The sequence below is a fragment of the Monodelphis domestica genome, chromosome 3, assembly GCF_027887165.1.
Source record: "Monodelphis domestica isolate mMonDom1 chromosome 3, mMonDom1.pri, whole genome shotgun sequence".
Taxonomy (NCBI): Eukaryota; Metazoa; Chordata; class Mammalia; order Didelphimorphia; family Didelphidae; genus Monodelphis; species Monodelphis domestica.
Window position 1 is genome coordinate 499866568 of NC_077229.1, and position 60948 is coordinate 499927515.

The window sequence follows — 60948 nt, forward strand, 5'->3', positions numbered from 1 at the left end:
TCTTGGATGGATATGTAAGAAGTCAGGGAGATCACTGTTTTCCTAAAGGCTCTGGCTCAAGTTCAATTTGATAAAACAAATATTTATTAAGAGCATCAACATTTGTGCTGTGCCCAGTGCTTGAGAAAACAAGGACATGAATGAAAAACAAGCTCTGCCTTCCTCAATCTGGGTCAACCAGATGGCGAGTGCCATAACTACCCCTAGACATTGGTCCCCAAATTTCTCCACAAATTCCTGGCCAAAGTAATATGGTGTAATAGAAGAGGTAATGGTGATGATAATAATAATTATTGGGGCAGCTGGCTGGCTCAGTGGATTGAGCCAGGCCTAGAGATGGAAGGTCTTAGGTTCAAATCTGGCCTCAGGCACTTCCTAGCTGTGTGACCCTGGACAAGTCACTTAACCCCCATTGCCTAACCCTTACCACTCTTCTGCCTTGGAACCAATTTACTATATTGATTCTAAGATGGAAGATAGGGATTAAAATAAAAATTTATCTCACAGAATTCTTGTAATGTATATATTTCTTGTAATGTATATAATTCTTGTGACGTATATAAAAATGCCTTGTGTCATAAGTTTCAGCTCTTATTCCCCTTAAACATAATAAATTATAAAATACATGAAGACTGGTAGAAAGAAAAAAAATGGAGCATAAAATGCTGGAACAGAAAGAATCTTATTGATGATATAATCTAATACCCTCATTATTACAGTGAGGAAACTTGAGGCCCAGAGAGGCAAGGAATTTATCCAAGGTCACTGGGCATTGTCATCATTGTCTTGGTCATGTCCAACTCTTCATGACTTCATTTGGGGTTTTTTTGCCAGATACTAGAGTGGTTTGCCATTTCTTGTTCCAGCTTGTTTTACAGATGAGGAGACTGAGGCCATCAGGGTTAAGTGACTTGCCCAGGGTCACACAGCCAGATTTTCACTCAGGAAGAGGAGTTTGCTTGACTCCAAGGCCATACTCTAATAGCCCCTCTAAGTCCCTGGGTCCTGGAATTCAAATCTACACAGCTTCCAGAACAAAGTGTATCAGGCTGCCTCCCATAGGGCCATTGCTTTTTAGAAATCTCACTACAGTTCTGTTTTTAAAGGAAAGGGCAAATGGAGATGGATTTTGCCCATCTGCATCCGACAGAACTTGAACCCAGATCTTCCTGGGCCAGAGGCCAATTCTTTACTCAGGTCATCACACTGCCTTTCTTCTTCCAAGAAATAGCAGGTGCTTGACTGGCTCTTGGTCTCCAAATCTTGTTCATCTGCTTAATCTCTGTGTATCAATCACTTTTCCCTGCTAGCCACTAAATAACAGGAAAGGCAAGGTGAGATCGTCGAAATAGTATAATACCACTTGGATGCTGTTGTTCAGTCATGTCCAATTCTTCGTGGCCCCTTTTGGGTTTTTTTTTTGGCAAAGATACTAGAGGGGTTTGCCACTTCCTCTTCTAGCCCATTTCACAGATTTCAGGAAACAGAGGCAAACAGGGTTCCCTGGTTAGTGAGTGTCGGAGGTCAGATTTGAATTCAGGTCTTCCAGACTCCAGACCTGCAGTGTATCCACTGTAGCTCCAAGCTGCCCTGCAACAGCGCAACACCAAATAGTTGAATGACATCTTGGCGGTATTCTTGCCCAATGCTCTCATCTTACTGATGAGCCACAAGCCTGTCCATAAGGATCCCTGTAAGTGTCGTCTTAGGAACACAGTCGCATGATCTGGGTTCTAGTGTCTTGCCTGGTGAGCGAATGGATTTACGTGAGGCAGATACACAAAGACGTTGGCCTCCCTGTCTCTTCCAGTCATTAAAGTCCAGCAGTGAGATGCTTGCAGATGGCCTGGAATACTGGGGATAGCCTAGGGGTCTTTGATGTGGCCACGCTCCATGCTCTCCACAGCCCATCCCACCATCCCATCTTCACACACTCGAGTAGCCCCCTAACTCCAGCCAGGCATGAGGCCCACTGGCTACCTGTGATGGCCGGTTGCCCAAACGTTGTTACCAGGGGGTGGCCGCAGATGACAGCAGGGTGAAGACCAAAGGAAGATGACCATCCCTAAAATGGCTTGACAAGACCTCAAGCCCCAGGGGCTACTTCTCCCAGCCCAGAGCCTTCTCCCTGCCACCAACTAAGGGGCAGGTAACAACCTCAACTATCCTGCCCCATATAGCCATGTTCTACTGCCACGCACTTTCCATTGTTCTGGGACCAAAGAGGATGGTGCCATTTCCTTGTTTCCCCCCACCAAGGGCGACTCCAAAAGCCCTCCTTTCCCAGCACTGATCCCAGTGGCACTGCGGAGTGTCAGTTCTTCAACCACACGTATTAACAATTAGAGATGTGGAACATTCTGAAAGGGGCTCAGCCTCTATGCATTCAGTGCCTGCGACCTAATAAAAATCCTCAAAACCTTTCCCCACCAAGGACCTTCTGCCTTCACTTCACTAACACATAGCCTGTGTGCATCACACCAACAGTAGCTAAAGACATTCAATCCACAGGCTTTGAGCATATATAGTATGCATAGACAGTATATATATTTAGCATAAGAAGGCCACACATAGAAAAATCAAGCCACCCCATGACTTCTCTTTCCTGTAGGAGCTCCATCCTCTCCAGGGCCCTCAAATGTGAAGCAGCAGCCAGCTGGGACCCAGGCCTTGTGCCAGGTTCTTGGCAGGCTTCTCTCTGCTGGAAGAGCCCATAAAACACTTGCTTCAGGACTCAGGTGGCTGTAGCCATTCTGAACTGAATTATGAACGTCACTATCACATAGACAAAATAATACTCTAATCCCTGCGAGATAGAGAGAAAACAAAACCAAATGATGGAAAACTATTATGCTTTAAGGACTGATAAACTGGATGATTTCCTAAAGAACCAGAAAGACTTCCATGAACTGATGGGGGGAGAAAGGAGCAGAATCAGGAGAACATTGGCTATAGAAAGTGAAACACTGGGACAATCGAGTGTAATAGACTTTGCTACTACAAGCAATGCAATGATTCAGGGCTATTGTGAGGGACTTAAGAAAAAGAATGCCACCTACATCTAGAAAAAGAGCTGTGGGAGTAGAAATCTCAAAGAAAACATGATTTATCACTCGTTTATATGGATATAGCATTTGGGGTCCTGGTTTTCAAAGATTACTCTATTATAAAAATGACTAATCTAGAAAGAAGTTTTGATGTCTACTCTGGGAGGAGGGAGGAAGACAAGAAGAATCATGTAACCATGGAAAACTTATGTGAAAATTGGTTACTGGAATAAAGAACAACTTAAAAATAGGGTGAGTTTTGTTCAGGGGAAAAAAAAACACCAAAAAAGTACTTTGAAAAACATCATACAGTGTAAGATATCTTCTCCTTCATCAGTGTCATGTTCCCCAGAAATGGTTGGTGACCCCAATGCCTAATAAGCATTCACAAATCTGTGAACTGACATTCATTAAACAACAAAAAAAAGGCTCCGTAGGATTGTTAGCTACTGTTAGCTTATTACTGTTAGTTACTGTTAGCTTAGTGGCTGGCAAGAACACTTCATACTCGGAAGATAGTTGCCCTGTTCAGATCTAATCTACTGCGCCACCTGGCTGCCCAAATTATTTGGTTCTAGTTAAAAAGCAGATTAGTGGAAGATATAAAGTTCACAAGCCTGAAGCATGACCAGAGTAATACAGTGTTCTATAAACCAAGCAATCCCAAAGGAGGAATGATTAAGTTACCAAATCTGGATTTAAGTGTTTCTACCACGGTGACTAAGAATCTAAGGATACAAAAGGACCACAACATAGCAGATAAATGGGGATAATGTCCAAAGCCAAAGTCAGCACTGATCCTTGTGCTTGACATAGTTAATTTCTTTCTGAACTACCTAGAATCCTTTCCCCACGTTTGCGTGATGAGTTACAAATTGGCTATAACTCCTCCCTCACTCTCTTCTTTCGCAAGCAGGCTGGGTTAGCACCTTTTTTAGGTTGAAGTGGGACACTTCACAAATGAGTTCAAACACCTAGAATATTGATTATTGGAACCATAATTTATTAATAAAAGAGAGAAATAAAGAATCTACCAGCTGGGGCAGAGTTCCCTAATGGAAAACTGCATTGGTTTGTCATTAAAGACCAGATTATATACATTGCAGAGTTCTTATCTAACAAACCTTAACACAGGAATGTGGGATCCAATATGGGGGGACACTTCTTAGATTTATGATGGGGCTGTTATCCAAGGAGTGTTTATCTTCACTTAGCCAAATGTTAGTTCACTGGCCCTTTGATATTCCTGAAATTCCTCTTTTGTCTCTTACCACCCAAACTAAGCAGAAAGCATTTTGTTATCTGCCCAAAACATCTTTTTCCTTCTAGAGGGAAGGAAAAACCAGGTCTTCCCCCTAAAAATGCAGACAGGGGTAATTTTTCCTTCTTTGGTCTTTTGGGGGCTAGTTCAGATAACTGTTTTACTTTCATTGTTAGTAACAAATCTTATAAATACTTGAGTTATTGTATATTAATTTTAAAAACCACAGTACCTGGCACAGAGTACTTAATAAATGTTGACTGATTGTGTGGAGAATTTAACAACAAAACTGTAATCTAGACACTTCAGTCTTTTTAAGCAAGTTGGGGGATGAGGACATCCTAGCTTTCCAAGTCCTAGAAAACAGTTAAAGCAATACCATTTCTGCTCCAGCCTTTACATGAATTCAATTCCTCAGAATTACTTCATGTTTCTCTGACCTCCTTTGTGAGCTCTGCCCAAACTTCCTTAGACTAAGGTCATGTATTTCATCACAAATCTTATAGTTCATGTCACTTGAACAATTTGATTTAAAGAGAAGAGAATCCTATTAGGAGCCTCTTTAGCAGTTCCCAAAGCTAAGAATTTAATAGGAGAAAATATTTAAGTAGAAGGAAATAAAACAAACATATTTGATGATGACAAAGTAAATCTGACTTAAATGAGCATTAAAACTCTACATTATTCTGATGACATTAGAACTAATTAGAACTTTTCTTCATATGGTAAAATGCAGTAACATAGGAAGATAACACATTTCTCAAGAAATGAAATTTATATACTCTTTCCAGGTAATCAATCCTCTGGAAGTTTTTCCTAAAAAGACAGTAATTTATGTACACATATGCATGTGTACATGTATAAATAAAATGTGCATGTATAAATAAAATGCACAGTTGACACTTGAAAAAAACCCTATCATTTAGAGACAGCTAAGTGGTTCAGTAAATAAAACAGCAGGCCTAGAGTAAATAGAACTGGGTTCATACCTAGCCTCATACTCTTCCTCCTAGCTATCTATCCCTGGGCAAGTTACTTAATCCCAATTGCCTAACTCTTATCACTTGTCTGCCTTGGAACCAATATTTAGTATTGAGTCTAAATTGGAAGGTAAAGTTTTTTTTTAAACATAAGCCTACCGTTTAAGTCAATCGTGCATCATTATAAAAATTGTCTTTCTCATCTCCCATTATTCTTCCATAGAGGTAATGGTATTGAAAACTATAGTGGGCAACTAGGTAGCTCAGTGGATAGAGCCAGGCCTAGAGATGGGAGGTTCTGGGTTCAAATATGGCCTCAGACACTCCCTCGCTGTATGACCCTGGGCAAGTCACTTGACCCCCATTGCCTAGCCCTTAACACTCTTCTACCTTGGAACCAATACACAGTATTGATTTCAAGACCAGAAAGTAATGGTTTTTATCAAAACAAAACAAAACAACAACAACAAAAAAAACCTACATATTTTCAAATCCTTTAGGTGGATTTTTTTTGCTGATCCTCTTTGAAAAATTTTTATTTGCTCTCTTGGAAAGAAGGGGGGTATGGCTATGGGGGTTACTTAGGTTAAAAACAATATATTCTAAGTAAGCAACTTGAATAACTGAGGCAGGGAGCCTCAGTTATTCAATTATTCAGTTATTATTAAAGAGCACTACACTCTTGATAAAGCATTCCATCAGTCATTACAAAAAATTGTCTTTTGCATCATAAAAATATGCCATTTAGTTTTACAAAAGCTTAGTCACAGAAACAAAGATTCAATTAATTGGGCAATGAATGTAGCTCTTACCTATAAAAGCAAAATTTTGGGTGGTAAATCAGTGCTGTGCAAAATATCAACACCTATAATGCATCTAATATAAAACACTCTGTCAACAAGATGGTCCAATATTCAACAGCCTCAAAAGCAATTTCACAGAAGAGCTACTCCTTTCATGTGGCAAGATGACCCACGAACTACAGAAGTATAAATAAATGTCACAAAGTGGTAAGATTTTAAGAGTTTAATTTTATTAAAAATATAGCAACATAATAGCAGCATCATTAGACATATCTTTACTAGTACCATTTAATATTGGCTCTACCCACAAATATATACCACTCATGTAGCACATCATTTCTTCAGATGTTTCAATTTTAATCTCTTTGTTTTATAACCAAGAGAATTATGTAACAAGCATTATTTAATACAACTAAATGAGATCAAAATGTGGGATATTACTTAACTATCCAACTGAATTGATTGTATAGCTACATAGTAAAGAGCTAACTAAAAATAAACTGCTCTGAAAATCAAGAAATTCTTGGGTAGATCCTTCTCTGCTTTATTCCCTAGCAGTTCACTATCTACTGGTAGCCTAAACTGGTGCAACTTCATTAGTTCTAGATTCTCCAAGTGGTTTCCAAGAGTTTGAATTTACATTCAAAGCTGGAAGTAACTGTTTATGCTTTAAAGTTGTCTTAGAGCAAGACTGGAGGGAACTAAAAACAATAAAGATTAAGTTCTTCCATTATTGTGTTAAGTGCCTCAGAGGTAAAATGCATGCAAGATGGGTCAAAACTTGGCAGTTTTTAATTTGAAAAATTAGCAAGATAAGGCGACATTTAAAAATCAGAAGAGACAAGAAAACAAAATTTATTTGAAACAGTACAATCATAGAAGTATATTTAAGACTGATATAAAGTGATCACTGAAATAAAATTCTAGGGCAGAGAACTAAATCATAATAGAATGAAACTAGACAAATTATGAGTTAACAAATCCAACCTAACTGAACATGGCCAAAAAGTGTAGCTGGTTTAGTGGCTTTTGTCTTAGGAATTATTTTAATTCTGGGGCAGGGGCACTTCACCAAAGAGAATATATTTTGAAAAGATAACTCTTTGTGCAGCCCAAGATTAAGAGGACCCATTTATGCCCCTGCAACCTGCTGGGCAGGCTGAGGCACATTTGTTGAATATGTTAGAGATATTTAGATTTCCATTATTTATGCTGAAGGAGCTTCTTTCCAGAGCTGTCAATTCAGCACCATTTAAGAGCAATAAATTATTTTTGAAGTGTGAAACCAATCTGATTTTAAATTTCCAAATGTTAATTCAGCAGATGGGTTTAAAATAAGCCACTTTGAGCTGGCTTAATAGAAGAACTAAATGAAGAGGTAGTATAAAATAAAACTATGGAAATATATAAGGAACATTTGACAAACTGAATCCTCCTATTTGAGAGCCCACAGAACTAGAATCTTAAGTTGAATAGTACTCAATTTGTGAAAGCTAAATTATTCAAATTGACAGTTTTTATTTTTTTTAAAGCACACCATATATAGCGTAGTTTCTACTAATTCAGCTGCTAGAAGATAATAATCAACCCATACACACAAAATACTTCAATAGGCTTAAAAAAAAAACCTTGCTATATGATTTCCACAGAAATAATTCATTAATAATTTCCTTCATTTGAAGTCTAAACCCTAGATTTATGTGACTGTTTTTTTTTATTCTAATCTATAAAGATAGGTAACAGCCTGGAAAAAAAAAATTAGATACTGATACTTCTGGAAATGGTTAGCACCAAAGAGAAAAATCTCTTATCAAAAATCATCTTACAAGTATTGGTTATTTTAAAATACATGTTGAAATCCAAGTCTATATAACATTTCCAACAATAGTGAAGTACTTTAGCTTCTCAAAAAAGAATTCTGTAACACAGGGGGAAAATAAAGAACAAAGTATTTGCTATGAAGTTAATTTGCATTCATTTAAAAATTATATTGGGTGACACTAGGTAAGACATTTTTCAAAATTAAGAGGCTCAGTTTATTGAACCAAACCATGGATGAAATAATTTGTTTGTCTGTTCAGTATGTAACACTGTTGAATTACAAATCTTGCCAGAAAACAAGGCATGTGGATTATCTACTATGGTCCCAGAAAAAAATATTTAAGAATTTTAAGAATAAACTGTTTAAGTTAAAAGAATACCTACAAACTAAATAGGTATTAAATCTCAAATATTCCTGTCAAATGGGAAGCAAGAGAATGAGGTGATAAAATGGAAAACCAAGTCTTTAAGCAAAGTAAATTAAAACATAATAAAGCAATAATGCTGAAAAGGAAAATACATGTTTTTTTAGGACAACAGTGCTATCTCTGAATCTGGAAACCATTGCTATCAATCAAACTTTCTCACATCATTTAGGAAAATCCCACATTATAATCTAATTTAATTTACTAGAACTTTAAAAATTTGTAGATGATTTGCTATTCATTTTCCAATTTTAAAAAATCAGGACCTTTGATTACTAAGATTATTTTTAAAGGTGAATACCAAGAAAAACCACCTCCAGCAGCAGCAGAAACCAAATTCATTCCAACTAACACAAGGTTCATTTAATTAAGTTCAGAATCAAACCAAAAACAGAGCCTTAAGTGACTGTTTTATAAACAGCCTATAAGCATGCACTTTTCAAATGAAAGGTCTATTAAACCAAGTAGAATTAGGACAGGATTCTACTAAGATGCTCTTCTGAAATGCATAAACAAAAACTTCCCTCTAAAACACTTGGTTTTATTAGTGAAATGGTATTAAGGATAACAAGGATTCAAACAATGTTTGCTCTACACTACTTACATATCATAAATAAGACAGTTGTTGCAAGACACACAACCCTCTGGTCTTTCCATCCACACAAGTTACTCTTTTATGAGAATAAGCTGTTTTACCAGCCAACTGAATGTGGCTGAAGCATTAAAAATGACCATCTATACTTTACATAGTAAAGCATTTTACAAAGTTTTTAATGTACACAGTGGCAAAAAAAACTATAATTCTGAACATGTGAAGAGTGATTAAGCAGCTTCATAATCAAACCAGGATTCTTTACTTGAAATATGGGAAATTCTCCATTCTCCACAAAACTGTAGTTTCAATTGTAATAACCATACGAGGAAAATCGAATGAAAAGCAGGTAAGGAGCACACTATTCAGCTTTCTAAATTTACAGAAGTAACTTCCCATGAGGTAAGGCAACCGAGTAAATTTGATTGTATTATGTTGCATTAAAATAATTATACTTGATTTAGTATTAAGAGCTAATTAAAAGGTATGACTTCTTGGGGAAAATCTAACAATGATGTAAGGAATCCTGAAAGCATGAGTTGAGCTTTTTGGAAAAAATCTTCTTAAATGTCATTCTCCTAAGTAAGTGCTTTCTTACAAAAAGCTGACCCCAAGAATGACTAATCACTTATAGTTTAAACTCATATAAATTTAACCCTCTGGGGGTAGGGGTTAAGGGGTGGGGAGGAAAAAAAGCCATACATACCTCTATCCCTTTCAGGTACAGTTTTTGCACATCATATAACCAGCATTAGAGAAAATGATTGCGAGGTAATGATTAAGGCCATCCAATGTAGAGAATTAAAGGGCTTCCTTTGATTTAGGCAAAATAAGAACATGCTTCACTTTCAGCTACAAGAGTACAAAACTGATGGTCCCCAAACTATATTTCTGCTTCATGCGATAAACCTGTCCTTAAAGACCTAACCTCTTTTTCTTGTATTAGGTGAACTAAGAAGCTGTTCTTCCACACTACTTACACATTCCTCTATGGGGGTGGGTGGAATAGCTATCTAGGTTCAGTATGAACTGAGAATGACTAGCACATATAAAATACTAGAAAACACTAGAAGGCACTAAAGCTTCAGCTTGTGCTCCCATAGCCTGTTTTGAAAACTAGGTTTCCTCATGTTAAGAACACCTATGCCATTTGCAGCTGACCAGACACAAAAATAAACTTCAAAATATTAACAACAAAGGTTAAAATATATGCTCACTTTGGGAAGAAAAAAAATTAAGCATATTAGTATTCAAGATGGTTGCTTTTCCTTTTTTTGGAATGGGACAGTTAGCATGCACCACTTAACTTAAAGTCCACACGTTTAGCAATTTTAATCTGAAAAAATATTTTAGATAAAAGAAGTGTTGTCCCAAATAGTGAGCAAATGAAAACCTATTAAAAGGCATTTAACACAATCACTGTAAAACTGTGAAGTAATGTTAAAATGTCTTACATACTTTTTTCCATTTACAGGGGTGTATTTATATTTTTGCACCATTTTCAAACACATCATCAAACAATATATATTGAAATTAAAACATAAAAAGCAAAGTACAAAATTCAGTAACTAGCAGTATTTGAACAGCCTCCAATGCATTATCTTTTTCACTTCTGAGCATTGCAAATTCAGATCTTTTGTAATGGTCCTTGGCAAACACTAACAAATTATTTCACAAGTAGGTCAGCCATCATGGAAATGCACAGATTTTTGACGAGTCAGGTTGGGTAACATTCCTTGTTTTCATGATGCCCATACTTGGTTTCTTTTCTCTTTAATAAGATGACCATAAAGTCATCTGACAACTGTAAGAGCTATTCATACATATCTATAGTCGACTGGACTGCTTTACTGTTGGCTTCTTAATGAGAGAATTAAAAGCTTTGGATTCCACTCTACAGCTGAGTTTAGTGGTAAGGATCTATTGGCCCTATACCGTTTCTGCCTTGGCAGTAAGGTTTTCTTCATTTGGTTGGCAATTCCCATTATGCTGTACTTTGTTTTCATCAGTCTTTGGAGCTTCTTTGTCATCATCTATTTTTTCACCTCCTATATCCAATACTTCCTTAGTCTGTTCTTTCTCCTATAGTGTTCAAGACATAAAAATGTATTTTTCAAGATTATTTTATCATTTTAACACATACAATGTCACCAAATTACTTACTACACTGTTACTAAAATTACCAAAAATGCATTTTTTAACGAACTTCAAAAAATTTGTAAGACATTTTAAAAGTTGCTGGACAAACAAATCTGCCAAGAGGAGGAGGGTGCACTCAATACTGGTATTTAAAAAACTTAGTGAAGTGCCCCTGATTGACTGAAAGAACAGGGTAATAAGCCAGTTATCATCTGCTTCAAGGAATCAAGAGAGATTTTTGTAATTCAGAAACCAAAGGAAAGAAAAAATATATTGGAGAAAGGGAACTAGTACATCTCATAATGAACCCTGTTCTGGGCAAAAGGGGGAGAAGAAAGGAATGAAAAAGGAAGGACATGGGATGCCATATATTAACTTTTACCCAGAGCTAGTGTATCTTAGTTTTCCACCTATATTAGCATGAACCTATCCTTAGTACTAACATGATTTTAAAATACAATCATATCTTATTGATATTCTCAAGAGTTAATATATTTCCAAAATACCTTACAAACTTTAAACAAAAGTTTATTCATTTGGCATGTGGCCTAATATAAGTGACATTTCTAATTCAAGTAAATGGATTTTAATTTTACATTACCAAATATCCTGGTTTTTCATCAGAATGATTTGAAGTTGATTTACTAAAGCAAATATGTATCTCAAAATAAAACTAAGTAGAAATAACATAGACCCAAAGTCAGAAATCTCTTCTTATTTCTATGTGCTCAAAAAATTTGTATTTCTATGTCCATTCTCTTCTTGAAATGGGGCAGCTAAGTAGCTCAGCTGATAAGAGTGCCAGAGCCTAGAGTCAGGAAAACTTGAGTTCAAATCCAGCCCCATATGCATATTAGTTGTGTGATACTGGGCAAGTCACCTAACCCTGTTTGCCTTGGTTTCCTGATCTGTAACAGGAAATGGAGAAGAAAATGGCAAACCACTCCATTGTCTTTGTCTAGAAAATCCCAAAAGGGGTTGCAACAACTGAAAACAACTCAATGACAATCTTTGTTGGCGATCTTGTTTGCATATTTCACTTCAGATGTCACTCAATTCAGCAGACATTTATTAAGCAACTACAGCAAAGTTAATTTTATCTGCTCCCTTCAAAAAATCTATTTTAAAACTGACGAGAAAACATTTTTGTGGACTAAACCATACATTATTGACCATTCATTAATTTAACTCTAAATATTGGATAACTATTTATTACCTTTAATGTACTTGTGCTCTTTTCCAATTTGTCTTTTACTTCTTTGTCTTTAAAGCTCTTTTTCTTAGATGTTGACCGTTCTCTCTCTTTTCTGTCTATGTTTTGGTCTTTTTCTTTTTCCCTCTTTTTATCCTTCTTATTTCTGCTTTAAAACATTTATCAAAAACATTTATCAAAATGTTGAAATGACATTTTTATCAATTTCTTACTCAATGTCTTAAACACTAACCCAAAACTTTCATAAAATAACGATTGCTCCCATATAGTCCTTCATTAAAAATTTTTTTTAAATGTCTTACTTCCTGTAGGTCATACGTCAAGTGTTTAAAACAAAGTAGTTTTATTATTAATTTTAGTAGGTCTTAAAAAAATAGGAACTTTCCAAAACTGTGATAAATACTCAAGAACTTTTCATTTCCTGGCCAAAAAAAAAATTTTTTTAAGATGCTCAGGCAGAAGCTATGAAATTCGCTTCCAGGGCTGGTGCATTATCATTATAACCATAGAACTTCAAGAAGTAGGCCCAGAAGCCAGTCTCTCCTGTTCACTAAAGAAAAATCTCATCACTCATCACAAACATGTTTCCAAGAATAAATCACTAATAAAAAGGAGAAAAAATCTAAAACTGCACTTCTTGTATGAGATTTTTAATGTAATCATCTGTTCCAAGAACACAGTTCCTTTTATAAATGGCTTGTTATTAGTTTGTTCTAATATTTTGATTCACTTGACTCTTAAATAGAGAAAAATGTTTTTTTTTAATTAATACTCTCTCCTTTAGGGACAATATCCCAACTCTTATGGCTTAATAAATACAGTGTACAGTTTACAAATCCAAATAAAGTAACAAAGGAAAGATGACAAGCAGCTCAAAAAAATTTATCTATAAATTTGGGAATGCCCCTTGAGAGTTAAGTTCAAACCCATGAAATACACATATATATCCTATACATCAATAAAAATTTAACCAAAATATGCAAGGTATTTTCAAATAGTCCAGAGTACAAGATGAAATGGACTACCTGACAATTAGAAAAATAAATCATCTTGTAGTCCAATTTATACTATGGATCAATGTAATGACCAGATATCTTGACCCTAAGAGATTGGCAAAACAAACTATCTCTCCTTCCCTCAGCAGGGAAGTCAATAGATTACTAGCATAGAATGAGGTATATGCACAACCAATTAGTTGGTTTATTTTGCTTAAAAATTCTTCCTTGTTATAAGAGAGACTTTGGAAGTAATATTATTGTGAAGTGATAGTAAGGTGAAAAGAGAAAGCATCAATAAAAGTCACAAATACAAGATTGTGAATCATTAGACTAGAATTCTTTTCCTGTACCTGCCACTGTCTGAATTCATATTCTATCAAACTATTTAATAACTTTGTAATGACATTATTAAGATAAAATGGAAAAGAATTTGAAAGCAACAAGATAGGTGCAGCATATGATTTTGCTACAGAGAAAAAGTGGGGAAAAAATCATTTGTATTCTTTTTCCCAATAAAAGGACTAAGGAAAAGAGAATTTTAATCTGGACTAAGAAACACTGATTTCAGATCAGCTGAATCTTGTTCTACTCCTTCACCAAAAAGAAAAAGGCTCTAAAAAAATGCAAATTTTAAAACCTAAAATTTCAGCTTGTACCCCTGTAGGTTGGTACTACTGATTAGACTATTATAATAGGCTTCTGAATGATCTCTCTGTCTCAACTTTCTGTCCACTCCAGGCCATCCTCTAATCATCTCTCAAATTGATCTTTCTAAAGTGCAGGTCTAGGAGGCAGGTGGATGCTGAGTGGATTGAGAGCCAGGCCTAGAGATGGGAGGTCCTGGGTTCAAATTTGACCTCAGACATTTCCTAGCTGGGTGACCCTGGGCAAGTCACAACCCCCATTGCCTAGCCCTTACCACTCTTCTGCCTTGGAACCAATACCCGGTTCTAAGATGGAAGATAAGGGTTTAAAAAAAAAACTTGAAAAACATGTTAACTATTCAAAGATGGCCGAGAGAGAGAGAGAGAGAGAGAGAGAGAGAGAGAGAGAGAGAGAGAGAGAGGAGAGAGAGGAGAGAGAGAGAGAGAGAGAGAGGAGAGAGAGAGAGAGAGAGAGAGAGAGAGAGAGAGAGAGAGAGAGAGAGAGAGAGAGAGAGAGAGAGTGTGTGTGTGTGGTGGGGGGAGGGGGGGCACATTAAAGCACTAGTAATGGAGAAAGTTGTGAAATGGTCTACCTAACCTGGATAATGGTTTGAAAAAATTAGGCAAAAAAAAAATTAAGCACAAAAAAAATCCCCCACAACACTGTTAGTAACCTTTGACTTAGTACTAGATTATCTCCCCAAGGAGGTCAAAAAGAAACAAAATTCCAAAATTTACAAAATACTCCTAAGCAACAAAGAACTAGAAACAAAGTAAGTAAACATTGTGTAATATGAATGTAACAGAACATTTACTATAGGAAATGATAAGAGGCAGCCTAGAGAGACAGCTTTGAAGGCAAGAAGCCTGTGTTTAAGTCCTACCTCTAATACATCTTAGTTGTGTGACAGGGTAAAGTCATTAAATCTCTCAGTGTCCCAAGCAACTAAAGTGACTAAGTTACAAATGAGTCGCTGATCTTTCTTAATAATAAAACTGCAGATCCCCCAACATTGATGTAATCACAGACTGGACCCCATAGAGAAGATATGAACGAACTAATTAAATATTACTTATTGCAGAATGAAAATGAGAAAAAACTATGTATACTATGATTACAGCAATGTAAATTAAAGTACCACTAAAAAGGAAAACAAACTTTGATTCAGTCTTTGGACTCAAAAAAAATAATCTAGAAAACAAAAAATGAAACACATTGCCTTCCTCTTTGCACAAAAAGAAGTATGACAGAATGTCATCTACAAGATCGGACACAGACACTATTGGCTGGCTGTGTTTAACTGTTTTGTTTGGTTACAAAAAGGTTGAAACTAAGTAGGGGTAACATCCAGTAATGACTAATGAAAAGAGAAAATGTTATCACTAAAACTTATTTTTTAGACCAATTAAATCTATACGTTTCCCCTTTATACTCTTCTAAAATATGCTATTATAAACTTACCTCCGGGGTGATGGAGATCGAGAAGACTTCCTTTTTATGGCTTTTGATGTTTTGGGCGATTTAGAAGGACTTCTGCTCTTCCTCCTACGTCTTTCTCTGAAAATTCCAAGATTTGAGTATTTTAAAATTAGTAAATAACAAACAATACTTAAATATTAAAATTTTAAAACTTGATCAGATGCATGGTCATCTCTAACTTGCTTACATATGTAATAAATTAAACAGATTTATGCCACAAAGAGAACAATGGAACAAACTTCTATAAGTTTATGTTAAGCAGCAAAGTTATTTTGTTTCTTCTTGATCTTCATTTGGTCTTCTGAAGTAACAAATTATTTCTGTCAAAAGCTACCAGCAGCTATTTTAGAATCTCAAATAATTTGTCTAGAACGCAAATCATCTCATATATGATTCTAGCTTCTTGTTGCTCCACTGTGGAACAGCACCTTTAACAGACCAAGTAACCTTTAATAAATTTTAAGGTCATTGGGGGGAAAAATTACAAATTAAACAATGAAAAATCTACTTCTTTTTGCTGTATTTCCAGAAAAGCTTCCCTTTTTCACCCCCATTACAACTGTTTTCATAACAATCCAAAATTGATTATTAGTAGTAGCACAGATCTTTTTCATTAAGACATGGTCAAATCTTAATTTTGAACTGACACAATCTAAAAACATTATATGGAAAAACAATGCATATTGCTACTTTAAGTCAACAAATAAGGAGAGAGCTAAGTAGCTCAGTGGATTGAGAGGCAGGTCCAGTGATGTGAGGTCCTGGGTTCAAATGTGACCTCAGATATTTGCTAACTATCTGACCCTGGGGCAAGTCACTTAATCCCCAGACTGCCTAGCCCTTACTACTCTTCTGCCTTGGAACTAACACACAATATTGATTCTAAAACAGAAGGTAATTGTTTAAAAAAAAATCAATAACAGCATAATGAAGGACCTTCAAAAATAAAGCAAAAAAAGAGTCCCATCATTTTAATAGCATTATGCTGAGAAAAAAATTACCCAATCTAAATAAACTTGAACTGCAAGCATTTTTAATTTAGTAGCCCTGGACTTCTGAATATTTGTGAAGTTCTAAGAACTCAGGTTAGAAAGCAGGCTAGAGCAAAAGCCTAGAGAACCTTCAATAACAAGCAAAGGGATTTTAATTTATCATACAGACAATGAAGAATCAGAGATTTCTGAACACGGCAGTGAAAGAAGAATTTTGCTTTATGAAGATTAAACTTCCTTATGATGTGTTTGGAATGAAGAGAAATTAAAGAGTTGAGACCAGATGCAAGACAACAGTGTAGAATGTAGGGCTAGAGTTTTCAAAGTGTTCTTTAGAATTAGAACCAGGAGGCTTGATAATTAACAGTTTATAGAAGGAGAAGTAAGTCAAAGATACTTCAAAAGTTTAGGTGACTAGAAAATGTTGACAATGTAAACAAAAAGAATATCAGAAAAATATGGGTTTTAGCATAAGAAAGGTAAGTACGTTTTGAAATCTGAAGTGCCACAGGGATATATCAATAATTATCCACTGAACAGTTAGAAATGTGAGACAAGTTCTCAGGAGATACTTGAACTACATAGATATGGGTGTCAGAGGAATTATCTACATATAGGGCAGAAGTGAGAAGTCTTTATGGGTGCTGAAGGAGAACACAGAATGAAACCAGAAGACCTTAATTAATCCTTACATTTCTAGGGAACAGAAAAAGTAAACAAAGAACAGTAACAAAAAAAGAACCAAGATTAAGCAGAAGGCAAAAGAAGAGTTTCCAGAAGAAAACACTTAACAATGACAAGGGAAGGACTTTCCTCATAATACTTTCTACTATACAATGCTGCATTTTCTTAGGAAATGGTTATAATTTTAAGAAAATTTGTCACTATACAAAAATGCTACAAATCTGCTAAACTCAGATTAAATGCATTGACTGATATTGGGACAAGCAGATAAGGAAACCTTTGCTCCCTCAAAGTATACTGGAGTATGAAATGCATAAACAGTCAGATGAGGTCACTTTGAACTGTTTTTCTCTGTTATTGGGGGAAGGAGGAAATATAAAATCAGGAAATGACTGAAGAGGAAACAAGCATTGGTAAAACTTATCTTTTGATTATTTAACCAAATTAAGGAACTGTTATATAAAATGTCATGCTTTATCTGAACTCCAAAGACCATGCCTCTGTAGCTCAGCTATCTAGCAGTGGCACTATACTGCCACCTGGTGACAGTATACCTAAACAGCAGCAATTCTCAAGAAGTATTGACCCAGCAATACCATTACTAGGTCTGTATTCCATGGTGATCAAACAAGAAAAAGATCTTTATTTACAAAAAAATTTATAGCTGCTCTTTTTGTGATGGCAAAGAATTGGAAATTCAATTGCAGAATGGCTGAACAAATTGTAACATAGGATTATGATTCTACTGTACTGTAAGAAATGACGAGCAGGAAGGCTTCAGAAAATTTTTGAAAAGACCTACACAAACTGATGCAAAGTGAAGTAAGAAGAATCAGAAAAACAATGTACAAAATAAAAACAATATTGTACAATGATCAACTGTGAATGATTTGGCTATTCTTAGTAATACAATGATCTAAGACAATTCTGAAGGGGCTAATGATGAAAAATTCCATCTCCAGAGAAAGAACTGATGGAATCTGAATGCAGATCAAAACAAACTTCTTTATTTTCCTTAGTTTTTTCTTAGTTTTGGGGAGATTTTTTTTGGTCTGTGTTACCTTTTGTAATATGAAAATAATTTTTGCATAACTATACATGTATAACAAATTGCTTGCCTTCTCACTGAAGAGGAAGGGAATGGAGGAGAATTTGGAATTCAAATTTTTTAAAAACTAATTTTAGAAATTTTATGTAACTAGGAAAAATAATTAAATATTTAAAAAAGGAAAGAAGTAAATGATATGTTAACACCCAAAGGGAAAAAGGAACCTAGTAAAATAATAGCTGGTTCTTTCCAAGTTCAAAAATCTCATCTATGATGCTAATTAATAGGTTCAAGGAAAATTCAATTGGCCATTAAGGGCTTCAATTGTAAAATTCAGGGCTACATTGCATGAATTTCTGACAATCCCTTCTTTAATAATTTATAATTCTGGGGGCAGGCTCAGTGGATTGAGAGCCAGGCCTAGAGACAGGAGATCCTAGGTTCAAATCTAGCCTCAGACACGTCCCAGCTGTGTGACCCTGGGCAAGTCACTTAACCCCCATTGCCTAGCCCTTACCACTCCTTCTGTCTTGGAACCAAGACACAGTATTGTTTCCAAGATAGAAGGTAAGAGTTTTTAAAAAAAATAATAATTTAAAATTCTATGAAATTTGTGAGGAAGATGGATCAGAATTATCTATTCCATTTTGATATATACCATTTTGAAAAGCAAATACCCTTTAATTTTTTAGGGAAAAAAGAAATCTGAGCAAAAACTCTCATTCACAAAATCAACTCTACATTTCAGTAAGAACAAATAGAGCTGTTAAGACTGTAGAACTAATCTGTCTGAATTATCTTTCTTCACTGGCCTAAATATACTATAGGGGAGAGATTATCTGCTACTATCAACATCAAATAATAATAAATGAGGTTTCCTTTCTGAAATTCTTTCTTGGATTAAATTCACACTATTTTCTACTTATACAGAATTAATTTCATTCTCCTGAGTGAAAAGTTGTTTCAAATGGTCATCAACACAACTGAGAAAAATCTCAGCAAAAATTTTAAATGTTATCAAACCTGCTGGAACTACGAGATCTTCTTGATGCATTATAACTTCTGGGAGGTGTTCTGGATTTCTTATCCTTCTTTCTTTTTTCATCTATCTCTCTGGTTCTCTCCTTTTCTCGTTCTCTCTCTCTGTCCTGTTCCTTTTCTTTATCTCGCTCTTTTTCCTGTTCTTTTTCTTGATCTTTTTCTCGATCTCTCTCTCTGTCCTTTTCTCGATCTCTTTCTTTATTTTTACTCCGTTCCTTTTCCCTTTCTCTGTCTCTATCCCTTTCTTTTTCTCTCAGTCTTTCTTTTTCCTTGATCTTTTCTCGATTTTCTTTTTCTTTTTTCTTGTCCCTGTTATAAAAAACAAAAAATAAAAGTAGAAAAGGAAAAAAAAATCACCACAGAAATGACCAACAAAAAGGTACTTGTTACTCCCTTATTTAATCAACACTAATACAAAAAAAAGTTAATAATTAACCTACAATATGCATAATTAGACATGCAATAATCATTAAGATGTGAAATAATCCATGAGTATAGGAAGCTATTGAACAAGAACAAATTTCAGCAGTCTCTTGTGTGACACTGAAGTAAAAATAGGATAAAGACTTTTAGACAGGGAGTATTTTTAGAAATAACATCTCAAACCTGAGGGTGGAGTAGGGATTTTTAATGTGAATTAAGCATCAAATTGAACAAAGGCAATAAATAAGCAAGTAGTATGTGCTGAGTAGGAACTGCCTACTTACAAAAGTTCAATCTTAAGAATATCATTCTATTTAAAGGCACCTGACCCTCAAAAGCCTGGACAAACACAAAAGGAAATAAAGGGGATGAGTATGCATGCTTGGAGCAGTGATTTTCCATATATAGATATATAGATATTGGCAAATCTCTATATATCAAGAAAAATGAACTAAGCTGTACTAGGTGCTTACATCAAAAAGCTATTTTATCAGTGGGAACAGATAGAGCTAACAAAATAATCAGGGTCAAATCAATCCCAGCTATCTATAACAAACCTAGATATCCAAACTTTTATCAAAATGCATAATATGTTTCATTCCAAAACCCACAGGAAAACTTGTTACTACTTTTAATTATCAAATTTATTATATGGTTTAAGAAAAATGTCCAAGAGCCATCTCCCAATGCTAGCAGTACAAACATATTTATTATAAACCAGAGAACATATATTCTAATTTTAGTGTGGAATTGCAATGTCAACTTTCACTTAAGGAAAAGAAACAGAAGAATAATTTCAATCAAGTACCTATTAACTTTCTTCTGTGAGACTGTTCTCTGGGAGGGGGATTGGGAGGAATTGAGGAAAACTATAATGATATTTATATCAAAAACAGTCATCAATAAAAACTTTTTTAAGTATATTAGTTTAAAAGGATTTCTAATTTTTCATTACTGAAAGTCTGAATAAAGCAATCTCACAAAGTTTAAGTAAACTGAGTTTTGTCAACATATACATTGACTCTCATACACTTTCTGGGGAAAAAATGCGATTCACAACTCCCTCCATACTCACCGTGAACGTGAACGAGTCCTTGATTTCCTTCTCTCCTTAGACTTGGAACGCTTTTTGTAGGGACTCTTGGATCTACGCCTATCTTTCTGTCTCGAACGGGACCTATTATGGGATCTGCTCCTATAGGGAAAAAAATTACAGAAGTTACTTGGACCTAATTCATGATATCTCAAGGAGGGAAAAAAAATTTCTATTTGCCTCTTCTAATTCCTAAAAATATTTACAATCAAAAGATGAAATATCTTTCACCAAATTTTCTACTCATAAAACATTTACAAATTCTGCTTTGGTTTAAAAAAAATAAAAACTGTCTAAAAAGTTCTTTTAAAACATTTTTAAAACTTTCTTCATTTTTTGAAGGGGGTCACAATATAATTATGGAAATTTGCTGCATGATTGCATATGTATAACCCATATCAAACTGCTTACCATCTCAGGGAGTAGAAATGAGAGGCAGAAAGAGAATTTGGAACTCAAAATGCCAAAAAAAAAAAAAATCAAAATTTTTTATAAAACCAGAGTTTTATAATCAAGTATAGCCACACAAACCAAGCACATTATTTAGCATAAGGCAATTTTGTGGCACGAATTTAAAAAATTCAAACTCTCAAAATTAGTAGTTACCATTCAATTTTATATAAAATTAACTATTTTGAAGCTATTTAAAATTTCAAACTAGATTTTTGCATATGTACAATATAAAATTAAATATATGAAGTGCTTTTATGTAGCTTAAATCGCTACCAAGTGTTGACTATATATTTGCTATTATATATAGCTAGTACTTTATAAATTGACTATAGCAATATTTATAACTCAAAATTTAAGCTATTCCCAGGTTTATCTTTATGGTATTACTAACAACTAAGATGTAGATTTCAAGTTCAACTTGAACTTCATCAGTAAGTTGTAGCTTTTAGAAACAGAGTATGTAATTTGACTTCTAATTACTAGTCATTGAATGTTAAACTTGTTTGTGAAAACCTCAATAGAAAATTCATCTTTTAAAGTTTTTACTACACCTTAAACCTGACTAAACAGTTCTAAGTTAAAGTCCTTGATTTTTTTAAAAAGCATCAGTAAAATTTAAGATAACTAAATTCAAAAAGGAAAATTCAAGTTATCTTTGATTCTAGCAAACTTTTTATTTTAATATAATTGATTCTCTAACACGACTTTTTTTAAAATAACATTTTCTGATTAGAGTGAAATAGTTTAACTAGTTCTCTCCTTAGCAATAAAGTAACATGTAAATATTATACTTTTCTAAATAGCTTCAAAAAAGCTAAAATTGAGAATAGTTTAATCTAGCAATGACAAAGGTGAATTACAAGGAAATTTACTTTTTAAAAGTAAGACCTCTAATAAATACTGATGAAAAGTTAACATGTTTAAATAAAGACAAGTTCCTAACTTTTTTAAACACTAAATAGATACTAAGTAATTGGTTCCAAGGCAGAAGAGTAATAAAGGCTAGGAAAATTGGGGGGGGGGGGGGTGAATGACTTGCCCAGGGTCACATAGCTAGAAAGTATCTTAAGGCCAAATCTGAATGAACCCAGAACCTCCTATTTCTATCTAGGCTTGGCACTCTACCTACTTCTTAACAGGATGTAGCCCAACAATGCTATCTAGATTCTCACTTTTCATCTCACCCCCACAGTGTTAATCCAGGATAAGATCAATTATAGCAGTTTTAGGGTAGAGAAGAGTGCATTGCTCCCACACTACCCAACTACCTCTGCAGTACTCTTTCCTTTAAAAGTCTAAGGGAAAAATAAAGAAAGCATAACATTTTGTTGCTAGAAAGAAAAATGGGAAAAATCTCAAAAGACTCATTTCCCAGCAGGTGCTAACCAAAAGAAAAAAAATATGGTTTCTTCACTGTTAATAGCAGCATAAAGGAAAATATTAAGGACAGATGGACAGAGTATAGATCTGAAACACACTTTTGGACATGATCAATGGGATATTTGCTTTGCTTAACTATATGTATATTTGTTACAGAGGAGTTAGTTTTCCCCTAAATGGGAAAGGAAAGACAAAAAAAAATATTTTAACAGGAAAAAAATTAAGTAGTAAAAATCCCTCTCCAATCCAATAAGCAATTCAGAAATGCCTACTATGGGGAAGGCAATGGAAATACAAAGGCAAAAAAACAAAAAAAAAACAAAAAACTAGGACCCTTTGGGCTGCAAAAGAAAAGAAAGGAGGGAAGATAGGAACAGAGAGAAATTCCAAAAGGGATGATACTTGACTTCACAAACTGTTCACACAATTTTCCCCTCTTCCAGTTTAAGATCCATTCTTTTAAGTTCTATGACATGACCCACTTCAAGAGATAAAAACAACAGGATTTATCACTTAAGGTAGGGTTTAGAGCAGACAATTTAAACCACATCATTCACTTTAAATTACTTCTCATTTTCGAACAAAGAAAATAGTTTAGAAAATGAATCACTTATTTATATTCACAAAAGTGTCCTACATTTTCATATTTCCTTATTTGAATAACAGACTTAAGAGGCTGAGCAAAACTAAGAGAAAAAAATCCTATGTAATCTTTCCCTGGGAAAAATTATGCTTTAAAACAATTTTCTTTTTTAATTAAAGCTTTAAAAAATTAATCTTGATTTAAAATAGAGTAAAATAAAATCAGGTACAACTTCATCTTTTTAATTTATTTTTATTTTTTAGGCAATGGGGGTTAAGTGACTTGCCCAGGGTCATATAGCTAGAAAGTGCCTGGGGTCATATTTGAACCCAAGACCTCCCATCCCTAGGTCTGGCTCTCATTCCACAGAGCCACCTCACTGCCCCTACAACTTAATCTTTTAATCACAGTAAGAGTCACAATAATTAAATGACATCTAAACATTCCATATGAGTATTTAGACTGCTCAATTTTGGTACCTAAACAAAACAAAACAAAAACAAAAAAACCCCAAGTTTTAAATTTAAGCTGAAAATCCTTCTCACCTGTGTTTTGATGGTGATCTTTTCCTTCTAGAATGTGATTTTGAGCTAGACCTGGATTTTGAACGAGTATGGGAACGAGATCTGCCGCCTTTTCTTTCATTGCTCTTTCCAGACTCTGAGAGGAAAAAACCACTTTGCAGTGTAAGCTCAGAACAATTAAAGATCCCAGTTAATACTCAGGCACAAGTGGAATGTACCAAACATAATGCAAGGGGCCTACTCTCTGTACATCCTCCTTCTTTGCAATTATCCTTCAGAAACATCCAAGAAAGTCATTGCATATACTCGTTGAGTGCAGCCATCCTGCAGCAGTACATATAAACCAGATGATTATAAACAGCTGTGCATGAGGAATGATCTGATGCTGCCATAATGCACATGATTACAACATGTCAATTTCACTATCTCAAAAGGAATTCTGAAGTCTTTTCTGATTTTTTTTTCTTTTGCTATAGTAGAAGCCACAATTTGCTGAGCATTTGAAAATGTTCAAGTTGAATATTTTCAGAATGCTTTTTCCACCAGTTAGCAGCAGAACACAGGTTCTAATAAGTGTAGCATTTAAAAAAAATAATATAAAATACCTGATTCTGTTGGTATCATTGACTATCGTGCTCTATAATTTTCAGTTCAACTCTAAGAGAACATCTGCTTAATTATAAACATAAACATTCACCTTTTGTAGCATCACAATAACTTTTTTAAATATAGTATTTTAATCCAACTATTTAATGAGCACTAACTTTACTATTAAAATGTAGAGCTGATTGCTTCACTTTTATGTGCCTTAATGCATTATTTTATGAGAAAAATATTCAAAGAAATTGTCTGATTTTGGACAAATAATCATGTCTTTGAGCATCAGCTTTCTCACCTACAAAATGAAGGTTTTAGACTGCTAAGGTCCCTTCCAGTGCTAAGATTCTACCATCATAATCTAGGTAAGCACTCAATAAACCTACCTGGTTCAATAGCTGCTGAGATAAAGGACTGGGCTTCTCGTACTCTTTTCATAACTTCTTCTAGTTCCTTAGCAGCAGCCTGAGGAGTCATCTCAGGAGGCTTTACTATTGCATTGTTGGAGTGATTTATTCTAAATTTAAAAATATCAGAATATATGCATACAGTATTTCAAACACACAAAACAAATTACTTTTTCTGTGGTACACATACTCAACAAAGAACCCTCAAGAAGCCCAAAGAATAATATAGCCATACACTTCTGACTTCCAACTAACAGAAATCTTCCTTCCTGGATCACTTATTGTTAATGGAGCCAGAATGATAAAAAGATCTACAAAGTCTTAAAAAGATGCTAAGAGTAGACTATCAACTAAATCAATGTAAACAGTTCCTAATCCTAGAGTTTTAAGCTTTAATTTTTTCCTTTTACCCTCTAGTACACAATCAGCTCTGAAAATCTCTGAAGGATCAGAGAACACCTAATAAACAGACCTTTAGTTGGAATCCTTCCCAATAGGTCACGGCATCTTCTTAGTGCCTATAGAAGGATACAGTGCAGAAGAACTGGTATTCCTCACTTCCCCCTTAGCATGGGGAGCAGCATCTTTACCTCCCACCAAATCTGCCCTGCTTTTCCCAATTTCCCTTTATCTGATCAATTATTATCCTCCCAGTCACCCAAATTCACAAACTTTAGTTATCTGACTTGTCCCTCTCTCCAATTCTCAAATCCAACCCATTGCCAAGTTCTCTTGGTCCTACCTTTTCAAAGTCTTTCATATCCATTCCCCAGTTATAGCACCACCCTAGTTCAAATCCTCCTTACTTCCCATTGGAATAATAATAACCTCCAACTCATTTTCCTGTTCTCATCTCCCCAATCCATCCTCCAAAAAGTTACCAAATGAATTTTCCTAATTTTGAGTTCAAAACACATCACTTCCTCATTCAAAAATTCATTAACAATTTGCCAATGCCTACAGAATAAAATACAAACTCCTATAACACTAAAAATCTGGCTCCGACCTTCAAATCTCATTTCATACTATGTTCATCTATTGCACAATTCAGACTGATCTTCTCAGGTTCTTGCAGGTTCATCATCAATATGCCATACTCTATATACATGGATGGACTCTAGGATCTTACTAGAGTTCTATTTTTTTTTTCTATCTTCTCTTAGTGTACAATCCTGTCACTTAGAAAGTGCTTAATAAATGCACATTTGAGTGAGCTCATCAGCTCCCACAGATTCAAATATCTTCTCTATACAGAACTTCCAAATCTATATATCCAGATCACATCTTTCTCCTAAATTCTAGTCCTGAATTTTCAATTGCCTGCTTCACCTCTATGTCCCAGAAGAATCTCAAACCCAGCATGTTCAAATTACAAGTCATTCTCTTCCCCCCCCCCCAAACATACTCTTAACTTCCTTATTTCTGTCAAGGGCACCATCAATCTTCCAGTCACCCAGGTTCTCAAACTAGGGGCCATCCTAGACTCTGATGTCTAATCAATTGCCAAGCCTACCTTGCCAATGTCTCTCATTTCTGTTCCCTTTTCTTCTTTCATCACCACAAGCATCCTAGGTTAGGCTCTCATAACACTCTCATGACAATCCAATAGATTCCCCCTTTGTTCAGTTTCTCCCATCTATTATCCATTCTTTTCACATAGAGCTGTCAAATAGACATTCCCAAAGTCCAGGTATGACTTTGTCATTATCGATTCAAAAGGCTTCACTAGCTCTCTAATGCTTTCAAGAAAAAAACAAATTTCCATGTAGCTAACTATCAGCTAACTATCCTTTCTTCCATTATTGCAATCTGCTCCCCTTTTGTTGTTAATTCTTAGTTTGCAAGCCCCTTTAAAGTATAGCTCAAGTACTAACCACAGAGATCTTTCCAGATCTTGTACTCTCCTTTGCTCAACTACTGAACTTGTTGCTTTCTAGTCATCTTCATGCCCTGACTCCTTGCCTTTGACCAGATTCTTCAGTTCCTATCAGAGGGTCTTGCTTGCTTCTAATTTGTTAGAGTTCTCATAACTAGTCCCAGTCCTACCATACTGCATACTGCTCTGTAGCAATATGCATGTCATGTCAACACCTCAGTACTCTGCCCTGCTTTCCCTTTCCAAATATACCTCTTGAAGCAATAATCCAAGGACATGACAATTAAAGGTCCTATGGCTCAATTTACCATCCCTATGACTTTCCAATCCAAAATATCCCTTCTTCCAATATATATTGTCCTTGAGGGCAGGGACTGCTTTTTTGGACTTAGATCCCCAGCATTAAGAGTATGGACTCCAGTACATAATAAGCACTTAATTTTTTTCCATTCATTTATATTTTGTACTTATCTGTGAACATGTTATATTCCCTAATAGAATGTAAACTCTTCAAGGGCAGACATTATCTCACTTTTGTATCTCTATCTCCAGCACCCAGCCTTGATCAAAAAGATCCACTAATACCAAAAATCTATCTGTCAATGTATCAAAAACCTAGACAAATGGATAATTCCATCAAGGGTCTAAGCAATTAAAAATTTGTGAAAAAAACTTTTTGTCTGAATAATCTATAAATGACTCTTTTGAATATGACAGCTATCATATGCTTATGATACAAACTGTTGAATGTAACCTAAAAATAGAAAATCCTCTAAATTTCTTGATATTATACTTCTTTATGTACTTATAGCAACTGAATTTAACAAAGTTCCTAAAAGTAGTCTCAAATGATCCCCACCACCACCAAAAATGGTCTGTATCATGCTTTTTAAAAAAGTATGATACACAGAATATCCGTAAAAAGTGTTGAAAATGCTATATGGGAGTCAGTATTTCCATATTTAATTAATACCAAATAAGGTTTGCAATCTAAATAATGTTAAGGTAGACTTGGGAACTAATTGGACATCAGAGTCTAAGATGGCCCCTTGTTTGAGAACCATTACTGAAAGGACATTACTAGAATTGACAAAAACAGGAAAGTTAAAAGGAGGATTATATAACATATAAACATAAATTCCATCTCCTATAAATGCCAATTGCCAAACAAAGCACACATTTAACATAATCAAGAGTAATAATTAATTTTTCCAAGATCATTACAATTTCTCCTATTAGAATTTCTTACTTCAGCGGCCTGTCTCCAAACATTACTCCATTAAAAGCAAGAGCTCTTGGTACTGAGTTCTGATCTGCAAATTCCACAAAAGCAAATCGAGTTGGCTGAGTCTCATCACCTGCCATACGAACAAACTTCACTTCTCCAACTTGTTTAAAAAATTCAAGGAGCTGATCAGCTGTGGTTGTCTAAAAAGAAAAATAAATTATACTAAATCTATGATTTAAAGAATCAGACTTCAATCTGTGATAATGTTAAGAAAGGAAGACCTATGACTATTATTCAGTTTCTTCCTTAATTTCTTACCTGGGAATTCAAGTTTCCAACATAGACAGTCCTCCTAATCTCATCGATTTTGGAAGGATCCACATTTCCCATAAGTGGTGGCTGTGGTATCTCTCCAAGTGTAGCAAGGTTAGGATCTAGTGCTGCTGCTGGTATAGCTCCCAAACTGCTAAGTGAGACACTAAGCTGTTAAGAAAAAAAGGAAAAGCATATTTGTTTTTAACTATTAAAAATCAGCCAACCAATATTTATTAAGTAATTACTATAGGTCAGACATTGTGCTAAGTGCTAAGGATACAAAAAAGGAAAAAAAAGTTTTGTCTTTTAAGTGCTCATGTTCTAGTGGGGGAAGACAATACACAAATAGCATAAAGAAAAGATAAGAGTGTAAATAGAAGGTAAACTCAAAGGGATGGCAGTAGTAGTAGCAGTGAGAAATGGAAAAGACTTTCTGGTGAAGGTGAGATGTGAACTGAAAGAAGCCAGAGGTACTAGAAGTTAGAAGTGAAGGAGGAGAGAACTGGAGGCAGCATAGGGAACATATGCCAAGATAAAAGGTCCTATATGAAGAACTAGTAGGCCAGTCTATCTAAACCATAGAATATATGGAAAGCTATAAAGATAAGAAGCCTGAAAGACAGGATGGGGCCACATCTTAAAAGTCAAATATATGATTTTTATATTTGATCTTAGGACTAAATCCCTTATGCCAGAAAGTGAGCAACACCAAGAAGGCTTAGCTTTAATCACAGAATATTGTTGAATAAAATACTTATGGTCAATTGAGAGAATCACAGTACAAGACTTCTTCAGTAAATTAATTACTTTTTATTGTTAGTGTGTATTATTTCCTCCACCAATGCAAATCAGAAATTATTTACTCCTTAGTAGATGATTTAAGTTGCCTTAGTAGTTTTTATGAAATCTTGACCTCTCTACCAAGAATGCAGCAGAAAAATTCACCTAATCTAGATTGATAAACCTTTCGGATCCTCAGAAAATAGTAACAATCTTTCATTAAACCCGTTCATAAGATGTTAGAGACTTCTATTATTTACTAATTTTCTCATTCCTGATAATTTGTTAGAGCTTGAAAACTTAAAAAAAATCTATCAACTAAGCAAGATGATTTTCAGAAAAAGATGGAAAGACCTGCAGAACTGATGCAGAATGAAATAAGCAGAACCAGGAGAACATTGTACACAATAACAGCAATATTGTATGGTGATCATCTGTGAAAACTTGGCTATTCTCAGCAATGCAATAATCTGGGACAATTCTGAAAGATTTATGACAGGGAATGCTATCCACCTCCAGAGAAAAACTGTTGGCATTGGAAGGATGCAGATCAAAATATTATCTTTCACATCAGTATATTTACAATTTTATTTTGAGATTTTGGTTTTGTATGTGTGCTTTTAAACAATGACCAATATGGAAGTGTGTTTTGCATGGTAATAAAAACAAAACTGTTTTTAAATCTATCAACTGGGGGAAGTGAGGAGTCGCAGTAGATTGAAAGCTAAGCCTAGAGATAGGAGGGCTTTCAAATGTAGCCTCAGACACTACCTAGTTGTATGACCCTGGGCAAATCATTTAATCCCAACTGCCTAGCTGAAACTGCTCTTCTGCCTTGGAACCAATATACAGTATTGATTCTAAAACTGAAGGTAAGGGTTAAAAAAACCCAACCAACAATTATTTATAAAACATCTACTAGGGGAAGCTGGGTGGATCAGTGGATTGAGAGCCAGGCCTAGAGACGGGAGGTCCTAGGTTCAAATCTGGACTCAGACACTTCCCAGCTGTGTGACCCTGGGCAAGTCAATTGACCCCCATTGCCTAGCCCTTACCACTCTTCTGCCTTGGAGCCAATACAAAGTATTGACTCCAAGATGAAAGGTAAGGGTTTAAAAAAAATTAAATTAAATTAAAAATTAAAAAATAAAACATCTACTATGTCCACCAAGCACTAACATTGGGAATATAAGTACAAAGAATGAAAACTATCCCTATGCAATAATATATTTTAATTATGGGAGCAGGGGGAGGGCACCAGTACATTATGAAAATATACACAAATACAAAGTGCTTAAATATAAGGTTATCAATGAGAACACTAACACTTAGTGGGAATCAGGAAAGGTTTCATTAGAATAGTGAGGGAATCTATGAGGCAGAAGTCAGAGGGAGGACATATAGTAGACATGTGGTAGCGCCAGTACAAAGGTACACTCTACGATATGGTATGGATAGAAAAAAGGCCAGTTTGGTGAGAATAAAGAGTACAAGAGGAAGAGTAATGTCCAAATGGAGACAGACTTTCAGAATAGTGTACTTTCAGAATAGGGCTTTAAAAGCTAAACAAAGTAGTTTATATTTAAACTTAAGAGGCAAAAAGGAGCCAATGGAGTTGACTGAATAGGGAAGTAACATGTTCAGATCTGCACTTAAAGAAAATCATTTTAGTAAAGATACACAGAATGGAATGGAATGGGGAAAAACTACGGTCAGAAAAACCAATTAGGAGGCCATTGAAGTCAAAAGACATTTGGGGGAAGGAAAAGGATGCCCCAGCTAGATGGTTCAGGAGAGAGAGAGGCAGGCCTGGAGATGGAAGGTCCTGGGTTCAAATCTGACCTCAGACAATTCCTAGCTGTGTGACCCTGGGCAAGTCACTTAACCCCATTGCCTAGCCCTTACCACTCTTCTGCCTTGGAACCAATATTTACTGATTCTAAGACAGAAATTAAGGGTTTAAAAAAAATAATAACAAGGGCCTAAACTAAGTTAGTAGTTGTATTCGTCAGGTTCAAAAGATGTTGTGGAGCTAGAAACAGCAAGATTTAGCAACTGATTTATATGTAGTGAGGGAGAATAAGGTATACAAGATGCCAAGATTACAAACTGGACACATTAGAAAGATGATCATACTCCAAAAGAAAGAGAAAAATTTGAAAGAAGGGAAGATTTCAGGGAACAATAACAAACAGTTTTAGACATATTGAGTTTAAGGTATCTGTTTTAAAAGGTCCAATAAATCAGGCTGTCTGTGATTAGGGTCTAAAGCTCAAGGGAGAAACAGTAGCTGGATATGTAGATCTAGAAGATGTAGGATAAATCATGATATAGAGATGATAGCTAAAAAGTAAAAATGATAAATTATATAAAAAGTCCCAGGACCAAACCTTGAAAAATGCCCAACTTTAGGGGGTAAAAAGTGGAAAGAACGTGATATAAGCATTAAGCCAGCAAAGGAGAATGGTCAGATGGGTAGAAGGTGAACCACGAGAGTGATATCTTGATAATCAAGAGATGAAAGATTATCCAAGAGAAGATAGTGGTCAGCACTGTCAAAGGCCATTGGATATGACAATTAATAGGCTACTGGTAACTTGGAAGAGAGCCATTTCTGTTAAGTGACGAGGATGAAATCTAGACTACAAAATGATTAAAAAAAATGAGTTAGAGGAAACAAAGAGAGACAATGAGTGAAAACAACTTTTTCAAGGAATTAAGCTCAGAAAGGAGGAGAGACATAGGGCAATAGTTTGGGTGGATGTTTAGGTAAAGGGAAGGGTTTTTTGTGTTTTGAAGAAATGGGGGAGAAAGCATACTTGAAGGTATTAGGGAAAGATTGAAAGTTAGAGAAGAGGGATAACTGAGTCTAAAACTTGCTGACAAGACAGCTGGGCCTGGGATAAAGTGTACAAATAGAGGAGTTTTCCTTTACAAAGATATGGGTTATCTCTTTGTAAGAAACTTGAGATAAAGAGGACAGAGTGGGAAAAGATGTTACAGGATTTAATTTTTCCTTCATGGATTCCCTACTTCATTCTCCCAGAAACTATTTCAAGCCTTTATTTTGCTCTTAGAGCCCTCTCTATCCTCTCCTACCTTTCTCTTAGCTGAGAAAATGCTTTTTACTTTCCTAAAAACTCCACTTCTTTATTGCTGCCCAGGGCCCAGTTGTGTTTGGATGACATGAATATATAATGTACCAGTCAGCATAGCTGTAGGATTTTTTCTAGCTTCATTCATCAGCTCCTCAGTAGAAATGGAGACTTCCATTCCCTCTATCTTTCAGTACTTTCTCAGGCCATTATATTTGTTCTAACTGCATCCACCTCCTTTTCCAAACTCAACTCAACTGTTAGCCACTTCAATTCTACATGATCCCTTGCCCCTTTGACCTATGGCTGCTCTTCTTTTACTGAACCTCAGTCCTGGACTTCTCTTACCATCCCACATAGTATGTATCATGTCAAATTTGATTTGAAGTCATAAAATTACTTTTAATTTTTTTTTAAGAGTTAAGGAAGCTGGGGGCAGCTGGGTGGCTCAGTGGATGGAGACCCAGACCTAGAGATGGGAGGTCCTAGGTTCAAATCTGGCCTCAGCCACTTCCCAGCTGTGTGACCCTGGGCAAGTCACTTGACCCCCATTGCCTAGCCCTTACCACTCTTCTGCCTTAGAGTCAATACACAGTATTGACTCCAAGACGGAAGGTAAGGGTTTAAAAAAAAAAAAAAGAGTTAAGGAAGCTTTTTGAAATAAGATCATAGGATATGAGTTGTTTCTTAATGAACACCTACCTAATCCAACTGAGACACTCATTTTAATGGGAAAACTGAGGCTCAAAGGTGTTAGGTGATTTGTTCAAGGTCACAAAGATAAGTAAGAAGCAGATCTAAAACATAAATATAGGTCTGAAAATTATAAAGTTGTAAAAGACCTCATTATAGTCATTACAGAATTATAGTTCAGCCCATACCCAAAGAAAAACAAAGCGGCCAATAAGCTTCTGCTTAAAGACTTCTAATGAGAGGGAGCCTACTTCTAAAGGCAATAAATCCTACTGTTAGATGACTCAATTAAGCTTTTCCTAAAAGAAATGCCTAAAATTTCTCCCTTTGCATTTTCTACCTATTGCTCCTGATTCTGTCCTAGTAGGCCATACAGAGCAAGTGTAATCCCATCTCTCTAACAGCCTTCCTAATACTTGGAAGGCAGCTACCACATTCCCAATTTAGAATTCAGATTAACAGAAGCCTAAGAGGTCATTTTGTCCAATTCCCTCATTTTACAGATAAGGATATTTAAGCTGAGTAAGTTAAGTGAGCTGCCCATAGACCCAAAAATGCATAAACATCTAAGGCAGAATTGGAACCTAGTTCCTCTGAGTCCAGAAAGAACCAAGGCTCTTTCCACAGTACTAAGCTACCTCCCCTAATTTCTTCAATTTAATCTTCCTGTGACATGTAAGGTCCTCCGCTACCCTAGCTGTTCTCTCTGCATGTTCCCTAGTTTATTGATCCACTAGTCCTGAACACAATACTACTTCAGATACAGTCTAACCAAGAACTGTTACACATCTTACTCTACATCTAATAACTTAAGGATAAAATTCAAGAGTTTTGAGAAATTCATTTTTCATAGAATATATAAGTTCCTAAACCTTGGTGATTTTCTCAGACCTGAAATTCCATTACAGCAAAATGCACTCCAGTTCCTAATGGTCCCAAAATGATCATGAAGATCAGGGCAGGGTTTGACATTCCTTTGTAAACTAAGATCCCACATTTAAATTATATTATAAAATGTCAAGAAATAGAAGTCAATGTACAAGAATATTCATAGCTGCGCTTTTTGTGGTGACAAAAAACTAGAAAATAAGGGGATGTCCTTCGATTGGGGAATGGCTGGACAAATTGTGGTATGTGTTGGTGATGGAATACTATTGTACTGAAAGAAATAATGAATTGGTGGAATCCCATGTGAATTGGAATGACCTCTAGGAACTGATGCAGAGTGAAAAGAGCAGTACCAGGAAAACATTGTACACAGAGACTGATACATTGTGGCACAATCAAATGTAATGGACTTCTCTACTAACAGCAATGCAATGATCCAGGACAATTCTGAGGGACTTATGAGAAAGATGCTATCCACATCCAGAGGAAGAACTGTGGGAGTGGAAACACAGAAGAAAAACAACTGCTTGATCACATGGGTTGATGGGGATATGATTGGGGATGTTGACTCTCAATGATCACCCTAGCGCAAATATCAATAATATAGAAATAGGTTTTGATCAATGATACATGTAAAACCCAGTGGAACTGTGCATTGGCTATGGGAGGGGCGTGGGAAGAGGAGAGAGAAAGAACATGCATCTCATAACCATGGAAAAATATTCTTAATTAATTTAAAAAAAAAGAAATGGAAGTCAACAAGGAATTCCTGGACAAGATGGGAATGCCAATAGTATGATAATAGACAAGATGTGTTTCTGAATTATGACTAGCGCAGAGGACCTGGATCAATCCTGGACAGGGAAAGAAAAGTTTAATGAATGAGGTAGCCTGACAATGAATGGAATTAAAATGGAAGAAAAGAGAACTGTTTCATTACCATGCCTGCTGACCAAAAGTACAAAGGGATTAGAATCACTTGTAAAAAGCCACATATCCAAAGAGAAAGAGGAGAAACCAACTAAGATTCCTAGGTCAAAAACCAAAATAAATATTTATGCCTGGGATCTGAATATATAATAACTTTATTCCAAATCTAAATCTGCGAGAGGGGAAGAATATGTGTGAAGGGAATAATAAGCAAAGACTCCTTAGAAGAAATCACATCTCCTCCCCACACCATTCCAAGCTTAATGAGAAAAATCTCTAGGAGATCTCGTTTCGTAACTTTAGGGGAGAAAGTATCCCTAAGCTATGGGGTCTTTAACCATTTCCAACTTGCTGCCCTTGGGGGGGAGGGGTTTGGGTAGGTAACAAGTCTAAATAAATGAAATCTGGTTAACTGATACAAAAAAAGGTAAAGGAGGAAGTGGTAATGAAGAGTAGAGATTCTACTTAATTAGATCAATCAACCAAAATTTCCATTCCATACTATGAAATTTAATTGCTATAAAAGTTTCATAAATTATAATTTGATCTAATGAATATTCAAAGTAATATTTATCAATATTTTTAGATGCTTCAATAAGAGACAATTCTGAGAGTATTCTGCTCAATGTCAAGAGGAAAATTTCAACAGTAAAACTTACTGACGGAATACTTTTCAAATTAATTTTCTAAAATATTCTAGGAATAGAGACAATTTCTTTAATAGAGCAGATTCACTTGTTAAAAATTTGAGCAATTAAATCATTTATGAATAATTTTGTCAGTTCAAAAATCCAAGAGGATTAATACTACTTACTGTAGTCAAGGGATTTGGAGTTGGTATAGGAAGCAACCCTGCACCAGGCATCAGACTCGTCATGGTTGGAGCAGGAGCCAGTAAAGAAAGAGCTTTGGATTCTTCTGGAATTTTACCTGGAGAGGCAAGTTCCAAACATTAAAGAGAGCAGAAACACCACATAAACTTTAGTCTATGATTTTACAATTACCCTTGCACTTAAAAAATAATAATAATAAATGAATCTATCTATCAGATCCTTAAAAAGAAATAAATAAGAACTTAAGTCTTTCCTTTACCCTGCACTACTAGGAAAAATAAAAGTGATCAAAACTTCAAAGACTAGCAATCTCATTAATGGAATATTATTTTAAAAACTGAATAATGTAGACAATTATTTAACACTTTGAGCTATGGGTCACCTGTACTGGAAACTTAATGTTCATGAACCAAACGATATCAAGCATGGACGCTTTCCCAGGACGGTGTTTTCGCGGTGATCGAAAGTTGTGTTACACATGACAACCGTTCGTGTTGGCTGCATCACTAATAGCACACAGAACATCAGATACAGAAAAGAAGAACATTTTTTAAAGTTTAATCCCCAGAAATGGCAAATAACCAAATTAGTAAAAAAAGAAAAAAAAGAAAAAAGAAAAAAACAAATGTGCGAATTGAAATCTGTTCCTAAACCAATGCCCCTTTCCTATCACTGAAACTACCTATCTGTGATGCAAACAATACTGATGATGCCCAGACAGACTCCATGTTTATTTCAAGTTGGGGGTGGGGAGTGTCCATTTTAATCTAAATGGGGCCAGGAGTGGGGGGAAGGGAGATCCTCACACATTTTACTAATATGAACATGAACTCTGTGACATATTATGATGCCTCAGAGAATCAATTTCTAGGTGTTTCTTGAATAATTTTGCTAAAAATTATGGAAGTGGAATAATTAAGCAAGAAAATATATCTGGCCCTCAAGGAATCTCTTAATGCTTATATTTTAAATCCAATTTAAATTGTACTTGCTTGAAAAGGGACAGTTAATAATCATTGTCTTTTGTTACAAATAACTCCCAACGGCTATTGAAGTAACAAGTAATTCCCTGCACCTTTAAGAAGGGAGGAAAAAAACAACCTCAATGACTTGATTTTAAAAGTCCAACTGCCTTTTAATCACTATCTCTAGCAAATGTCTAAAAAGCAACCACAATTTAAAGACAATGATCCATTTGTATTCCATCTAATTTGATATTATTCATTTTACTGAATAAAACTGCTTAAACTAAAAATTATTTTGCTTTTAAAATCTGACTCTAACATTTAAGTCTATAAACATTTTATAGGTACTATTCATATTTGTGTAGTATAGAGTGGATATATATGTAACCCCATTAAAAGCTTTCTAATTAAGGGACTCCATTCAGAGTACATAAAACTATCCCAGAGTAAAATGTAACTGTGTAGCAAATTCTCAAAAGCACCGTGCTGGGTTTTTGTAGGAATAAGCCAATTTGAAATCATTAAATCTACAAGGAAAATCTGAGAAATATCATCAGGTCTTAAATTCTTTGGGTTCAAGATGCAAAGTTTAAACAAACAAAAAAAAATCCCAGTTGTACCTAACTTACAGTAATTGAAGCAAAGTTACAATTTTCTAGTTTTAGATTTGGTGCGTTACAGCCAAGTCAACAATTAAACATTAGTTTCCTAAATTTTGAAGCAAATTATGCTACCTATTTTGACTAGTATAACAAAAATTATTCCTAGTACTACATTATTTTAAAATAAGCTGCTACACATGCAGTCTTAACATGCACAGAAATAAAATAGTGGCCTTACTGATGACTTTATTTATAATTTAGCCTACATTAGTTATTAATGTTAGTACATTTATCTATGCCAAATAAATACACTCCTTATGTAGGCAACCAATTGTAGCTTATATATTTTACGCAATGGATTGCATAATTTTTAAAAGTTATAAAATCTGAACAGGTCCTGAAGAGTTAATCTTCATCCTTGAATTCAGAACATAATGTTAACACCTGCTCATTACTATGGCAGTTATACACAAAGACAAACTGTAATTCCTACATTGTCAGTTTGTAGCTCAAATATGACACTGTCATTTAATAAGGAGATATCCACAGAAGAAAGTGTTATTAAGTTATGAGCCTGTGGGATGAGGAGGGGGAATTCAGTGCATATCAAAAAGTTAATTAAGTTTTAGAAATTTTCATTTACACTTTGAATGCTGCCTCTCAGTAATAAATCAGAATACATTGAAGCCAAATGGTACACTGGAAAACTGTTTTCTTATTCTAATTCTAATTGCCATTGATGAAACCTGAAAATATGTTTCCTTGTTTCATTCCTAAAATATAGTCCTACTTAATTTATCCTCAAAATTCTTTGGTGTATAACTGTGCAACATAAATGAACATCTCTTTTAATCTGTGCTTATTAAAGACAACAGCTAGGAAAGACAATATATACTATACTCTTCTCTGTCTCAATCCACTTACACAAACTAAAACACTCTGAAGAATTTTCAACAAAAGAATCAAGCAAACATACAAACACACAATACACGCACGCAAACACATACACACACACACACACACACACATATCAAAAAAGCCAACAGCTTCCCCCACCTCCAAGAAGCATTCCCCAAGTAGATGGCTAAAAAGCCTTCCTAGTTAGAGAAAATAAGAATTTTTTCTGTAATGCTTAAGTATCAAAAGTGAAAAGTCTTTTTGCCCCAGCCTTTGTATGTAATATGTGCTATATTATAAAAAATGGGTTGCTATATCCTTGATTCTGACATGCCTAAAACTCCAGGAAAATTAAAGCAGAAGCTACAAATTAGCTTTTTTCTGAAAGATGAAGTTAGTCTTAGAAAATAGTCCGTAGGAAAAAAGTTTCACCGAGATTAGAAAGCATTGGAAAGTATATTTATCACTGTTTTAGTACAGAATTTACTTTAATAAACACCAATTAAGATCTAAACTAAGTTTCAAAGCACTAAAACTGAGTTTCTGACAAAAATATTTATTTGGCCTTAATTCTACATTTTAAGTTGAGAACTACAAATATACTACCTTCCTTCCATATACAACTTTGAAACAAAATGTTATGAACTCTTAATGGATACCATTTACAAAGAACTGGAATACCAGTTCACAAGTAAAGTGAAAGAGATTAACAAAACAAAAACAAAAACAAAAAAGGGACAAAATAAAGAAAAAGAAATTAAAGTAAAGTAAAACAATAAAAAACAGAGACAGGGCGTCCATCTTCAGCGGGTCAGACTCCGATCTCATTTCCCCCATGAAGGTTTCACTTGACGGCAGGTTTAGTGGCATGGCAAACAATGCCTAACTCAGGCAAGTGTAAACAGGTCTGCCTTGGCCAGTCTAGTCATCTAATAATGCACAAATATCACATAGAGAAAACATACAAAACCAAATTAATAGTCAAAATCCATCTACCAGAAAATGTGGACATAAAGTTATGACTGATGGTTATGTGGCACCTTTATGTTTCAATCTTTTCTTTTTCTAAGTGTAACATTTAAAAAGATATCTGGGGATGCACGCGAGAAAAAAAAAATCACATTTGGACAAGGTAATGAAGCTATATTTCTAAATGGTACTTTATGAATAGGAATAGCTAATGATTAATATGTAATGTTACACATGGAGCATTATTTCCACTGCTGATAATGCCTGAACTAAAGCAGCAAGCTAAAATAAACTAAAAAACACTTTCCATAAGCTTCTACTAGGGTTCTCTCTTTTCTGTCACAATGCTGTTTCTACAGTATGCAAAAACTAATGCTGGCCAGTATTGATTGCTGCTTAATGATCTACAGAATCTCTCATTTTACAGTATTCAACTAGAATTCTTTCCTTTTGACTTATTCTGTAGCAACATACTATTTTTAGAACAATAATAAAGCATTATTCAGCTCAGTGAAAAATTTGATAATGTCCACTGTGAATCTCCATATGTTCTTTCTGTAAACCAATTTCTTGCCATATTAAACTCTTAGTTCAATTATACTTTGAATAAGAAATACATAAAATTACTTTTTAATATTTCAATTATCCATAGGTCGGTTTACTATACTAAAAAAAACACATTTATTTGTAACTAAAATGCAATAAAAATATGCTGTTTTCACATTCACATATTGTGAAAGCTTCTATCTCAAAATGATAAAAGTATTCAACCATAATTAAAATCTTACTTTGTCTTCACTGATTATAACACCCAAAAAAAGGAATTAAGACAACTCAAAATTAAGGCTCTAAGTATTAAGAGATATAAGCTCTCTAAGGAAGATATATACAATGTACCAAAATAACGCTGGTAAAGTAATAAGTGAAATATTTTCCTCTGACTCAGTAGCGAATACACCCAAGACCCTCTGTTACCAATAGTACAGTCTTTCAAGAGTGCAGCTGTTGGTAAGCTTCTGCACATTTAATCTTTGTTGCATGCTGATCAAATTCCAGTGAGAGATATCTTCTATGGGAATTCTTCACCATTCAGTTTCTACTTGGTAAGGTGCATTTTATTACCTCACTCCCAACCTTGCAAAAACAATTAGTTATCATCCCTTCCCCAACTACTATAGGCTCAATATCCCTCATTGATCAAACTATATGAGATATTACACAAAGAATTAATTGTATTTCCTTCTTTATGGATAACACCATTTTAAAAACTCATTTGAAAAAAAATCCAGAATGTTCTATCCTGGGATATCAACTATAACAAAACTGTCCTTACTATACTGGACTTTTAATGTTTGTAACATCCCAGTATAATGCATCCTGAATTATACACAAAAATTTGAAAATGTAATCTAGTCATCACACAGTGTAACTTTCTTTTTTTAAGGAAGTTAAATTTGTTCATGTGATATGAGCTCTCCAATTAAAGTATTCATTAAATATTTCAGAATTTTTTTTTATTTTAATCATTCCTAAATGTTATAAAGCAAAATCTTCCATCAATGGAATCATTTTAAAGTGGCAGGTGTAGTACTTATGTAAATATTAATAGCTAAATCCACAAGTTCAACAGGACCTATTATAATTTCAAGCTATTACTTAAAAATCAATACTGGTAATTACTTGTTCTTAAGATAATGTAAGGCACTTAACCTTAATGAATTGTAACCTTAAGGCCTTTGGCCTCTTTCTGATGATTTCTTAGAAAATATTTTTTAACTTCAAAAAAAGCCTGTGAAAGTAAAAAATAAATTTGTTTTATATGAAATCAGTATCAAGAATTGTGAAATTAAGATAACTTTAATGAAGTTGATTATATTTATCATTAACACAGACACCATTACTTAGATAACCCCAAATTGGCAAACTGTGCCCACTCTGTTTTGTCTCAATGAAAAAACTATTAGAACTGAATGTTCAGGAGTACAAACTCCTACCCATGGTGGTATTTAAATAAATAATATCCCTTGTTAACTTAAGATCATAATCCTTTTAAGAAGCACACTATAATTTGTAATTATTACAAAAATTTTTTATATAAAAACATGTAGCTAAAAACAGATGAACCAATTATTTAAATGTGTAATTTACTATTAAAAGGAATTTTTTTTCATGTTTCCAAATTCCATTTTTGTTTTTAAAACACACAAAACAGAGTACCAGCTACTTGCCAATTTCTGGGAAAGCTAAAGGTCATTAACGAAAAGGACAGACTGACATTACAGAAAAACATCTAAAATACCAACCTTCTGCACACGGTACAACTATCAGAGCTCTGTCAATAAAAACCGTGTTAGTTAGATGCTGGGCCACACCAACACTCGATGGGTCACGAAACTTAACATAACATACTTTGGAGGAAAAAGCAAGAGGTGCGTTGCTGCAAGATAAAAAGAGAAACAATCAGTCTTATAAACTTATTTATATCTTTCATTTGTTGCTCCTTTTAAAAAGATGATTAATTATAAAGTCTTACATAAGAAATTTTCTGACTTAAAATACACTATTAAAATACATCTGACCAAACTGTCTACTTGCAGCAAGTTCAACACACACCCACTTATTTCAATTGTCTTCATGACCTTATCAACTAACTATTCTACATTGGGCACTGCCCAGTGTCAATCAGAATGTTTGAAAACAAATTGATCTGATCTAGAGATAGGCTAGATAGGTAGGGGTAGTTAAGCATGACTAGACTTCTTATAATGGCACTTAAAAGTTTCTTAAACCAGAGATGTAAAACATGATCCACACAACTCTCCAATGCAACTTGAACTAGAGAAAAATGTAAATGGAAAATATTTAGCAAAAAAATAAAAATACAGTTAAACAAAGAAATTATAATAATACATTTTAAAACTAAGTCAATATGCCACTTGAAGGAATCTTTACGTAGAGATTAGAGATCTTTTCTATTTGAATGTGATTCCACAGCTTTAGATCACTTACAATCCTGAAATCATTCTTAACCACTCCTTCCTGACATTAATTGAACAAGTATTTTTGATCATGCTCCCTTCTGTCCCCTTTCCTCCACTCATAAGGCCAACCTCTTTAGATCTTCATTAATTCTATCCTTCCTACAATAATAACCTCCAAAATATAGGCTCTCTACAACTGCCCAAATAATATTAGTAAGTCTGATCACATTACTTCCTTGCTCAAAAATCTCCAATGGCTACCCACTGTTATAGAATAAAACAGAAATGGTTCAATCTACCTTTTTAAGGCTCTCTGCCTTTGTTTTTCCCTTCCTTTCTTGCATAGGGGTACACCCTATTTCATGATTATCCTTTATGACTTTACATCCTAGCCAAACTGTTTGATTAGCTATTTTTGCAATTCAACATTCCAATGCCTTCCATGAATGTACTTTCCTCCTCCTAATTCTCTCATAATCCCTAATTTCCTCAGAGGTTTTGTTCAGTAGCCTTCTACTAGGATGAGAAACTTAGCATTTAAGTATTCTTGTTCCTCAAATATTCTGGCATATACTTATCTGTGCTTAAGTCTCAATATATGTATCTATGAATATAGATATCTATGAATATATGTATCTACTCTTAGAAAGTAAATTCCTCAAAAGTTATCTTTTTATTCCCACTGCTTTGCACATTACATGCACTAATAAACATTTTAACACCATTTAGGGCTCAATTATAACCAAGAGAAAATCTAGAAATTTTATACTAAATGTTTGGACATGTTCTAAAGCCTATTTTGATAAATTGTCTTATAAGCAAGCTGACCACAAATGCAAAAGATATTACCCTATCACATAATTAGGGGTAGCCACAACATGGGTCATCAGGGTGTGTGCACAACAGTTTCCTAACATCATTCCACCTAGCTAGACATAAAAAGTCACCATCCACAAGTTTTAAAGCCTGTGTGCATATATTTAATTATTAAGCTAATAAATTCTTATTAAGATACTTTCAACCAAAGAAAACATACAGCAAGCCACAAGGAACAACAGAAGACTCAAGATCAGCCTACTATTATAATAATCATCATTTTAGAGGTTTTGGGGGATCATTTAGAAGTTGTTTTTTTTTTTATCAAGTCTCAAGCCCTCCACCCTAAAATGTGGTAAATGCCATGATTTTGATGAAGGTTAAAATTAATGTTTGTTATTAAAAAAATAATTAAAGTGGGTTGTATAGAATGGCTTGATGGGAGAGGTTTACTTTGGGTAACCATCATGATGTAATAAACAGATATCAATAAAATCTTATTTAAAAAGAATAAAGGCTAATATATTTTAGCAACACTAAAATTACTTAAATAAGCTAGTTAGACTGACTGGCAACATAGCAGTCCTTTAGAACAAAGGTATCAAACTAGCCAACTACAAAACTCCCTAGAGGGGCAGGAAACAGATTAAATGTAATTGGGAAATGTTTAAAATAAAAATACAACAATGTTAATTTGTAGTTTTGTGGCCTGTAGGGATTCATTTTAACTTGAAACCAATGACCTAAAACAACACCTTTGTCCCATTTCCCTCCAATCATCTTTCCCCAGGATAGTCCTCCTAGACACTGCAAGATCATCTCACTAGCTTCACCCAACACCTGCCCGAAACAACTATTAATGGATTTATACCCAGCTAGTTCTATCATTTCTAAGAGGGTTCTGGACAAAATAGTCAAGCTGCCTCTGTAGTACTACTTCACTATACAAAGCCTTTCAATGAAAAATTCAGAAAACAGTGGTGATTTCAACCCAAGTGCCCTATATCTGTTTAAATTAGAAATTCATCAATTCTGAGGATAACCAGACACACCAGGTGCTTATTATGGCACATAACTGAGACAAACTACATAGTGTGAAAATTAATAGTCTAATAGGAGTATTGGTTCTAGATACTGCTTGGACATTCTACTAAAGGCATGTCATATAATCTCCATTTCCTATTTGCTTTATAAATAGTATTAGATAAAAGTATAAAGGAAAGGAATTGAGATTTCCAGATAGAAATGTAAATCTAACTTTTAAAACTGAGAAAGAAAAAATTTAAGTGCCACTGACAAAAAAATTATATAAGTAAATTTAACCAGAAATTTAAAAAAATTAGTCTAAGAACAACTTCCAAATTTCTTTTCTTTCCAAGTGTATCTGAACTGTTCAGTAAGTTTATTCTTATAATTTAAAGGGACTATAATTTTCAACTGTATTTCAAACAAGAAGGAATGCAACTTATTTTAAAAGTGAACCTTAAATTATAAAAAGCATTTCGCAACAATTAAAATTTATAAGGAATTAGGGAGCAGCTAGATGGTTCAGTGGATTGAGAGCAAAGCTTAGAGACAGGAGGTCCTAGGTTCAAACTTGGCCTCAGACAATTCCTAATCCTGTGACTCTGGGCAAATCACTTAACCCCCACTACCCGTCATGAGATGCACTCTTCTGCCTTGGAATCAACACACAGAATTGATTCTAAGTCAGAAGGTAAGAGTGTTGTTGCTTTTATTATTATTATTATCATTATCGTCTGGAATTGCTGAAGATTGATCAGCAAAAACCCGTAATACAAAATTTGAATTTTCAACTGAGTTGAGTTCAATTTTGTATAGCAACCAAAACTTTCAAAAGGTCAGAATTTTACTTTAAAAACCTGACAGCTAAAATAAAAGGACATTTCTGAGTTCAAGTCAACTTTTGAATATTATGTAAAAAAATTTTCCCACCTTTAAACAAAATTTAAATGATTAAATAATGTTGTAGATAGATATAAAGCAAAGGTGAATAATAATTTATGGAGTCCAATAGAATGAACAAGGAAGGAGGTAAAAGCGAAACAAAAAACAAATACACCTATACTGTTGGGTTTTTTGATAGATTTTATTTTTTGGTTAGATTTAACATATTATTGAGTTACTTTTTAAAAATAAAAAAGGAATGAGACTTTTTTTTAAAAGGCAAATTAAAAATAAAACAATTTATTAGAAATTCCTTTAAAATTTCTTTAAAAAGAAACCTGAATCTTTAAAAATCTGAATTTTTACATTGCTGAAAGAAAAAAAAAATTTCTCCTTCAATGATATCTGCTGTAATTTTCAAATTTATTAACAAAATATATTTCTAAAGTCAACTAAGTTCCATCAAGTCATGAGTAATTAGAAGTTTATTAATGTTCTAAATCAGAACCTCTAAGTCTAAAACATAATGTTTAAAGTATAAATATAAAAATATTTATCCATCTCAGCAGGCATTTAAAACCTTAATTTATAAGAACAAAAAAATCAAATTAACTGGCAGTTATATTTATTTAGAAAGTCTGGTTTCTACATGTTATTTAAGAATGGAAAACTTCAAAACAATATTTTTCAAAGAACTACAAGCACAAAAAGAGTCTACCTCAATTTGGACAAGATTTCAAGATTTAAGCTTACTTTCATTTATAATGATTCCTTTTTAATCTTTTCTGGGAGGTAGGGAGGGAGAAATTAAAGCATCTGCCTCCATGTAGTTATATTACTTTTATTTTTACAGCATATATACTTTCAATAGGCCTGATTTTTGCTAGAATGTGATCATTACCTCTTTCAGTGTGAAACTGTAAGCACTAATTGAGTGGCTTAATATTTGAAGTAAAAAAAACTTTATTACTAGATATCTATGTTATTCATGGCAAACATACCCACCATTCCTCACTATGTTTTACTTACTTTTATTCAAACATTTATTAAGTATCTTCTTATACTTATTGCACAGTATATCTGTATGTTGACAAATCTAGGTATGTTTGTATGGTGCCTTTCAAATTTTATACATTATATATTTTATGTGTCTGTTGTTGTTATATACATTATACCTAGGCCAGCTTTTGATACTATGAACAGAACCTGGTCCAGGAGTCAGAAAGAGCTGAGCTTAAATCAGTCTCAGGCACCAACTAGCTAAGTGATCCTGGGCAAGTCAATTAACCTGTTTGCCTTGGTTTCTTCAACTGTAAAACTGGGGATGATAATAATAGCATCTATCACATGGGGTTGTTATGAAAATCAAGAGTCAGTATTTGTTTAAAAAAAAAAATGTGTTTAGCATAGTGCCAGGCACACAGTAAATGTTTATTATCTTTCCTATTAAGAGGGTGCTAGTCAAGGGGGGGAAATGCATTTAACAGTTTCTCCAAGGAGCTTTTAATCATCGAGGACATAGGCAATTATTAATACATTAATACAATTAATACAATGGGTCAAGAATATAAAAGCATACAAACATACTGATTATAAGATAGTATTGAAGGTTTCCCAAGAGTTCATTTATATACTAGATGACGATGTAATGAATTCATAAGCAGAGTGAGCCTAAGTGATTTCCATCTTAAGAACTCATTGCAAATAAATACAGAACTTTTCCTAGCAATGCATACTTTTGGGGGCTATCTAAATGCTTTTGTATGTAAAAAGGGAGAACATCTTAAATTCAATCTCAACATCAACTATGTCTATTTAAAGACAAATTTTTCTATATACAAATTTCTTCCAATCTGGTCGTTTCTATCCCTATTGAAAAGTCATAAATTTCTAGGTAAACTTCCCTTCGATGTTCATTTTCTGCAATTCTATAGTATGAGATCACATTAGCATTGGTACAAGAGCAGTGGTCATTTTTTTACTTAATGTAAATTTTTTACTTGTATAAAAAAGATCAAAGTAAGTTAAGTATGAAAGAGTCAAGGATGAAGGGATCACTTTTAGCTGGAGTTGTCAAGGGAAAAAGCAGCAAGGAGCCTTTAAGGAGATTTAAACTACTGGAAGTATGGCAGGAATTTATTCCATAACATAGCCTACATAAACACACTGTGACAAAAAGGAAATCAAGATCAAGAAATTATTAGCAATCTGGTCTGGCTAAGGCACAGTGTTACGTTCATTTGGGAACTACTGAATGTATTTAAGTAGGGTTGTGCCTATTTTTATTTTGTATTAGAAAGATTACTTTGGCACTAATGTTAAGAATGGACACCCTACTGTTGGTAAGAAAAAAATACAAAACCCTCAACTTGACATTTAAAGCCTATCACAATAGGGCTTCTACCTTCCCTTCAAGTAGTATTTCATAATATTCCACTCAGATTTGGAGTTCAACTGTCCTGCTAATTGTTCATTACAAATGACATTCCAATATTCTCCTCTGTTGCTCTTGTACACACTAAAATGCATTCCCAACACTCGTCTGAAGAATTCCTAATTTACTTTCCAGGCCAATTCAAATGCCTCCTCTGATTGGAAAATTTTCAAAAGAAGCAATATTTTGATAGAATTTCAATAAAGGCCTATTCCCTGGGTTAATCGCTTAACTTCCCAGGCCTCAATTTCCTAACTGTAAAATAAAGAGAACTGGACCAGATGGTTGCTTTCAATTCTAAATTTATGGTCCTATAATTTCCATCACCACCAGTGGTTTAAATACAAGGCGATAAGAAGTTACTTGGTGTACTTATCTGTTTCTTGCTTTGTTCCTCCACTGAAGTTAGTCCCTGATTACGGGGATTGTTTCCTTTTTTGTCTACCCATAATAATGTTCGTTGACTTGGTCAGGAAGAGACAAAATAGAAACAAGGACTGACCAAGACTATAGCCGAGTCTGTTTAAAAAAAATTATTTGGTCCCCCCCCACCCCAATTTCCGGGCAACTTTCTACCAGCAAAAAGCAAGACCCCTTCCACCAACAAAAATTAAAACCTGTATTTAATGCCTAAAGAGCTGACAGAGAGAGGTTATGATTGGCCCTGGTTTCCAAGGCTCAAAGACCAAAATTCAATCCATTTTTAAAATATTTAGGTAAAAACACTTAACTAACTGAACCATTCTTATGTAGGACCTCAAAGACCAGCACTCAGTTCTCTACCTCCAAATCTAAATTAATTTTTAAATATTTAGGTAAGAACGATTAATCTACTGAACCAATATTATGGAGGAACTAGGACATCCTCTATTACAAATATATTAATGTGCACTGCTTGCCTTTTCAATGGGTGGGTAAAAGAGATGTAGATAGAATTTGAAACTCAAATTTTTAAAAAATTAATGTTAAAAGAAAAGAAATGGATATTGTGCTTAGAGGGTTCAGGTAGCGGCGATTAATATATAGGGTTTTTCTGCAAGACTAAACATTATACTAAAAACTACAAGGCATAACACGCTGTTAGATTGAGTTGTGGGGTTTTTTGCTTAACCATTGCCTGCCAACCTTTTATTCTTTGACAAATGGAATGGCTTGCTGAGTAGGGGAAAACTTTAGTTCATGTGAGAAATTAAGATTAAAAAAAGAAGAAAGGGCATAGTTTTGAGTTAAACATAACAATCCAAAAAATATTCTTTTTAAGTTGCCTGTTAATCATCAAAACTACAGTCCTATTTCTGAGAGCAAAGGACACGGAAAGCGGAGGCAGAGCATCCGGTTAGGCAAAACCTCACTAAAGCCACGACAAAGCGTACATGGCTCCCGACCTCTGGAGCATGGGAAAAAGTTGGGGCTTCCCACGAGGAAATTGGAAAGTTGGGGCTTCCCACGAGGAAATTGGAAGGAACGGCCAAATATTAGGGACCCAGGCCACAAAATCTGGAGGAAGCCCCATTCGTGACCTGACCCGGCGCTACTCTGCGGGACATGGGTGAACTTCATCCAAGGCAGGAGTGAAGGTGGCCAGGCCCAAATTGGCTCCCAAGTCTGCCACTGGCCCCTAAAGACAACCCCGAGCTTCTTCCCTCCGCGGAAAGTTAATTCCAGGATCTTGCCATGCGGAATGCCTAGGCCCAGCCGCAGCCATCTTAGATTCAGGCAAAAAAAAAAAAAAAACCCCACACACACCCGCATCTCCTCGGCCGGGAAGAAATATGGGCACAGGGCAAGGATCTTCTTCCGACACTATCCGAATATGCCTCTATTCCGATCAACATTACGACATCCCCAAGTGCTACTACATAGCTTCAACTTGGATTAATACGAGGAGGGAATAAAGGGGGGGAAAACCCCACAGACCGAAGGGAGTTCCAGTGCCCTAATCCAACATGGCCACGGCAGCGGCCCGGAGGTCACGTGGTCCGACGCGCCCGGACGCCCCCCCCCCATCCCGCGGTCTCTATGGCGCCCGCCCCCCGCGCCCCTCCCCCCCAGCAGAGCCCAGGACTTACTCTGGGGGGTAGAGCCGCAGCTCTTCGATTTCTCCCAGGAAAGTGAACAAGGTCCGCATCTGCTCGCTGGTCACAGCCGACGACAGGTTAGTCACTTGAATCACAGCCGTGTTAGTCAGGCCGAAGCCAAGGCCCAAGGTGAAACCGCCGCCGCTGTTCATTCCGATCCCGATGCTAGTCGCCTACCCACAGTCCCAACGTCTACTACGCCGCGTAGTCGCCGCCGACGAGAGCCTAGGAAGAGCGGAGAGGAGGCGCGGCAGTGAGCGCGCTCCCGACCGCGGAGTGTCGGCTCCGGGCAGGTCTAGCCACCCAGCTCACAACTCCCCTGCTCCTCTGGGCTGCGCGCGCTCTGGGCTCGCCGCCCTCTCCGCGCGTGCGGAAGCGTCGCCCCGGCAACCTGGCCTGGGAGGTGCGGGGGGTTGGGGGGTGGGAAGGGGAGCTCACCTGGGGTGCGCCTCCCACGCAAGCTGCGCGAACTGCGCGAGCCCGGGCAGTAGTCTCGGTCTCGGCACTCGACCTCTTACCCGCACCTTAAGGCAAGAGTTTTTGTACTAACTAGACCAAACCCTCCCGCTGCTATAACCATGGGCCCGCCTTCGCCCAGCTATTAAAAAAAAAAAAAAAGAACCAGCTGATTCTGATCAATCAATAATCATTGAGTATTTCTTCAGCAGCTCTTGGAGCCTGGCCCGCGAGGAGGAGTCTCTGATAATAAGACTTACCCTCAAGGAGTTTACACTCTAGTGGTTGGGGGAGGGCGACGTGTGCATAAACATAAACAGATCAGTATATCTGATCGTTTCTAGATAAAATTGGGGTGGGCACAACCCACAGAAAGGCTTCCTGCAGGATAGGATTCTGAACTTGGAACCTGTGGCCTTTTTAAATTTAAAAAATATATATATTACAATATAATAGGGCTCCTCCACAAACCTATGCATTTTGTCATGCCATACCATTCACCCTTACTGTTTTCTTCGAACAAGATACCATCTCCCAAAACTGGGCATTTTCACCGACTGTCTTCCATGCTGGAAACATGCACATTTATTGCCCAGGCTTCCTTTAAGTACCAGCTAAAATCCCACTTTTTTCCTAATTTTTCTCCCTTTTTTATTTGTATTTAAAGATATTTTATTTTCCCAATTATATGTAATAATTTTCAAAATACTGGCGGAAGTAGAATGTAGAGACCCCAAACTTGTAGCCTAGCAAGATCTGATGACCCCCCCCCCCTCCCGCACCCCCTAGTTTAGTTGAAAGGCTCTCCCAGAGGAAAAGTTCAATTTCTCAGTCTCAGACTAACCTTAAAGTAGTTTAAGTAAAGATGGCTATCAGTTATTAAGTATCTCTTTTTTGTCCCTGTGGTTTCTCTTACCTGGGTAGCCCAGCCCTCTGGCTGGATCTTTCCCTTTTGTGTCCATTGTAAAGCATTAGCCCCTCCTGTTACTCCTGTCTGGGACTCTTCATTTTCTTTGTTGCTATTGTAAAGCCAATCAACTATCTTCTCTCATCCTCGGTCCCCAGTTACCCTAAAAAGGTATTTAAACTTCCCAACTTTAATGGCTCTTTGGAGTTTTCATCTAGAACAGTGACACTCCCAGGGGTCCATGATCAGAGCAGCCAGAGTCTGGGGACTCTGTGAGGGTTTATGGCACACAGCTCTATGAGGAGACTTTTTCCCTAATTAAAAAGTGGTTTTTCTGGGGATAGCTGGGTAGTTCAGTGGATTGAGAGCCAGGCCTAGAGACTGGAGGTCCTAGGGTCAAATCTGGCCTTGGACACTTCCCAGCTGTGTGACCCTGGGCAAGTCACTTAACCCCCTTTGCCTAGCCCTTACCTCTCTTCTGCCTTGGAGCCAATACACAAGACAGAAGGTATGGGTTTTTTTAAAAAGTGGTTTTTCTGACAATTTAATAGTTCTGTGTTTTTCCAGTTTAATTCCCAAAATTATGAGATCCAATCTCCTTCCCTCCCCTCACTCAGAGATGGTAAGAAATTTGATCTGCCCATACCTCTATTATTATCTTTCAAAACACACTTCCATATTGATCATTGTTGTAAGAACACACTCATGCAAAAAAAAAAATAAAATAAAATAAAGCCATATATGCACTGATGTGAAAGAAAATATGCTTTGTTTCACATCAGACTCAGACAGTTCTTTTTTGGAAGTGGATAACATTCTTTGTCATAAGTCTTTCAGGATTGTCCTAGACTTCATTGCTGAGAGTAGTGAAGTTTTCACAGATGGTAAACATACAAGTACAATATTGCTGTCACTGTATACAGTGTTCTAATTCTGCTAATTTCACTCAGCATCAGTTCCCACAGATCTTTCCAGCTTTTTCTGAAATCACTTCCTTCCCATTTCTTATAGCACAATAGTATTCCATCACCAACATGAACCACAATTTGTTCAGTCATTCCCCAATGAATGGATGTCCCCTTCAGTTTCCAATTCTTTGCCACCACAAAAAGAGCTGCTATAAATATTTTTGTACATGTAGGCCCTTTCCCCTTTTTTTATTATCTCTTTTGGTTATATCCCCAGTTGTGGTTTTACATGATCAAAGGATAAGCAGCATTTTATAGCCCTTCAGGCGTAGTTACGAATTGCTTAGTAGAACAATTAGATCAGTTCACAATTCCACTGACAAAGCTAATGTGTCCCAATTTTGCCACATCCTCTCCAACATCACTTTCCTTTACTGTCATATTACCCAATCTGATAAGTGTGATTTGGTACCTCCTGTTTTAATTTACATTTCTTTAATCAAGAGGGATCTAGAACATTTTTATGTTCTATTATTGATAGCTTTTTTCATCTGAAAATTGCTTGTTCACATCTTTTGACTATTTCTCAATTGACGTAGTTCTCTATAGATTTGAGAAATTAGACCTTTATCGGAGAAATTTGTTATAAATTTTTTTTCTATTGTTTCTCTTCTAATCTTGGTTATATTAGTTTTGCTTGTACAAAAATTTTAATATAATCAAAATTATTCATTTTGCATCTTGTAATATTCTCTATCATTGTTTGTTCATAAATCCTTCCTATCTCCATAGATCTGCCAGGTAAACTATTCTATGTACCCCTACTTTACTTATGGTATCACTCTTTATATCTAAGTCATGTAATAATTAAAAATAATATTATTTCTTCTAGATATATATTTTTCATAAAGTTTATTGGAAGAGTAGGCAATGTTCCTGTAAGTAACCTGACTGGGTGGTGCCTAACCTGCAGTCTCTTCCTCATTCCCCCTCACCTGCCTGCACTGTCTCTTCTCCTCTTGGTCTTCTGGTGGTTCTCCCCCGGTTCTGCCCCACCTTTAACTTTTATTCACATACAGAAGTACACTGATGAAGCCTGGCACAGGTGGTATGTCAGGAATGTTTGATAGACAGGTAAAGTTACTCAAGAGGGGGAGGGGATGAGCTTACTTGACACAGTCATATATACATTTTGGCCTTATGCTAATATAGGATATAAGATATTGGCTATATCTAATTTCTACCATACTGTTTTCTAATTTTCCTAAAAGTTTTTGTCAAATAGTGAATTCTTATCCCCAAAACTAGGCTCTTTGGGTTTATTAAACACCAGCTCGTTTACCTCCTGTATATTGTGTACCTAATCTATTCCATTGATGTACCATTCTATTACTTAGCCAGCACCAGATTGATTTGATCTACTCTATAGTACAGTTTGAGATCTGGTATTGGTAGACCACTGTCCTTCACACTTTTTTTATTAATTCACTTGATATTCTTGACCTTTTGTTCTTCCAGATAAATTTTGTTTTTATTTTTCAAGTTCTATAAAATTATTATTTAGTAGTTTGATTGGTATGGCACTGAACAAGTAGATTAATTTAGGTAGAATTGCCATTTTTATTATTATATTAGCTTAGCCTGTGCATGAGCAATTAATATTTTTCCAGTTTTATATCTTTCTTTATTTATAATAATTGTTTTGTAATTATGTTCATATAACTCCTGGATTTGGCTTGGCAAGTAGATTTCCAGACATTTTATATTGTCTAGAGTTATTTTAAATGGAATTTCTCTTTCTAGCTCTAGAACTTTGTTGACAATATATAAAAATGCTAATGACTTTATGTGTATTTATTTTATATCTTGTAATTTTACTGAAGTTATTAATTATTTCAAATGGTTTTTAGTTGATTTTGTATCAAGGAACTTTATCCCCTCCTCCTCCTGAAGAGCTTTACCTATCTATCAAACATTCCTGACATATCACAGTTGCACCAGGTTTTGCATAGGTCAATGTTCTGTACATTGCTAAAGGTCAAGTTTTGGGACTTCTGAGGGGGAGAATGGAAAAAGAGAATCAGGAAAACTGAGAAGAGAAAAGAGCAGGCAGTTAAGGGGGGGCGGGGGAGGAGAGAAGAGACATGCAGGCTAGGTGCTGTGCAATCAGGTTATTTAGAAATGATTGTCTACCCTCCTAATAAACTTTATAAAATATGTATCTGGGTAGAAATATTATTTTTAATTCTTATAATTTTCTAGGATTCCCTAAGAATGCAATCATATCTGTGAAGAGTGATAGTATAGTTTATTCACTGCCTACTTTTATTCCTTCAATTTCTTTCTTTTCTTATTACTAAAGCTAGCATTTCTAAATCAATATTAAATAATAGTAGTAATAATGGGCATCCTTGCTCTATTCTTGATCTTATTGGAAAGACTTCTAATTTATCCCAGTTGCAGAGAAAGCCTTTGACAAAATACAACGCCCATTCCTATTAAAAATACCAGAGGCGGAGTCAAGATGTAGGCTTAGAAGCAGCAAAAGTTCAGTCCTCTGAAAACCCTTCCTTACCGATCACAAACTGAATGCTCCTAGGGGACTGAAATTCAAACTTAACAACAGGACAGAGGTGGGGAACCCTCCTTCTGGACTCAATTCAAAAGGTATGCCCCCCAAAATCCAGAATCCAAGAACACTCAGTCTAAGGGGAAGGCAGAAGGAAGGTCCCAGGACCCCTCTTCCCCAACACAGAGCTCTGAGCCATCAGCGGCAGCGGGAACCTCTGAGCAGGCAAAGGTGCTAGTCTGGAGGGTGTACCTTGAGAGCAACCTGGGCTAGGCTCAGAGCGTCCTACACAGGCGGCAGGGAAGCAGCCAGAGAGAGACCAAAAAGCCTGCAGCCCTGTGGTTGGGTCCTTCCATCTGGCTCCAGTCTCACAAGAGGTTTTTGCCTCGGAGCACATCCAGACCAACCCAGTTGAACCTAATCCCATCAAGAGTCTTCAGAGCTCAGGTTGGCCAGGACCCCTACCCCCCCTAGAGTACAGGGCCTCCTGCAAGGACAGGAACCTCGGGGCAGGCAAAGGCACTGGGGAACCTTGGGGACAGTGCTGTGCCAGGGACACAGGCAGCAGAGAAGAATCTGGAGAGAAATGGAGAGAGCCTGGGTGGCACCAGCCTTCCAGGAGTCTTTGGCCTCAGAGCACATACAGCCCAACCCAGTTGAACTTAATCCAATCAAAAACCTCCAGAGGACAGAGAAGCCAACATTCCTCCCCCAGAGACTGTACCAAGAGATCTGACAAAGCTCCAAAAGGGGAGACTGACAGCCCTAAAACAAAACAAAACAAAAAAATGATTGGAGCAAGAGCACAGACAAATACTGTCTACCCTTTGATCCAGCCATAGCACTGCTGGGTTTATACCCCAAAGAGATAATAAGGAAAAAAGACTTGTACAAGAATATTTATAGCTGCGCTCTTTGTGGTGGCAAAAAATTGGAAAATGAGAGGATGCCCTTCAGTTGGAGAATGGCTGAACAAATTGTGGTATATGTTGGTGATGGAATACTATTGTGCTCAAAGGAATAATAAAGTGGAGGAATTCCATGGAGACTGGAACAACCTCCAGGAAGTGATGCAGAGCGAAAGGAGCAGAACCAGGAAAACAATGTACACAGAGACTGAAACACTGTAGAAGAAAAAACACTATCCACAAGCAGAGGACAAATTGTGGGAGTAAAAACACTGAGGAAAAGCAACTGCTTGACTGTGGGGGTTGAGGGGATATGACTGAGGAGAGACTCAAAATGAACATCCTAATGCAAATACCAACAACATGAAAAAGGGTTCGAATCAAGGACACATGTCATACCCAGTGGAATCGCATGTCAGCTATGGGAGGGGTGGTGGGAGGGGGGGAGGAAAAGAAAATGATCTTTGTTACCAATGAATAATGTGTGAAAATGACCAAATAAAATAATGTTAAAAAAAGGAAGGATAGAAAATCATAGTTTTAAATTTCATTCCTCTAAGTAACCTGACCACGAGGTCCCTAGCCTGCAAGTCTCCTCCTCTTTCATTCTTACTTGCCTCCTCTCTCCCCACATTTGTTCCAAAAGCAAGAAGCCCCTTCAGGACCTCCTGCCTCACTCTTATTGATGTACACAGCATGTACATGGACACAAAAGCTGGTGTAACTATGTTATGTCAGGAATGTTGATGGACAGGAAAAGCTACTCAGAAGGGGGAGAGAACAAACTTCCTTGACACAGTAGTAATCTTGTCTTTAAGGGAGAATAATGTCTTGGAGGGACCAGCTTTACTAACTTCTACTGGGGTCCTAGGGGTATTGATCTTGGAGGTATTAATAACTACTACCTTGAGAATAACACATTAATTTCTTACCCCACACACTAACAAAGTAGTATAAGAGTGTTATCAAAGGGAATGAACTTCATTTTGTTGTCTTTTGAAATATAGTTTCAAATAGATTTGAAATAGATTTCAGATTGACTGAACCAATTCACTGCTCTAGTATATTACCTATTTTCCTATGGCCCTTCCATCACTTACCATTTTCCTCTTTTATCTTTGCCAGTCTGATGGCTATAAGGTAGAACCTCAGAGTTACTTTAGTCTGAATTTCCCTAATTATTATATTCTCTAAATATTCTAAATTATTCTCTAAATATTCTCTAATTATGATTTGGAGTCCCTTTCCAGATGATTGTCATCAGTTTAGACTTCTTCCTTTGAAAACTGCTTCTATATCCTTTATCTATTATCTCTTCCATCTAATCAGTGTGGTGATTAAAATATAGAGTGCCACACACAACTAAAACTAGACTTGAGCAATTGGAAAAACATTAACTGCTCATGGATAGGACGAGCCAATATAATAAAAATGACCATCCTACCCAAACTTATTTATCTATTTAGTGCCATACCCATGGAACTACCAAAATATTTCTTCACTGATTTAGAAAAAACCATAACAAAATTCATTTGGAACAACAAAAGATCAAGGATATCCAGGGAAATAATGAAAAAAAAAAACATATATGATGGGGGCCTTGCAGTCCCTGACCTTAAACTATATTACAAAGTAGCAGTCATCAAAACAATTTGGTACTGGCTAAGAAACAGAAAGGAAGATCAGTGGAATAGACTGGGGGAAAGTGACCTCAGCAAGACAGTATATGATAAACCCAAAGATCCCAGCTTTTGGGACAAAAATCCACTATTCGATAAAAACTGCTGGGAAAATTGGAAGACAGTGTGGGAGAGACTAGGAATAGATCAACACCTCACACCCTACACCAAGATAAATTCAAAATGGGTGAGTGACTTAAACATAAAGAAGGAAACCATAAGTAAATTGGGTAAACATAGAATTGTATACATGTCAGACCTTTGGGAAGGGAAAGACTTTAAAACCAAGCAAGACATAGAAAGAATCACAAAATGTAAAATAAATAATTTTGACTACATCAAATTAAAAAGCTTTTGCACAAACAAAACCAATGTAACTAAAATCAGAAGGGAAACAACAAACTGGGAAAAAATCTTCATAGAAACCTCTGACAAAGGTTTAATTACTCAAATTTATAAAGAGCTAAATCAACTGTACAAAAAATCAAGCCATTCTCCAATTGATAAATGGGCAAGGGACATAGATAGGCAGTTCTCAGATAAAGAAATCAAAACTATTAATAAGCACATGAAGAAGTGTTCTAAATCTCTTATAATCAGAGAGATGCAAATCAAAACAACTCTGAGGTATCACCTCACACCTATCAGATTGGCTAACATGATAGCAAAGGAAAGTAATGAATGCTGGAGGGGATGTGGCGAAGTGGGGACATTAATTCATTGCTGGTGGAGTTGTGAACTGATCCAACCATTCTGGAGGGCAATTTGGAACTATGCCCAAAGGGCACTAAAAGACTGTCTGCCCTTTGATCCATCCATAGCACTGCTGGGTCTGTACCCCAAAGAGATAATGGACAAAAAGACTTGTACAAGAATATTCATAGCTGCGCTCTTTGTGGTGGACAAAAACTGGAAAACGAGGGGATGCCCATCAATTGGGGAATGGCTGAGCAAATTGTGGTATATGTTGGTGATGGAATACTATTGTGCTAAAAGGAATAATAAAGTGGAGGAGTTCCATGGAGACTGGAACAATCTCCAGGAAGTGATGCAGAGCGAGAGGAGCAGAACCAGGAGAACATTGTACACAGAGACTAATGTACTGTGGTATAATCGAACATAATGGACTTCTCCATTAGTGGCGGTGTAATGTCCCTGAACAATTTGCAGGGATCCAGGAGAAAAAAACACCATTCATAAGCAAAGGATAAACTGTGGGAGTAGAAACACGGAGGAAAAGCAACTGCCTGAATACAGCAGTTGAGGGGACATGACAGAGGAGAGACTCTAAATGAACACTCTAATGCAAATATTATCAACATAGCAATGGGTTCAAATCAAGAAAACATGTAATGCCCAGTGGATTTACGCGTCGGCTATGAGGGGTGGGGGGGAGGAAAAGAAAATGATCTATGTCTTTAATGAATAATGCTTGGAAATGATCAAATAAAATATTTAAAATAAATAAATAAATAAATAAATAAATCATGTAACTATGGGGAAAAAAATAGAGAGAGAGAGTGCCAATATTTAATAGACCTAGCAATTAAGTTATTTTTGTTTGAGTCTTGTTCCACTTTTTGTGACCTCTTGTAGTTTTCTTGGCAAAAATACTGGAGTGGTTTGCCATTTCATTCTCCAGCTTATTTTACAGATGAAGAAACTAAGGCAAAAAAGAAGTAAGTGACTAGTCCAGGATCACACTACTAGTAAGTACTTGAGGCCAGATTTGAACATACAGAGTTAAGTTTTCCTGACTCCTGGCATTGTGTTTTATCCACTTCCCTACCTAGCTACCTATCAATTAGGAACTTAATAAATTTTTGTTTGCTTGAATGGTTGCTAAATCTAATTAATTATATCTTTACAGTATCTTCTGTATAACCAACTTATAAATTGCAATAATTTGTGGATAAAAGGAAAAGAGAACAAAACCAATGATTACTAGGTTGACAAAAAGCCAATTTGGGGGCAGTCCCCTTTGGAATAAGAATATACATTCAAAACAAAAACATTCAACTCCCCAAAGTTCAATTCACATCCAAAAGTTCACTCTGGATCTTCTGATGCAGTATGAGGTCTCTGCAGGCATCTTCATGGCACCTTCTGGATTCAGGGAGGTAGTAAGTGTCTTATCCTAAAATTGCTCAAATTTAAATCAAAGTTTAAACAATAACATAGAACCCCCTGAGGTGAATAATAATAATAATAATAATACATTCCCCCCTAAGAAGGATATAGGGATGCACATAGGAATCACACAGGGATACATGGCTGAGGTATGAGGTATATGAATCAATTGGCAAAAGAAAATACAAAATGTCAAAAAAAATCCAAAGAAAAAATAACTTTTGGATAAAATATAAAATATCAAAGCCTTATGTTTAGAAAATCTAAGTAAAGGAAAAACAAATTTATAACAGGTTCTTGAATTAGGGCCCAATTAAGATGATTTAAGAAATTATACACTTTCCCAATCAGTAGCCGGGACTAAAGAAATTTTGCCACACTATGAAAGACAGAAAAGGGACTAGGTTATGGGAGCCAGGTAGGAGCCAAATTGAGATACCTGGTAGAATGTGACTCAGAAGAAGTCTGGCTTCTGGCATATGTCAAAATAGCCCCAACCTCAAACCCCAAAGAAGTTCAAGTTCTCTTGTCTTGGCTCAAAATTATATCAATCCCACTGGGATTTGGTCTCTTTGACATTGTGTTCCTTAGGCACTATGCAGGTAGCTTTGTGCTTCTTTAGCACTGTACAGTGGCTCTTTTTGTATTGCTTCTCTTGGAACCAGACAATATCATTAAGTAAAGTCCCATAATTTTTAAACAATCAGTGGCATAATTTGTATAGTCTAAAGCTTTTTGGGTATGTATTAATATTAGGACAAATGTATTTTAAGCTTATATTACTGAAAAATCAAAAAAAGTTAAAAATCTTCACAATACTGTTGACATGTGCTTCAAATACAAAACGGAGAGGAAAAAATAAAATTCAAATACTATATTGCACATGCAAGGAAAAAAATAAAAGGGACAGCTGGATAGCTCAGTGGATTGAGAGCCAGGCCAAGAGATAGGAGGTCCTAACTTCATATCTGGCCTTAGACACTTCCCAGCTGTGTGACCCTGGGCAAGTCACTTGACCCCCATTGCCTAGCCCTTACCATTTTTCTGCCTTAGAACCAATACACAGTATTGATTCTAAGACAGAAGGTAAGGGTTTAAAAGATATAGATATAGATAGCTTACAATCAATGACACACTATGCCAGCCAAGGAGAGGTAGAACACAAAGGTTTCTCACAAAAAAATGAGATTAATTTCCTTTCCAAAACTGGCCATAAATCACTGTGTGCATGCAAATGATTTTCAGAATAAAACAGTTGTAGATAATGCACATTCAAAGAAAGTACCAAAAAATCCCCCAAATTCACAATAGCCCAGTTAATTAAAATAGCAAAAAAACCTACTATCATATTTCACATGAGTTGCTGTGTGACATTTTTTAAAAACCTGTGAACTGATGGAAATTTGTCACAATTTTTACAGATGTAGTAATTCTTTTAACTTTGGCAAAGATATTTTTAAACAAAGTATATTACTGCCATTATTTCAAAATTTGGCAGAAGAGTCTAGAAAAAAACAAACCTCTGTATTTTTGAGGAAAATATCTGGGTTGTAGAACATCACCAAGAAATCTAGATTTTTCTGGTGGAAGTAAATTAAAATGAAGAGTTTTGCAGAAGCTCTTTTTGGCTTCGTGCTTTATATAAACACTTTTTTTCTCTGTCAGAACTTCTATTTGGTTCACTACTTTTAATACAATATTCTTTATTATATATATATATATATACACACACACATATATATATATATACATATATATATCTAATCATCCATTCAGAAACCACCAGTTATCTAAAATTATTTCTGAAGACCCCTTCAAATTACAATTAAATTCTTAGCTTTTTAAATTCTCTAAAGGTTGTATACAAGTTGTAACCCATTTTAATGAAGTCCATCCACCATCATTTATGTGACAATTAAAAGCAAAAAGGGAACATGTGATCTTTGATGGATCTAGTGACAAGGGTTTTGGCAAGATATTCATGAGCTTATACAATGATATTTTGTTCTTCAGCAAAGGCACAAAATAAAGAATCATGTAACAAAATAGTATTGATTAGATTAATAATAATGAACTTAAAAAGATTATGCCTTAAAACAATCAGTAAATACAGTAATATAAGCAAATGAGAAGGTACAGGCAGGCAGTTCATTCAAAATCCTTTTCACCAATTCCAATAGACTTGTGTACAAACTATAAGGATGATATTAGAAAATAAGTATTGTTTTATTAGTTTAGAGATAAGTAAAGTGGCTGGCTTGAGGAAAGTATTGGAGTTTGAAGCAGAACTGAAGAAAGTGTGTTCATTTCAATTGTTTCAGTTATAATTGTTTTTCTGTGTCAGTTACTCTCTCTGGCATTTGGGAGTTGGTCTCTGGCCATTGGCAGAGACACACACTCAGAGACTCTCTCTCAGGTCTGGAGGAGGTAACATCTTTGCCTCTGTCTCTGTCTGAGGGAAAGACCTGAAGGAGC

General features: G+C 35.6%; 1 protein-coding gene across 6 annotated transcripts; it reads right to left on the bottom strand.

Annotated features, from left to right (window-relative positions):
• Nucleotides 1-6299: 6299 nt before the first annotated feature.
• On the bottom strand, nt 6300-49385 carry SREK1 (splicing regulatory glutamic acid and lysine rich protein 1). Of its 6 annotated transcripts, XM_001381421.3 has the most exons (13): nt 49355-49385; nt 48908-49141; nt 41003-41136; nt 35248-35363; nt 28051-28215; nt 27754-27932; nt 24608-24738; nt 23646-23760; nt 20667-20786; nt 19151-19477; nt 15386-15481; nt 12285-12429; nt 6300-11011 (listed from the first exon to the last, which is right to left on the bottom strand). In XM_001381421.3, the coding sequence occupies exons 2-13, from the start codon at nt 49066-49068 to the stop codon at nt 10859-10861; spliced, it is 1842 nt and encodes a 613-aa protein (XP_001381458.1). In that variant the 5' UTR covers nt 49069-49141; nt 49355-49385; the 3' UTR covers nt 6300-10858. The 6 variants fall into 6 exon arrangements, with proteins under 6 accessions (XP_001381458.1, XP_007486461.1, XP_007486462.1 ...); XM_007486399.2 differs by lacking the exon at nt 49355-49385 and having other exon boundaries at nt 12285-12426; nt 48908-49231; XM_007486400.3 differs by lacking the exons at nt 48908-49141; nt 49355-49385 and adding an exon at nt 48585-48730.
• Nucleotides 49386-60948: the final 11563 nt, after the last annotated feature.

Bases quoted from the DNA above. Each gene is read 5' to 3' on its own strand.
- SREK1 (XM_001381421.3), bottom strand. From the start codon at position 49,068: ATGAACAGCGGCGGCGGTTTCACCTTGGGCCTTGGCTTCGGCCTGACT. The intron at 24,739-27,753 runs GTAAGAAATTCT...TTTTAAATTTAG, and splicing joins TTTGGAGACAGGCCGCTGAA to AATAAATCACTCCAACAATG. The intron at 11,012-12,284 runs GTAATAAATAGT...TGAACACTATAG, and splicing joins AGAGCACAAGTACATTAAAG to GAGAAAGAACAGACTAAGGA.